The sequence below is a fragment of the Tribolium castaneum genome, chromosome 1 (genome assembly GCF_031307605.1).
Source record: "Tribolium castaneum strain GA2 chromosome 1, icTriCast1.1, whole genome shotgun sequence".
NCBI lineage: Eukaryota > Metazoa > Arthropoda > Insecta > Coleoptera > Tenebrionidae > Tribolium > Tribolium castaneum.
Window position 1 is genome coordinate 31,926,437 of NC_087394.1, and position 70,255 is coordinate 31,996,691.

The 70,255-nt window shown below is 32.1% G+C and overlaps 2 protein-coding genes and 2 long non-coding RNA genes across 5 annotated transcripts; 1 reads left to right on the plus strand and 3 right to left on the minus strand.

Moving 5' to 3' along the window:
- Window positions 1–17,608: 17,608 nt before the first annotated feature.
- On the plus strand, window positions 17,609–24,990 carry LOC103312307 (uncharacterized). The gene is made up of 2 exons (XR_511343.3): window positions 17,609–17,810; window positions 17,868–24,990. It is a non-coding gene; the product is annotated as an uncharacterized LOC103312307 (long non-coding RNA).
- A 482-nt stretch (window positions 24,991–25,472) lies between these two features.
- LOC135266273 (uncharacterized) lies at window positions 25,473–26,815 on the minus strand. The gene is made up of 2 exons (XM_064356623.1): window positions 26,607–26,815; window positions 25,473–26,549 (listed from the first exon to the last, which is right to left on the minus strand). The coding sequence occupies exon 2, from the start codon at window positions 26,547–26,549 to the stop codon at window positions 25,497–25,499; it is 1,053 nt and encodes a 350-aa protein (XP_064212693.1). The 5' UTR covers window positions 26,607–26,815; the 3' UTR covers window positions 25,473–25,496.
- A 778-nt stretch (window positions 26,816–27,593) lies between these two features.
- On the minus strand, window positions 27,594–28,285 carry LOC135266457 (uncharacterized). Its single transcript, XR_010334505.1, has 2 exons — window positions 27,827–28,285; window positions 27,594–27,753 (listed from the first exon to the last, which is right to left on the minus strand). It is a non-coding gene; the product is annotated as an uncharacterized LOC135266457 (long non-coding RNA).
- A 27,819-nt stretch (window positions 28,286–56,104) lies between these two features.
- ssp7 (short spindle 7) lies at window positions 56,105–59,569 on the minus strand. 2 transcript variants are annotated; one of them, XM_008192609.3, is made up of 4 exons: window positions 59,459–59,569; window positions 56,530–56,641; window positions 56,349–56,478; window positions 56,105–56,300 (listed from the first exon to the last, which is right to left on the minus strand). In XM_008192609.3, exons 2-4 carry the CDS (start codon window positions 56,621–56,623, stop codon window positions 56,186–56,188), a joined length of 339 nt encoding a protein of 112 aa, XP_008190831.1. In that variant the 5' UTR covers window positions 56,624–56,641; window positions 59,459–59,569; the 3' UTR covers window positions 56,105–56,185. The 2 variants fall into 2 exon arrangements, with proteins under 2 accessions (XP_008190831.1, XP_064211673.1); XM_064355603.1 differs by having other exon boundaries at window positions 56,530–56,638; window positions 59,459–59,525.
- Between the last annotated feature and the right edge of the window lie 10,686 nt (window positions 59,570–70,255).

The following is a 70,255-nucleotide window of genomic DNA, read 5'->3' on the forward strand; positions in this document are numbered from 1 at the left end:
CTTTTTTGCTATTTGTAGAACAGCGAATTTTAATAATTTCACGTTTAAAAAATAAAATCAAACATTTGTAGGTAAATAATTATTAAACAAACTGTGATAAACGCACAAATGTTAGTCATTTTGGTTTGTATCACATTTTAATTGTTTTAATTGGTTTGAAAGTGATCCGGTTCTTTGACTTTGTTATTTTTTTCAATTTTATTCATAGTGCGTGTTGTTATTGTTGCGCAGTCTTTACAACGACTTTTTACTATAATAGATAGCCCATATTTACATTGTGGGTGGATGTGACAATACCAAAAATCCCAATAAATTTTCACCGTAAAGTTTAGTGAAAAGCTGAATCGAATTTATTCATGACCCTCGTTTCTCCAATAAAGCATCCAATAAATATCGCTTATGAAGATTTATTGTAAGATGACGACTTCGCATTTTCGGATCGTGTCGTATGCTACAGTTCAGAATAAATATAGGGCCGCATAGTTCTCATGACCTCATCATTCAATCAGATAATCGAATTTGAGTGGAACATGTTTCAAATTTATAAGACAATGCGCGCTGGTCGTGACTTTAAACACCACATGACACGTGAATTCTGGAGCAATGCTCATCTCAACTCTTGACCAGAAGCACAGCAAATTGTTGTTTGCGGGCAATTACTAGAGGCAAAAATTGAATAATTGTTATTCGATTAGTCCTACCTACCTGGCTTTAACCGCAAACGTTGGCGGTCTTCACAACCGCAACACCTATTAGGACCACCCCTACATGGCTGCATTTTTTGTAATTTCAAGTAATCCTCTATTGTGATTTCGGAATAAACGAGAAAAAATCTGAGATTGTAAAAAATCGTAATTTGTTTTGCTGACTCAGGTCTCCTGGTCTACTTGTTTTCTGTCGTGTAAATCATGGCACTTTAAAATGTAAAACGGTTTCCGATCCAGCATTAAAGAACCCATTAAATATTGAATGATTTTCTCCGAGCATTATAAAAATTTTTGCAGACGCTCCTAATTCGTTATCGTTTTCCATGAAAGGATATATTCCATCAATTGCAGTCGGAAATATCGTGCGCTACTGGGTGGCAAGGATAATAACATTAAATTACGTCCTATAATATCGTTCATTCTGCTAATAATGTTGACAAAATGGAACAAATTATCGAGCGACTTTACCAATTTGGTTTCTCTGTTATTTGAACGAGTTGCGTTTTAAATCAATCTTGCTGCCTAGTCAGGCATAATAGACATCTAGAAAAAGTCGAATTACCTCGTTCAAAAAGAAACCACATAATTTGACAAGATTACTACTGTTTAAATCGATACGTATTTATCCACGGACCACACACGGCACTCGACACACGTCAATAACGACTTCTGTATTTACTCGACCATTCAAAAAGCACTCGCTTCAGAATTGTCTCTTACCCAACTTGCATTCAGTTCGAGCCATTGTCTTATTTTGAAAAACATTGATAATAAAAAGATACTAATTTTATTAACCAACTGCTAATTACTAATTACATACATACAAAGCACATGAAGATATGTCTCACCTCAGTTTTTTTATTTACTACCAGTGAAAATTTAAATTAAAATTAAGTGATAATTAAAAGATATTTATCTTAACACGACCATGTTTCTATTTCTGCAAATGAGTTACGTTCTATGGAGATGTGGCCAAAAAGTATCTTACAAGATATTAAATTACTCTGAATGTGATATTGATGGAACAAAATGAACTCGTTTCTTCAAAGCTTTCTTTCGTAATGTGAAGAACAAACTAACACTATTTCTAATGTAAATTACTATGATGTCGCTATGATAAAAAATTACAAAAAACATGTTATAATAACACAGGTCTGTGGCGAGTAAGTACCTATTTTTTGATAATTATTAACCTTTTATGTAGTATGTACAATTAAGAAACTTGAAAATGTCGTGTCTACCTAGTTAGATCTAATTTCTTAATTTTTTATTTTATTTATAACTTACAAATTACTGGTGGAATAAACAAACTATAACTAATAGACATGAAATCAACAATTTTTAAAGTAAATTTTTTCTTATCTTTAGACTTTATTTCAGACAATTATTATACTTAATGACGTATAAATTACTGCATAATTTATTTTGTTTTGTACTTAAAGTCGAAAAAAAATTGTTATTATGTGTGATTTAAGCTTTTGAAGATTTAAAGATCGGTTTAATGAGACGACATTTTTAACTTCATCGGGTGTACAGACTTGTTCCAAAATGAATCCAAAACATATTTTATAATAAATTATCTTGCGACTTATTAATTGATGTTCGATGACTTAAGTTCTACAGAATTGCATTTTTTGAATACCCATACATAATTTTTTTTTAATTAACACTTTAACGACAACTTAGGTCCAGTTTTTTCTCAGTTTTTCTCAATCTCAACTATTTTCCCCAGAATTGTTTTTCTCTTTTAATTGGTGGCTTTTCTTGGTCTCAAATTTATCACAGTAAAGTAGAGAATTTTTTTCTTACCCAGGAAGTGACCAACTTGACTCCAAAAATATAAATGCTATTTTTGTTAAAGGTTTGAAATGGAATTAATTTTTTCATCTGAACAATGACAACAGTTTAATTTTTTTTGTGTGAAATTTGTCACAAATTTGTAGAAACAGGACATATGTTATGATTATAGACTCAACTGATTAAAGATTTTATGAAACTTTTTTATGGAAAAAAAGAATGCTTTCGTAGACCCTGTTGAAGAATAAAATTCTAATGGGGGTTAAGGCTTATTGCAATTGTTTTGAGAAAAAAAAATATTTGGTTTAAAAATTTGCATAGGATTACCAGAAAAATTACGTTACAAATGATAGTGTTCAACAAAGTGACTAATATGAAGAGCTGCATACACTTATAATAATATATGAGCTTATTATAATTCACCCTCAATCATGCATATCCTGCCTTACCTTCCTGTGAGCCATGCCATTGTCAAACATTGTAAAACATTGTACGTAATAAGTTAAATATTTTTTTATTTTTGAAATTTTAATTATAATATTATAATATTGCTCTGATTTTTGTTTGTTGCATTATAAATTTCACGTGCTATAAAACCACAATTTACATACAAAGTCTTGTTTGCTACAGATCCAGGATATTTATAAGTTAACCTTGCCGCAGTTTAAATTTTATTACATCGTCTGGTGGGTCTTCGAACATCGCATAAATCACTTCCTACTTTGCAAAAATCTAACCCGACAGTGTTTAACAAATAACAACAATTAATCTTATTCAGATTATGGTTTACATGCAGCTTGGTCGTAGCATGTGCAATCAAACTCTGTAATAATAAATGAATGGCCATCAGATCTGTTGTCCTGGTGCCAAGACCATATTTCACACCCACGATACACCACCTGGACAGTGACGATAACCTTCACGTGAACTATTATAGCTGCGTTCTAAGCGATTATTTGCCTGGAAAATTTGAACACTCACTATCGCATCTATAACTCTCCCGAACACCAAATAAATATTCTACTTTATAGAAATCTATATCGATTTTTATTCATGACTATTAAAAACACAAAACGAAACATCAATCACTATTTGATGCCCTAATAGGGATGCAATTTAAACATAATTTCCAATTATTCTCGTTCTCGACCACTTGTTCCTCGAATGCACCACCCACCTGTTGCTCGTCCTTTAAATAATTATACGAGTTATAAGGAACTTGCCAGGTCCTGTCCACTACAGGCTGTTCCGTCTAAAGTATCTTAAGTTTTGATAAAAGTATTTATCTGAAAATTGGTGTAAATACATCTACAGGGTGTATTATTCACTTCTAAAGATAGGAAAAGTAATAATTTTATTTTCCTCAGCCGTAGATACTAACTCTCTGCCTCACCTAATATTATTTTCAAATATACACGTTGTTTTGAAATGAGCTATAATACAAATTTTTTTTTTAATGGAACAGTGTATATTCTTTGCATTTTTTTGGTGTTTTTTTTAAACTAATGATTTTGACTTAAACTTTTATTGGTCGATTTTGCTTGGTTTTTAAGGAAAACACGATTATTTAAAAAATTTATTACTCAAAAATTAAGACCTCTAGAAAAGTGGGACTTTCACCACTTTAAAGTAGAATGTTCAAACATGAAGAATGTATTTTTTCTTAGCTCACTTCAATCAAAAAAATAAAAATAATAAGAGGTTTGTTAAAAATTAAATACCATAAAAACACCCTATTTTTTATTTTTGTATCTAAAAGACCTTTAAATTGTCTGTTTAAAAACACTAACAGTTAAGTGTCTCTTGTTGATTATTTAAAAGATATTTAACTTTAAAAAAATATATTAAAAATTATTAAGTATGGCGGCACTTCCGGCTGGAAATCACTAACAACTTTCTTATTTTAAATGAAAGCATAACGTTTTTACTGCAATTTTGGATGTCCTGAGTTATTACAAGGAGATTTTCATCAGCATTCTCTGTACTTACCTAAATTTAGCCGTATTAGAAATAGCCAGGAATTTTTGAAATTTTTTGGATTTGCACCTTTCACTTCAGAAATCGAAAATTAATCCATTTTTAGAATTTTAGAAATTGTATTTGGACAAACAAAAAAGAAGGCTTTATCTATCCTTAAGTTGGATAAAAGTTTACAATCTCTAATATTTCAACGTTATTTTTAAACAATTGTAACAAGCTATATAAGTCAATTTTTTTTTTGTTTCTGTAAGTGAAAGAAAATTTATTTTTGCAACGATCTATATTAGCATTCCCTATATCTATCTGTGATAATTTTCAACTTATGTTGTTTTCTTTGACAAAGAAATTTTTTACTAGCCACTGTATTTTTGCCAAGTTTGACTGAGAAACATTTGTCATTTAATAAACAACAAATTTTTCATTCATTGAATTTAGATTTGAAAAACTTTGATTTGTTATGGCTAATGAATTTTTCAATGCCAACAAAAAGTTTGTATAACTTGAAAAAAATGTGTAGCGTTTACCATGTAAAAATTTTGAGTTATGGGTGTGTGAAGTTTTAAAAGTTTGAGGTTTGCAAACTTTTTTTAGAAATTGGAAAAGACCAAAGAAAAGATCTAAACTTTCTCTATGAAATAAGAAAAAAGTCAAGGATGCGAATCTAAAAATTTTCAAAAAAAACCTAAATATTTCGAAAACAACAAAATTTAAATAGGGAAAGCTGAAAAAAATCTTCTTTAGAATAACTCGAGTAATCCAAAAATGCAACAAAAACATATCTTCCCATTTAAAATAAAAAGTAACGACTTCCGGTATAAGCGGAAATACCGCCATGTTGAAAATATTTTTATTGATCTGGACCTAACGGATTAGGTTGTATGCACATTTTCAAATGGTCATCATTATTAGAACTTACATTATTTTGGGGTTTAGACGGAACAGCCTGTATATTTAATTAAGTATTAGAGCAATGTTTCCCTAATTTCTTTAATCATTATGTAATTCCGAAATTAGAAAATATCGAACACATCGTCAATTTGCTTTAATCAGGAGTTTAAAAAAAGTTTGTGCCCCTTTGGTGACTTTTTATGTATTTTCGGATGAAAAAGCTGCGAGTCCATTGCCTCCAGAGGCCTGCTCGTGGCACTAGAGGCTATACAACCAGCACAACATCCCGAGTATATCACACAAACAATTTTATCTGTGTGGAACGTGTGCATTGTTGCGAACTGCGGCCCAGGTTAGAGGTCGCGAGAACTCACTGACCTGCAGCGCCGTGCTTGAACGCACCGCAAACTGCCCTCACATTCTACCATTAAAGACTTACCGACACTTACTAGCTCATTAATGACCTGTTAAAATATAACGGAGCCTCGCTATTCAACGATCATCTCTAAAATATGATAATTTCGTTATTGTAAGAAACTTCAGTTAGACGCCAAATTATAAATTAGTGTAACCTATTAATCTACTGATAATCATCAGTCCTTACAGGACTCTCAACTGTAAATTGTTTTTCTATCGGCAAGTGCGAAATGTGTGACCATAAAAATGAGATACACCTATTATTGTTGTCTGAATAACTCGGATTTTCCGCTATTTCATGGCGGATGATTTTTTGACCATTTATTTTATTTGTGTTTTTAAATTGCCTTACTTTTTTCTTTGAAATCAACAAAGATTACCGATTAGTGCAAAATTGCTCGAAGAAACGTGTCGCTTATTAACGGTTTTGGAGCCGACTTAAAAATGATTTCCACGTTGAGGAAATTATTAAGATAAATAATAAGCGACAGGTTGAGCATCACTTTACGTAGGAGGTAGTTTTTATTTTAATATTATCAAATGACCGTTGTCTCTGGTCATTGGTCTTAGTATGGTAAAGTAATTTTCCGAATTTACATGTTATACGACCTCCGGTCTGACCTCTAACCCGCCGCACCTGGTACTAATTGATAAAATATCGACCACGTGCACTAAATAAAGATTATTCACTGACCATAAATTCCATCTAAACTAGAAAGTTCAGTTTTACTGCAATTTTATTGGCACATCTCTGACGTTACCTGTAATTTATTGTACAATTTCATAATTGATTTGGATTATAAACTACATACCTATAATAAATTCGCGGCCATAAAAATTCTAGCCAAATTATTTGTCTTATTTCCCGAGCGGGCGTAATGACCACTGTGCTTTATTGAAAAAGTAAATCACTTCTATAACTGTAGTTGAAAGATTACGATCATTTCTTAAATGTCGAAGAACGGCTTTGATGCTTTTGCTCTCACTGTTATTATTCGTAATAACATTAGTCGCTAACACAGATTCTTTGCTAAATCATTTCACGCTCTTCTTTCTATTATGCACGTACGGACTTGCACTTTCAATTCCTGCAGCAGATTTAAACTAATTTTAGCTTTCTACTAAAGATTTTCGAAATTTTGCCGATAAGGCACTAATTACCAAACGTTTTAATTTTCTTATTAATGACACATTTGAGTGTCTAAGACCCATTAACTGACATTTTTTTTTAATTGAGGTGGTCACGGAAATAGTTATGGCTTTGGATTAGGCAAGTTCAAGAATAAAAAGGATTTCTTAGTAAATTAACAATTTTAGAATTTCATAGAAAAGTAAAGACTATCTTTTTTTCAAGCACCTTTTATCAAGAACAGTTGTTTAGGTTATTCAGATATCGTAAAAAAAGTCTGAAATTAAAGCTGAAATATTTTATTTAAAATTACATAAAAAGTAGTAAAAGTAAGTAAGTAGTAAAAGTAAATATAAAATATCATTGAATAACTTAAGAATCTTTAGATGAAATTAAAGTCAATTTATTTACTCGTATATTTCAAAAGTTATAGAGTGTCAAAGATAGAAAATAGGCTACTCATTTGGTACTTAACAAAGATAAGATAGGTATTAACCTTCTTATATTCTTTCAGTTAAAAAATGCCAATTTTTGAATAACGTATTGAACGAAAAAAACAATTTGAATTATTTATTGTTGAATTAAATAGATTTACCTAATTAATTGTTTTTATTTAAAACTTTTTTTTAACTTGCTTTTTTGTCTGTCTGTCTGTTTCATATTTTTAGAGCCTAATTTGAAAGAGTTCTCGTTGTTCCAATGAATTGAAATTTTGTATACTTATTTAATCTGCATGACAATGCAATAATATGTAGTTAGATACCCTCTAAAGGGGTTAAATGGGGTTTTAAGATACAGAACAGAGGTTAGGATGTGCTTTCAATGCAAACAGCTGTTTTCTATCACATACCACTAAAGAAGTCTACACAAATGAGCAAAATAATGGTGCTACAATAATTCGGCGAAACTAAATCTTAGAGAAAAAGACTTTTAAATAAGTAACGTTTAAAAAGCAATAAATAAAAAAAATTGTTTAAAAAAACTTTTATTTAAAAAATGCACTAAAAAGTAAAAAATAAATTTTATAAATTTTAAAATCCTAATTTGTGAGCAAAAATATTTTCATCTGATAGAAAAACATTATTTTTTACTTTTTAGTACATTTTTTAATTTAAAACTTTTTTCTATAAAACATTTTTTTAATCTTTTTTATTATGTATAAAAAGAGATAAAAACCGTGAACAAACAGCCTAATGACAATTTTTCACCAGTGGTTATTTCAGTGGTTTATGTAATTTCGTTACAGAAGAGCTTTAAACATTTTTGCAAATATTTTATTCTAAAAATTATGATTTATTATTATGAAATAGCTGTGTTCTGATTAAAAAACTACTCCCAGTTTGTGTGGTTTGATTGTCGATTTCCATAAAAAGTGAGAGCTGAATTACTTGAATTTATAGTGGTATATAAACCGCTTTTGGTGCAGAAATAAGAAAAAGAGGCGCTACAATATGTGATGCTAATTTTATTTTCTCCATGTAGACAAATAACTTGAACACCTGTGGCACGGTGCAGCTCTAAAAAGACCAAATCGAGCGTGTGGTACTTTATTGTGTTTTCCATATGCGTCGGGGCGATATATTTTCTATTAACAGTTATACCGGGTTATAGACTAGTAAATTTAGTGACCACCAACCTGTATAGCAGCCATTTTAACATGATAATGTTTATTAATCTCTTCCACATTCCTGTGTTAGCGCGTGGTACTTAGAAAAGCTAGTGATTTACTCGAATTCCTCCTACTGTCCAATGAAATCCGACATATTAATCAAACAATATTACACTGCGCTATATATTACTGAAGACTGCGCAATCGGATGGGTAAATCCACGCGGCGTGAGTTATAAATAAAGATATAGTTACCCATCTTCACGGATGCTAACGGTTGAGATTTAAAAGATTTTCTTTATTGACAATTTAAGACGGTACATGGACAACCGCAATCTGCAAGGTTGTATACGCAGTTTGTTTGCCCGATAAATATCAAGATTGCTGTTGGTAGCTTAACAACACATATGTGACTTTCTGCCTTATCCGAGACTATCCTATTTTTCCCAGGAATCGAATTCCTTTGCCTAACCTACGTGAGATACTTGCATGCGAAACTACCCCGACCCAGCACCAACAACATCCACATTTTAAACAATGTAAATTTTCATCACAAAAACAAACAGTTTTTTCCAGTATTTAGTCTTCAAAAAAAATTTTACGTCTGTATGTTTGTATCCTCTTTCTGATTTTCTAAACAAAAATTTTCTCCTCTCAAGTGCTGCATTTTTGGATTACATGGGTCACATAGATAAGTAAATTTGGAAATCGTAAATCAGAGTAAATTATTAAAAAAAGGAGAAAGAACATTTGGAAATAATCTAGTGGACAAAATTTACGTTGCGATTTAGGTACTTCTTGGAAAACATACTATAAATTGATTCTACGTTAATGTAAAAGGAAAAATAATGTCTAAAGCTCTTTGAAACGGTGTGTAACTTATGTATTTGGTTAATAATTATACATTGTTTTATGCTACTGGACACTTTAAAATAAATAAAAGCTGAAAGAAGTTTCTGATTATTTAAGACCAATAATACGAGCAATTTTTATTCTCGGATAAAACTGAGCACCAGTCAGAGAAAAGAACTTTTAGAAAAAGTATGTCTTTCAAAACTATACACATGGCACGAAAATCGAAAATGGAGAAATTAATTCAGGACTTAGACGCATTCATTTAAAAATTAAAATTCACTTAACTAAGGGACGAGCAGTTGTCCTTATTTTGGAAAAATTGCAATCTTTTTTTGGCACTTTCCAGTTTCCAACTTTCAACAATTATTCGCTAAAAGCTCAAATTATTTCTGAAGGAAATAATGTCTTAACTCTGGAAATGCTCACCTTTAGAGAAGCTCTGAGAAAATCATTTTAAGGAAAAACTTCACAAATTAGAGTATACCAGAGTTATAAAAAAACTGTATTGAAAAATCAAAACTATTTTGTCATTTTGTGAAAAATATAGAAACATGCTATAAATTTCTCTCTTTTAAATGCAATAATTGGTTCTGCAATGGATTGGTTTATTTAAATGTTATTAAACAACTTTGTTATGACACAAAAAATTTATTCAGTGAAATAATGAGATAAGTCAATCGATTTTTCTCTACAAGTCTACAAATTAATATTAAACGTAAAGTAATACAAAAAAATTATATACAAAATCTGGCATTTATTCTAAGTGTTTTCCAGAAATTTGAAGACAATATTTTTAAAAGGCTGTTTTTTTAAACAAATTTGTTAAAAAAGTGCTGTGTTCATACTCTTGGATTTACAATTAAAAAAATTGTACAATGTTTACGTCACTCTTAAAGACTACTGTAAAAATTACATTAATTTATTATTACTTCCTGATGAAGGGAGTATAAAAAAATTAAAAAATGTAAGCGTTGTTCCGTTTGCTAGAACGCTGATTTTAGTAAATATACTTACTTACATAAAAAATAATCTATTTTCAAATTTAGAGCTTATAGAGAACCTTTACGATTTTTTTATCACGTGCTTCCGCTCTTATAAGTTATGTGGAAGAAAGATCTTTGGTAAAAAAGACGAAAAAAGACAGTATTAACTTAAAAAAACTTACGGCCATTTCTTAGTTTCAATTAAATCAAAGAAATAGATTCTGTACTACATTTCTCCAGTTTGAGTTTTATACTAATTTTTATTTATTTATTTTTTTATCAAATAATTTACGCATATTGCATAATTTACGTTGTCTTTTAGACATTACCAAAAAACCATGCCATTCTAACTTAAAACAATTTTGCAAAATTCGAACTTAAAATTTGTTTAATAGACTTATTTCGTTGGATAAAGATAAGCAAAAACTTCCATAATAAGACAGAGTTAACTCACAGCCAAACTTTAAAACTTAAAAATGTAATTTTTGACAACTAATCGAAAATTTGTTGAATCTTATACCTGATAAAAAATTGTAGAAAATTATCTACTGACTGTGTAAATATTGTGCATAATAATATTAAAAGACATTTGAAGGCACCATTTATTATATTTTTAGTCTCAAGTATCTGATAAATGATAAAACAGTGTAAACATTTATTTCGATCTTAAGACTTTCTACTTTTAAGAAAAGTGGTCTTTTTTGTTCTTATTAAGACTTCGTAAGAGTTTTAAATACCGAGGAGTTATTAAAAAAAATTCTAAATTTTTTACTTTAGAATTCAGACAGTTAAGAACCGCATGAGCTTGTTTAGCATTTCTCGAATCTGTCGAAAATTACTCGAAAATGAGCAAGGATTTAACACAAAAATCGATGGGTAACCCGCAGAGGAAATCAAAAATTGTGGAAATCAGAGAAAATCATTTTAAAAACGTTAGGGGAAATCTTAAGGATATCATGGGAAATTTTGAGAAAATTGTAGGAAAACTTAGAAAATCAGAAGAAGTTTTGAAGAAATTACAGGAAGTCTTGACAAAATCTTGTGTAAAAAAATTGGGGCGCAGTTTATTCCTCGTCAAGAATTTTAATTAAGTAATAAAATACCTAGTTTTGTAACAAAAACTGGCTATTTTATATAATTCAACTGAAAATCAGTTTTCTTTAACTTAACTATGGGTTCTGAACAATTTGAGTTTGTTTAAAAGTAAATAATATTTTAAAATACAAATGAATCAATTTACAGTATTAATGTGCTTTTATTTCTGAAAAACTAATAAGCGGATGCTGAAATGGGTGTCATTTTCGCAGCATCCGTGCTCTTCTCCTCCAATTTACCTGGAATGTTACACTTACTTCTTCCTTTTTCCCTGTTTTTTACCTCAGCTTTGACGTGTGAGTAATGGCTAATGACAGCCACCTAAGTTTGTAATTTATGCCGTTTCTGCCATTCAATTTTGCAATTAATTTACGATGATGAACTGTAATTTTCTATTAACTGTCTTATTATCCCAGCTAGTTACTCCTTGCAGCGTTAATACCCTCTCACACATATCTGGAGGCTGTTAATTGCAAAAATTTTGTTAAACACATATTATTACTGGCCAGGACGGTAATTAGTGTAATTTAATTTTACGTCACATTAGATGAGAAAGTAAACACCCCAAAGCACGCTGGTATGCCGCGATTAAACTGGTGGATACACTTTAAATTGGAGTGTTTATAATCGCTATAAAACTTTAAATCGGCCATAAATCAAACAAAATGAGCCATAATTTATTACATTTCACATAGCTGAGTAGTGGATGGTAACGACTACGGACGGATATTTTACGAGCAAAATAGCAGGCGACAGCATTGTTCGAACGAAAAAGGGGAATTCGACTAAACAGGACTATAAAAATGACAGCGGCCAAATATGTGTAACATGTTGTGTTTTATTTTAATTTTTATTTAAATTTTTTCTCGATAGTGGGACTAGTGCGGACTAGACCATTTTAATCTCTCATTGGTATCACGCTGGGCCAGTCTATGCATTTTCGTTTTATATTACTGCTCGTCTTCTCCGGAGTCGTATATCACGAACAGGTTGTTAGTTGCCTGAATTAACCGGAGATGGTCCAAATACCTGCGACATAAATCCAGAAATAATTACAGCAAATTAACAATAAATTATCAGATTGTCTCGCCTGCTTGTTTGGCGAGCAACCAACTGATTTTTAGTCCTCATTAGTGAAATGGTTGAATCTATTTTGTGATTTTATCCGTAATAATCCGACTTTTTTCCCGTAATGATAGTAATTTTCATTTCCTTCGGCTCGATACAATGCTTCCGCATCTCACTTATTTTTAAGTAGAGCTGGCCATACATTTCGCCACTTTTATCCCGACGAGTTATAATTTGGGAGATAATTTATTTATGCGTTGCCCCGAATTCCTTTAATCGACTTGCAGTATTATAATATAAACAAGATAAACACAGACAACCTAACTGGCGTACAATTTATTTCTTAATTGGGGAAGGTTTTGCCGTTAACGTGTTTCGAACTTGATATATTACATCTTAATAATATACGTCTGTACCATTTGCATGATTTTATTTCACCGAGATATTACGCGAGTTTCACATTTTGCCTCTCGTTCATGACAAATTTATATTGGGCTCCTCTCATTACAAGTACCGATCTCGTAAAAGTGTCATTATTATCTTAATATCACGGCTGTTGGAAATTATGCCAGAAAGGTTTGATAGCCAATAATCACACCCTTTTGCAATTTATTTAACATATTTCTGATATTATATGACAATTTGTGATACTTAACCTGGAATTAAGAAACGTATAATGTCTTAATTCCCCACATTGGCTGAACAAGCAATTTACACGTAAGGCCTACATTTACCAAAATTATTGTACAGCTTGAAAAGCCAGCCAATTTCGTTAATTCTTTTAATTATACGTACGCAGGTTTGAATCGGCAGTTGGCTGCCATACGCGAATTTTTATTGCAGGAAAGGTGGCAGCTACATTTTGGAATAAAAAACATTTTAAAGCTTTTAGACACTAAACTGCTTACACGTAATTTGTATTAACTTTAATGTCGGTTTTAATTCTCGTTTGCCTCGCAGCTACTAATAAAATTGATCACCCCAAGATTTTTAACCAATCAAAATGGACATAATTGCTCCAAATTTGTGTATTTTCTAGTCAAAAATAGTGGACGTGAGCAAATGCAGTGGTCATGATTTTTATTAACAATGTTTTTCAAGACTTTAATAAACAAACTCAGTTAACTAAAAATTTTTAGAGATAAATTAAATACTTTCGTTTCATTTTTGTTATAATTTAAGAAGTAAGTCATCTAAGGATTTAACGCTAAAGTTTGAAGTTATGTTTCACCTTTACGTTCATCTTTTTTCTCTCAAAACAAAAGGTATTTTCTCTTTATTGGGATGTGTTCTTACGTTTGCAATTTTGCTCCTTTACGTACTTTTACCTTTTGCCGTATTATTTTCTTATTTCTGTCAGTTTTAAGCTCCGCTTTACGTTTATACGTCTATGTGTTCTCTCAATCTCTTATTTTTGCTTACGTGTTGTTTCACTTACCTTTTCTACACTTTTTTCATAGAAAAATTGTTACCCTGATCCGGGTTCGAACACCCGACCTCCCCCGTCGAAAGTGGCGCTTATACCACTGGGCCACCAGGGCCCCAGGTACTGGGCGTCTTTTGCAGATATTTTAACACAAAATTTTTAAATAAATCAACATTACAAACGATATAAATGCAATATTTCTCATAAAACGCAAATACATTCAGTTCAAAAGTTGGCGAATTAGCTCGAGAAAACACTTTCTTCTACTTTTTTAAAATTTAATTCTCTAATTTTTCACCAGATTTCATCAAAAGATACTGGGCATAAGAGTTGATTCTACAATTTTAAAATTGTTCTTACCTTTTTTGCGACTTTCAGCACGTTTTTGATCGAAAATGGACATAATTTCTCCAAAAATCACCAAATTTGTGTATTTTCTAGTCAAAAATAGTGGACGTGCGCAAATCCTACTGGATTCGCAGTGGCCATGATTTTTATTAACAATGTTTTTCGGAACTTTACTAAACAAACTCAGTTAACTAATAATTTTTGGATATAAATTAAATGTTCTCGTTTATTTTTTTTATAATTTAAGAAGTAAGTCATCTAAGGATTCAACGCTAAAGTTTGAAGTTATGTTTCACTTTTACGTTCATTTCCTTTTCTCTCAAAACAAAATGTTTTTTCTCTTGATTAGAATGTGCTCTTACGTTTACAATTTTGCGCCTTTACGTACTTTTACCTTTTGCCGCATTATTTTCTTATTTCTGTCAGTTTTATGCTCTGCTTTACTTTTATACGTCTATGTGTTCTCTCACTCTCTTATTTTTGCTTACGTGTTGTTTCACTTACCTTTTCTACACTTTTTTTCATAGAAAAATTGTTACCCTGATCCGGGTTCGAACACCCGACCTCCACCGTCGTAAGTGGCGCTTATACCACTGGGCCACCAGGGCCCCAAGTACTGACCGTCTTTTGCATATATTTTAACACAATCTTTTTAAACAAATCAACATAACAAACTATACAGCGTGGTCCACGAGTAATAATGAGCCTGAATTTTTTTAAAACAACCAACATAACATCTCGTAGATAACGTGGATAGTAAAATATTTGGTTTATTACATTAAAAAATGAATGTAAAAAAAATGATGAACAACTTTAATAAAGTAATACCGAGTTATTGATTTACTAATTCAAACAGAAGATCTACAAAGAAGAGACACAAGAGCTTTTTTCAGCAATTGTGAAAGCTTCACATAATTGGGCGAGCACGAAATTGAGAAAATACCTCTGTGAAGTAAACAGTTTATCTAAAGTGTCCAATTTGTAAATTTTTCAATAATTTAACTAATCTGAAGGAACGTGATCAGTTTGGTGAAAATGGTCTTATCTTGACATTCATTAGGCGCGTCGTGCTTAATAGTAAATCTCGTTGTGCATATTTGTACGGTGGGATGTAGGTAAGTGTAATCGTTAAATTAGATGCTTTTAGAGATCCAGGACAGTAGGAAGACGATGATCAGAAGAAGAGGCGGCCGATACGCAATCGTCGGTAGTGTCACCGATCTTCCAATTCCCACGATCACATATGAGTGTCCCACTGGGAAAGCTCATTACTTAGGTTGGCCCGCGCATGCCACATATAAAACGACATGTATGAAGCAGTGTTGTGGCTGTGGCGATCTTCACAATCTATACTATACACATTCACCTGATGACCCGGTCCCAGGCACTCCCACGTTGTTGGCACCTGCAATTCCAAAACCGACAACCCGCCGGTTCATTACGCCTTCAAGACCCAAGGCGATCCAACGTGTCGCTGATTTCTATTCAAAGACGTTAATTTACCGACAATATCGCCCGACCTGAAGACACACCAGGCCCGGATTGCCCAACAGATCGTCTAGGCAAGGCTAAAAATCGACAGATGGCGCGGCTTTATTTTCCTTTTAACTACTATTCACATTTTCCGACAACGGAAAAAAGCTTTTCGAAACAATGGCAACACAAGTGAGCACTTTGTTGCTAACGTTCAATAAAGGTAACAGAATGACGAAAGGATTTTTGGAAACCACCATTGTTACTATTTCCAATTTTTTTTTTTTTGGTAATCTATTTTTCTTATTTAACACGCAACAGCGTGTATAAATCCAACTTTCAAAGACGCGTGTTTTTTAAAGTGTCCATGGCAACATCAATAACCCAAGAAACGTGAAGATAAATGGCAAATTTTTAATGATTTTTTATTATAATGACAATCAATTCCATTACAACGAAAAATATACTGATCTCACACTACATTATTTCCAATTTTTCTAATATTAATGTCAGTATTTATGATTTCAAAGTGTTCCAATAAAAAAAACAACGTATAGTATTCGTGGATAACTGGTCTTTAAAAAACTCCGGTTACGCCGCCGTGCTTGAATAAATAAATAATGTTCTTAATACATACCTATACATATTCAATGAAAAAAAGTGATTCAAAATACCAATCCTATCTTTTATTAGGAGTTATTATGGTTATTATCACTTACACATTTTTAGTTTCTAATAATAAATAAACTATTATTCAGAAGCTATTTTTTTTATTTCTGCAGATCCACATAATTTTTTGAATTAATGAACATAAACGAAGTGAGTTTGTTAAAAGTTAAAGTGTTTTTTGTTGTATCTCAGAAACTAATAATCACACAGAAATTTGTGTTTGTTAATAAATGCTTTATTACCTTTTCTAGGCATGTGAATTTTGTCAATTTTTTTTATAAAGTGTTGTAATACATATTATTAAATAAATTTCATCAATATTAAGAAAATAAAAAATATCTCAAAACATTAATTAAACTAAATTGTTTCATTTCTAATGCTGATAGTCCCAAAATAACGGAGTTTTTTTTTCAATTTTTAGTGACAATGTTATCGTAATTTTTGCACAAAACAACATTTATGCATTTTTTGTTTGTTTTTGAATGATGTCTAAGTTACTAATAATAATAATAAATAATAATAATAATTTTTGAAGAAACATTAATTTAAGTGTAGAAAAATTCTAAAATAATTCACATACACTGTACTGAGCTAAAAACTTTTTTGTTGAACTTTTTCTTAGAATGAAGAGCATTTGATACTCGAACTATGATTGCGGTTTCAATATACATATTTCGACAGAATTTTATACAAAAATTCGACCAAATTTAAAGTTATTTGTCGTTTAAAAGTTTAATTCATTTTCTATTATCTATACTATTGGAAATTTTTATGCCAAAGTAATTTTTTTACTAAAAATGAAAATAAATTTTCACCAAGTTTATGACCAAATCGCTTTTGGTTAAGGATGCTTGCGAGTAGCGATGATGAAAGACCGAGTTTTTTCATTTATACGTCTTTAGCAATAAAAAAAGCAACACTTAAAAGTTACTAACAATTAAACATTACACATACTACAAAAAGAATAAACGTTATTAAATTCAGTTCGAAGAATTAATACGATAATATATTGTTTATCTGGATATGAATAGGTAGTGTAGATCCAGAAAAATCATTTTTTCAAATTTTTTTGTCCGCGATTTTTAGCGGAAAATATTGTCAGATTGAAATGTATATTCGCTGTTCCTTAAAAAATCGTTTGTACAGCAAAGACTAGCGATGGTAGTAGTATAAGCGAACAATTAGTGCTAATGAGGTCATTATCTAATGACCGCTGCAACTTTCTCTTAATGACCGCTACACTTTGGCCGCTACAATTTTGCTATATGTCATACAATATATAAGACCAAAGAAAATTTAGGAAAATATTCAGTGTTGTTCTCGTGTTTGTTCTTGAAGAAGACGTCTTGGTGTATTGTGAAATTAAGGTAAGTTTTTTAAGAAATTATTTTAAATATTTATTAACTGTTGTGAATTTGTGTTAGATGCCTGGAAAACGTGTATCTTCTATGCCATTGAAAAAATCATCTCCGAAGCGTTTTAAAGCCCCAGGTGATGGTGGATGTGTAGAAGAAGAGGAAATTAGTGCTTCGCAAGTTCCATCGGTTCCGAAGTCGTCTTTGTCAGCATTTCCAGCTGCTTCACCACCACCACCACCACCATCGCAATCCATAGAATTAGCGAGAGTATCTGAAATAGGTCTTAGCCAAGCTTGCATGCTATACAACAGCCGGTGCACGCTTAGAATTATATAAGTATTTAAAACCCCTTGGCAAAAGGGTATTGTATTTTGATACCGATAGTATCATTTTCGTTAAAAAAGAAGGGGAATATGAACCTCCTACTGGCGATTTCCTAGGTGACCTCACTGACGAAATGATTGAATATGGCGAAGGTAGTTATATAACTGAATTTGTCAGTGGGGGTCCTAAAAATTATGCCTACAAATTTTGGAATGAAAATGAGCACAAAATTCAAACTGTGTGTAAAGTCAAGGGGTTAAGTTTGCATTATCAAAATGCTCAATTAGTTAATTTCGACAAAATAAAAGACATGCTGTGTAATAACACCGACCAAACTGTTAAATTGACCGATCGCACAATAATTCGAAATGAGACTTATGATGTTATGACAAAAGAAACAACTAAGACGTATCGTATAAATTATACAAAACGACGACGTTTAGATGATGGTTCTTTTGACACCTTACCATATGGCTATAGAGATGTATAATAATATAAGATGTATTATTTAATCTTTTAATAAATAAATAAATCTAATAAATATGATTTCTGTGATTTTATTTTGATTTAACCCAGAATGTGTGTGTGTGTGTGTGTGTCGCGCCCGTCCCCGCGCCGCCGCCACCCCGTCCCGCGCCCGTTCCCGCGCCGCCGCCACCCCGTCCCGCGCCCGTTTCCGCGCCGCCGCCCCGTCGTCCGCGCCGCGCCCCGTCCGCGTCATGCTGGTGAGTAACGAGATATAAAGAAAGAAAGAAAAAACATGGATCTTGCAAAGTCTTTATTTATTCATGAAATATTTGTTAAACATTTTGTTGCATAGTTTGTCATTATTGTGAAAATCTTTGTTAAATAACTTTAGAAAATCATCAACAGAATTGCCTAATGCGTAGTTTAAAAGAAATAAAGTACAGTATTTGCCACAGACGGTTGAAGAAAAATCTTGAATTTGAGAAATATTGTAAGACCACATCATAGCATTTTTTCTAAGAAATTTTAAAATATTCGGAGGCGGCTGATTTCCAAAACTATCAAAGAAGTATGCGAAACCAAATTTATCAATGTAAACAGCCATCCAATGACTACCCGGGAGGTAATCAGGGTCTCTGTTGATAATAACCATAGAGGGTCTGGTGATTAGGACAGGTAGAGTGTTATACGCAGAAACAAGAACGTGGTGTCTTTTCTTCCGAGAGATCATCTCCAGACACGTTTTGAGTTGTAAAGTATTCATTGTACCAACTAGCCAAGTTTTGTACGTTTTGAACAGCGCACACCGAATCGCTGATTATATGATTCACACAACAATTCGTATCAAAATGTTCTCTCAAGTAACGAAGCGATGGACACTCTAAATCTTCAATGTTTACAATTTGACTTTTTGGTAAACGTTTCAAAAGTAGACGCTTCTTATCTATTCCTTTCACGTATATACACTTTGAATTTTTCGTAGTTTCATTCAATATTTCAGACAACTTTTCGTAGTCGTAATTACCGCAGTTCCAAGAAAGCCCGTGAAAGTTATTCGTCAACCAATCGGCTTGCTTCTGATAACGATGCGGTAAGGTTGAAAGATCATCGGGTGGTTTAAACAAAAAGATGTCTGGTGCGCTTTTGTTCGTATTAAATACAGCTAATTCTTTTATGGTTAAAGTTTCGGTACAATTACCGTAATTGAACCCTTGAAAATCCACAAACACAACCATTTCGGATGACGGGTAAAATGAAAGTAGCAAATTTTTCATTTGTAATAGCAATTTATTTATCACTTATATAAATTTATCAACTACTATAATCTACAATTACATTACGTTTTTTATCAATTTCTATTACACTATCAAATTCACCATACACTAAACAATTGACAGTTTCTGTAAGAGCAGTGTTAAAACCAACTTCTATTCGTAAACTTCCGTTCTTTATCAAATTCCATGAAAGAGCATTATGCGATGATAAGTCAGGTGTCAAATCAAAAACAGCTATTGAATATCCATCAGCATAATTATCACGTGAAATCCCATTTCCAGTGTTTAGAAAATGTATACCAGTACCAGAAAATAATGTGTGGTACATTGAAACAAATTTCTTATTTGGACCGATAAATGTAGGTTGTAAGGGTTTACTAGGAATTTGGTTACCATCCACGTACAAGGATAGATAGTTTAAACCAAAGTTTTCGAAATTAAATGGATTTAAGGAATAATCACCGTTAAATGCTTTATTTGTCACAAAGCACAATGCACATCTTTTTGGAAGTTGGCCCAAATAAACATTATCCAATGATTTTCCTTGTACTCCTTGCGGTATAGTCAAAACCTTTAATTCTGTTCGCGTAATTGGATATTTTGCAGTTGAAAGCTCTAAAGCCTTTGCATGCGCAAGTAATACGCTTGGATTTATCCGATTTCTTCTAATCATTAGAGTTGCATCAGTAATTTGAATTTTTCCATTAAGATTATTTGATGACATCAATGCAAAACTATCACGAGAACGTACAAATTTTAATCTCATTTCTACACCGTTGATTAAAAATTTTTCTTGATTAAATATATCACAATTTAAGTGACCAATAAGATCGACTTCTTTACTCGTCGACGTTAGTTTGAGTCTATTGGCGAATCCACTGTTCTCATTGGTTACTACATTCATTTTGCCTGCCGTATCGGCGTACCATAATCCACAAGTTAAATGGGAATTCTTCGCCCCTGAGTCATAATTTAAAAGTGTCTCCAAATAACATTTATAAGCGTATGTATTATTTGGTGGTGAAATCAGTTTTTGATTTAGGTATACATCAACTTGACTAAACATTGAGTGGAGAATATTATTAACTGGACCAATTGTATCTTCAGCGGTATAATTACTACCGTCATCTTTGCATATTTTAATACAAAGTGAAAGTAAAGTTTGCGATAAATCTATATAGTCTTCACCACCTGGTATTACAAATTCTAAAGGACTATTTTCAGATATACTAGATACAGTTTTGTAATGAACCCATTGACCGCTTTCGATGCTTGTTTGAGTTGGCGGTAAAGCAAAAAGATCCAATTCACTTTTCGCGCACTCACAACTATGAGGATGTAAAAACGACATTCTAGCTAAAGATATCTTGATGTTTAATAACTGAACTCGTTTTACACTTCTTTGCAGAACGACGTGAAGAACTATTCTGACTTTTATTTTGTACTAGCCTTCTTTTTATAGATCCAGATCCTACCAAGTTGTCTAATTTATCTTGAGCTTTTCGTTTCAAATTTTCAACTGACTCATTTACACGTGTCTTGAATGCATCCTTTACAGGCACCTCATTAACAATGTCGCCAAGAAAATTTGAACCAGTGCGTAGTGTTTCCTTACCAATTGTTTTAACACCACTCTTTATTAACGGCATTACCGTACGAAAAAGTCCCCGTAAAAAACTACCAATACCATAACCCTTTTGGTAACTAATTCCTTTGTAAATAGCACCTACACCTGAACCAGCTTGATTGATGTAGTAATCGTGATAATGACATGAAGGCATTACGAAATTTTTTTAAAATGAAGTTTAACGCACACTGTTCCAAACTGAAATGGCACTTTCTCACCAGTTGCACTTCTTATATCAATTTCAATGTTTTCAAATTCCCTTTTCAACAGAGGCACGTAATGCGGATGCGAAAATAATTGCGTATGATGTGTACCGTAAATGTAGTGTTTATTATCGATAACAACGATTCGAATTACTTTTGCCATTATATCGCCCACCAATTGTGGTTCAATTATATCACTGTATACGAAAAGTTGTGAAGGCAAACCCAACATAATGTTTGCTGGATGTGTTGAAGTTTTACTCAGTACATTTGTATCCGGTTGAAAACCTAATTGTAGACTTAATGTCGGTGAAAATGATAGACTTGTCAGATATTTGCTACTGCTTGTTACAGTTACTCTTTTTGAACCATCATTTAATCTGAACTCAACATTATCTTTTACTAAAACTCTTACCGAGTTTAGAGCATCCACAATAGATTCGATCGTTTCGTAGTTACCAGCTTCAAGCTTAGTCTTATATTTCGTCATAATTACATCGTGTTCAAATGTGATCGTTTTCATTTTAAGATCGCGCATGAATTCTTTCGAAGACTTGTATTTCCTTCTTCGAACCTGATCATCGATCCATGTCGCAAAACGGGGATCTTTAAACAATATGTCAATGGCTTTTTCACCTTTTTGCATAATCGCCGATAAACTAAATTCAAAAGAGCAGTAAATAATATTTTCACCACTGTTGATGGTTAAGAAGGAACACGGATACTGTATTTCCGAAAGTCCCACACACCATTCACCATCCAAATGAACAGTTTTTGGAAGTTGTGTGCAAAAGTGCGTTGTTGTATTTTCGGGAAAGTAATTGGTTGAGCTGTTTGATACCAAAGTTAAATAAAATTCGTTATTCATATCGATGTAAGGGAACTGCACGGAATCCACGAGTTAAACTTTGAAGGATAATTTTTCCACTGCACAAAAATTTCACATTTACCTCTTTTATATCGCTTCTTCAATACTTTTTCAATGTGAAATGTACTCTGGGGGTCGTACGTTACGCGCTGTAATTCGGGGTGATAGAAGACGCCCTCTATTGGTTCATCCATTAAATCGGAAATTTTGTACACAACGGGTTGTCTCATTATAACATCAGTTATTTTGAATATTTCACCGCTCCAATTACTCATGTAGCCTTTTTCAAATACGTGCTTGTACTTGGTGATTCTGACGTAATCTCCAACTTTGTACACATTTTCGAGTTTGATCGTTTTAATATTCTTCTTTCTCGTACTCATAATGTTATCGTATACTTGCGCAACGTTGTCAGGATTTACCTCGTTAGGAGCCATTTTAATAGTACGATGATAAGAATTATTGTAAGAGTGCATGAATTCGGGTAATACATCAATGTATTGCATATTATTTGCAAACGTAAAATATTTATGCATTTTTGTTTTTAAAGTTTTATTGAACCTTTCTACCACAGCAGCTTTTACATCAGGATTATTTGTTACATAATAATTTATATCATATTGTTTAAACAATTTTTGGACATTTTTCGCTAGAAATTCTTTTCCCTTGTCAGTCTGAAGATTAACCGGAACACGCTCATCAAATATTTCTTTAAAAGCTGCAGCCACTTCATTTCCCGTCTTTGTGTATAAAGGTTTAACCCATGCAAACTTGGAAAATACATCGATGACAGTTAATAGGTAATTTACACCTCGATTATGTTTTGCGATGTTTCTCATATCTATTAAATCAGCTTGAAATAAATCGTCTATGTTGGTTACATGATAACTATTTCTAGGAAATCGACGACGAACTTGCTTATGTAATGTATAAGATTCCACACCTTCTAGCCATTTATTAATTTTTTTCTTATGTATATTTGTAAACTTAGCTAAGTTGTTAGGACTCGAAAAACCAAGAGGGTCACGAGGTATAAAATATCTTTCCTTTATTTCATCCATTTTTGTCTACTTGCTTTCATACGGCGACCAAGGAACTCTCAAGCGTTTTTGTTTTCTTGATGACGATCGCATTGATTTCTTCGTTATTTGACTATCCTCTTCTTCTTCTTCTTCTTCTGTGTCAAACTTTGACGACGATATTGGTTTTACTTTCACTTCGTTTTTTACTTCTTGCTTTTCAGCACCTTGTTCATTTATATATTTCAAACGTTTTGGATTAATTATAAGAGTACGTGGAACGTTTATTTTATACAAAATTTCCGCAAAATTTTTCCATCCGACAGGCTCGGCATTTAACTTATTACTACTCTTCATAACATCAGTGATTAGATCAAATATATTGGAACCAGGAATTGTGTTTCCATCGTAGATAACGTTTCCGGTTTCATTCCATGCAACTCCATTGTGTGTTAAATTGTTTAACAAAGCATTCGCTTTAACTTGTAAGGGTCTTGGTAGGGAACTCAAAATGTTTCGAGTAATTCGTTCAGATTGTTCTAATTGATTTTCTTTAGAATAAATCACAGGTATGGTAACAGGTTCACGAGAACGACTTATCATTTTTAGATATCTTTGAAGCACTTGATTATACAAAATCCATTTTTCATTATCATCAATGTTTTTCGTATCTATGATTCTTTTCATTTCATGATCTAAATCATTTAGGGTGTTTGGCTGAGTGCTTTTGTTATTATGCAAACGTTCAAGTTCGGATGAATCAATGAGTACCATTTTTTTCGTATGTTCCATTATTTATTAAATAAATGACCCAACACACCCGAAATTATTGGAGCCAACAACAATGGTAAGAAAGCACCTCCTTTTTGCACAATTAGTTTCTTTTTTCTCTGGAGAGATAATTTACGATTTACTAAATTTCTCAGTAATTTTTTATGTTTCTTTAATTTGCTCTTTTGAGAACCATTTAAAGGAACTTTCCCTAATAACGTATTGTGAGCGCACTCGCATATACAATGCACCAAGTTTTTATCGGCAGAATTAAGAATTGATTTACGATAAACAGGTGTTGTTCTATGCAAAAATTTTAATAACTCGGCGTTTCTTTCTAACGCTCGCGACATCTCAACGACGACTGACGCATAAACTACTTACTTTTATATTTATAATCTCTCTTAGGTATGTATGCATAAGAAGGTTCTTCATCAGGTAGAATATTTGTTCGAATACGGAATTCATCTGGAGTATCTTGTTTTAAATCAATCAACAAATAACCATGCGGTCTCATTGTGGCATCCTTATAAGCTTCCTGGATAAATTTTATATTTTCAGGAAAAATCTGTCTAGCTAAGAAATTAATTTGAGCTTTATCACGAGGATTTTTAAAATAAACGATATAGTTCGCATTCAAAGAAATATCTCTCTGTCCTTTTCCTTGATGAAACAAATTTTGCGTAATGTAGAAGACACTAAGGTTTCGATGATGACTTCCCTTAGTGAAAATATCGACCACACTGCCATTAGTCTCTCTCATCAGATCATCCAAAATTATCAATGTCGCTTCTGTACCATCAAAATCATTCATATCAGGAACGCCTTGACGAAATTCAAGATTACTATTATTGATTACATTAGTTTGATACAACGGTTGCCACTCGTCATAAAACCAAAGCACTCGTTCAAATTTTTTATCACAGACCGAATTTATGTGGTTCAAAAATCGTATAATAAAGTGCGTTTTTCCGCAAGCAGTTGGACCAGCTATAATTGCTGTAAACGGAGATTTGAATCGTAAGTCCATTCTATTTCAAATAACTTTCATTATTCAACACCAAACCAATAATGATAACTTTTGCTACGCGGCGGAATATTTAAAGAAAACAGAGTATACATTTTATTTAATTATTTATTATCACAGACAGTTATAATCATTATTTTCCCTATAATATTGTATTCTATTTTCGACAGCAGTTTTTACATTCACAGGCAGTTTCAAAACTATCTCATACAAGGTTGCATTTTGTTCATACCGATTCTTAATAATATCATACAATTTTTGAGATAAATTTTTACATCCATTCTCCATAACATCAAGCGCAACATTATTTATAAAACTATCGTAACATGGATAGAATTTATATTGAATTCTTCTTGCATGAAGCAGATTCAATAAATGCTCGCCCATATTTACGACAGTTTTAATTGTGTTCAATGATAAATAAATGCCCTTGTACACGCTGGGTTGACTAGGTATAAATTGAAGAGTATTATATCTACAAACCACCACGACGTAGCCACTTAGCATACACAACATCTGACCTTCTGGAACACTAATTTCTTCTACTTCTTCGTCCTCCTCTCTTGATTCAAAGATCTTGCTCATTTCTTTTAAAAACTCTTCAAAGGTTTCAATAGAAAAACTTATCGCCGATGTTAATTCTGGATTATGTATCTTCAACAACGGCACAAAATCATGGAGTGGTTTTACTCCAATCGATAAAAGTTTGCTACCAGACTTAGTTATAGGATACACCACTTCATGAATTAAACGAAACTTCTCATTGATCACCATCCGAGCCGTTCTCTCAGCTTCATCTTTCTCACTTCTCTCAGCTTCATTTTTCTCGATGTTGTCGGCCATTTCCATCAACGATCGCTCCAACACAGGATCCGACCATTCAGCTGGTGTTATGATGTCTTCTTCAGCGTGGATAGGCTGAGGCGACTTGGGGGATGCAGCTTGGCTAAGACCTATTTCAGATACTCTCGCTAATTCTATGGATTGCGATGGTGGTGGTGGTGGTGGTGAAGCAGCTGGAAATGCTGACAAAGACGACTTCGGAACCGATGGAACTTGCGAAGCACTAATTTCCTCTTCTTCTACACATCCACCATCACCTGGGGCTTTAAAACGCTTCGGAGATGATTTTTTCAATGGCATAGAAGATACACGTTTTCCAGGCATCTAACACAAATTCACAACAGTTAATAAATATTTAAAATAATTTCTTAAAAAACTTACCTTAATTTCACAATACACCAAGACGTCTTCTTCAAGAACAAACACGAGAACAACACTGAATATTTTCCTAAATTTTCTTTGGTCTTATATATTGTATGACATATAGCAAAATTGTAGCGGCCAAAGTGTAGCGGTCATTAAGAGAAAGTTGCAGCGGTCATTAGATAATGACCTCATTAGCACTAATTGTTCGCTTATACTACTGATGGTTATCTTTACATTTTCCCTTTTAATGACTAAAGGGAACGACAGAGTTTAACAATAACAAAGTTTTCTACAAATCAACTACTATAATAAACTATTTTTCTGTTAACTGTATTCTTAATCCAACTTCAAAACGAAAAATAGAACTGAGTTTTTCAAAAGTCTTCTACATTAATTCACACTAACCAATACTTTTTTTCCAAGAATTTCTTTATTAAAATTTTCTTTAGACATCATTTTTGAAACTTATTTAAAGAATACATTCTTTTACTCGGGCTGTAGGGGAGAAAGTCTTTTAAAATGTGGTCAGCAGTGCTTTATTGAATTCAGAAAAAAATGCTGAAAACTGAAAAAATGGTGTTTTACAGCCGTTTCATATATCATTTTTTAAAATGATTTACAGGATACAATATTTCCACTACAGGGCCAAAAGTATTTTATATTTCTTTTAACACTATTATTGTTAATGGGAAATAATTTTCAAAGAGTCTAGATTTTTTTTAGATTTTGTCAGTTTTCAAATTTTTTAAATTAGTAAGGCACTGACTGCATTTTAAAAGACTTTCGTCCTTACAGCTCGAGCAGAAAAATGTATCCTTCAAGAATGTTAGTTAAAATTTTAAAAATTACTAAAATTCGAATTCTTCATAATCATAGTCTGGAATATATTTTTTTAGACAACCCATTCGCGATATTATATTTGATAAAAGAAAGTTTCATCCACTAATGATGACATGATATTTTTAAAAACGTGTTGGGCAATAGGAGAATGAAACTAGGGAAAATATTGTTTGTTTTTTATTTATTAGTTGAGTTGTATTTTTTTTAATTCAAATGTTTTATAAAACATAAATCATGCAAAACTGGAGAAAAGTTTCGAGCTTCCGCGACCTAATCCGTCCCTGCAGTCCACTAACGTCTTTCCTGCCTCGCCGGCCGCTGACTGATCTTACAGCAATGATGAAACGAGGAAACGGATGAACAATGCTTATAAATTATCTCTTTACCAGTAGTACCTTTCTAATACTGTGACGGTCTTTTCGCTGCTGCTTCTGTAATGGATTGGTTTATGGTAACGCGGCCCTGAAAATACCTCCAACTCCATGGAATATAAAATAATATGTGCATCTCAGGGGTCAGACACTTGCCACCTTTGAGTCTTGAATTGCTGCTAATCTTTAAACTGCAACACGATATGTAGCACAGAGATGTCGAACTCACAGTTATTGTTGTTATTCACTACTTGAGATTTTATGCATGGTGTTGGCATTTTGCAATTTACATCGTGTTTGTGTTGTTACTACATAAGGAGCAAAGTGCAAATTGAAATTTATTTATGAAACCGCCGACGACATCTTAACAACTTTATAAAAATTCGAATTTTAATTAGCGCAGGCATTTATTGCAACCGGATTTTCGTCGCAACGTGCAAAATCATAAAGCTGATGACACCATAAAAACGCTCACGTCCACCACTAAAGCTCTACTCAATTATTATACATTATAACAATTTTCCTGATCCTGGCAATTTCTTAAGCCAGTGGCAGGATGTTTTTTGCTCAATTTTTTTGTTGGTTTTTATCACAAAGCTGTGCGTTTTGGAGAGGGAATATTAAATTTCCAACAATTTATCACAGACGGCAAAAATGCGGCCCATCCCTAGGCCGAGGTAATATTTCGATTGGTTAGTGACAGTCGTCGATTACCGTTGATTTTTGCGTTGAAAATATAAACATCAAGGTGAATTAATAAGTGGGAAAATAAGTAGAGAAATCCCTTTCGCAATTAGTTAGAAACACTAGCTTGACACTTTGAACCTAGCCACGGTCAGCGCAAAAAATGTTATAAATTGCTTTATATGCAATACATGCGTTTAGATGCAAGCTATCTTGTCGAGCTAATATTTTTGTCTACCTAGAAGTACATTAACGTGTTTAAAACTGGTATAAAAATCGACAACATATGTGCGAGGTGTGATCTTTATGCTCCTCGGATAACTATGATTAATCTAAAGTGATAAGGCTTAAATAAATTATAGAAGTTGTGCGACGTGTATTTTTTTGCAACTTTAAGTGTTACAAATTATTATTGTCTTATTGCGGTGTCGCAACCGCTCACACTTGTCTGCAAATTAATTTCTAATTAATGGGTGAAATAATGATGATAAAAGTAGAGACTCGCTTAAATCGTGAACTATTATTAACGCCGCACTATTGGGAAATTACACATCAGTTATTAGCAACATTTTTAGACGAATTGATGTCAACATTTAATCTCTTCATCTGCGCCAGCTTCGAAAGTTATAAATAATAACAGAGCGTTAACGACGTTCTTTATCAATTAAATACCAATAAATGTTATTCTAATTTGTACTAATTTCATAAAGATATTATTACCAACCTTATTTTTTTGCTCACACGTTCACCGTTTTCATAATTAAACGCTAAAGGTTAAAGGCCATTTTTTCAAATGGACCCAATTCGGATTTTGTGATAGTGAACTTATTCTCATGCGAACGGGTTTAACCGAATAATTAAACCATTTTTGGACCGACTTGACTCACAAAGCGCTTATTTGTTGTCAAATTTATAATAGATCATATCATTCCATTGACTCATTGTTGCGGTGAAAAAGAGCCCATTATGCCGATTCCTAGATATGACCCCCTTTTATTTAAGGTGTTATTAATGGATAAGGAACCTATTAGTTAATGTTATTTTAATTACAGTTCTCTCTTTGGTGCGAAAATTAGAGAACAATCATCGACGAGTGACTTCGGTATTGAGTTGTAAACGAAAAGAGTTCGTTTGGATAATTGAGCAATGTCTCATTGCAGCGCTGATGTCGAAACAGATTTATTATTGATCCGAAGGTGAACGTCTGAAAAATTGATACGGAACTAATTATTCAATAAATTTCTATAAATTGCCCACTTTAATGTGGTACTTGGGCATTTTTAATGGCACTCCTTTGTTAAGAAGATGAGGCACTTGTATCAAGTGGTTCACAATTATTAGCTCGTCCTTAGCCATCAAAATCTGTCGTAAATGTGGGACACTTTATTTGGAATCACTTTGCTAATTGCAATACAAATATCTGATTCCGATTTGAAATAACTGTCGATTCAAGAACACTTCTTACTCAAATTGCAAAATGGATGTCGCTTATTGCATAAATATTTATCTAATTATGCCATGTTATGTTAATGTTTATTGTATTTACACACTATTGTCAAAGATTGCGGACTAACTGTGAACCGACTGGAAAAAAAACACCAGTTCCTAGTTCGTCCTTCTGAAAGGTGCTCTGGTAAGTGTTGTGTTATGTGACAGGAGTCACTCAATCTTTGCCAGTTCTTGTCTCGAAAAACTTACGACAAGGCAATATTTACTTTATTAGTACAACAATGACAGAAATTAGCAACTTTGGGTTTCCATTTTACGTAATGCAAGAGCTGACGGTAGTTTTGTTACATAATTAAATTTTTAACCAAATATTCGGACTCTTCCTTTGATTGACACTTTTTTTTTCAAATAATTGCTAACTCTTTGCAGAAAAATTTAGGAATTCCCATTCATGTTAGGTAAATATGAGGATTACGAGCATAATGCACCTCTGTTATTTAAAAATGTAAATGCGGAATAAATGGAGTCAGATAACCAACTCTAACAATAAAAGACTATAAAAATCCTAATGGAGATAAGATGAAAGGCGCCGCTTATACCTTCAAAGTTCATCACATGATCTTTAACCTGCGTAGGTCAGTGTTGCATTGTATGCACCTTAGTGTGGAATATGGGTAGGTATAATATATTGCCGTAAAACAGTAGCCCTTAATCGGAAACTATGTCTTTATACAAGATTAAAAAAAATTTTTATTTTTTATTTTTTACTTGATGTTGAAGAACATGCAAAAATGGGTTAATTATGCAAATTTTGGTAACTGCCGAGTTTCATTTGAGTATTTTTTACAAGTGTGTAAAATTGGTTGCGCACATTCAAACCTATAAAAAATACAACTCCATTCCAAAATAAATTTTCAGATTCAGATTTAATTTTTTTGGTAAAATTAGACACTTTTTTGAAGCAGCGGAGGTAGAATTAAAAAAAAATATAAAAGGTGTTTAACTTAAGGTGCGTTTATTTCCATTTTGTATTATTTTTATTAAAAAATAAAAATAATAATTATAGATACAGTTACAAGTTTTTATTTGTCAAAATCCAGTGTTGTTAAAAATACATTTTTGGAAGTATTTAAATACAAATACAAATACTTTTTTGGCAAAGTAATTAAATGTAATTCAAATACAATTTTTGAGAATGTATTTAATTCCAAATACAATTACATTAGTAATGTATTATAAAGTATTTAAATACTTAGTGGGGATTATAAATTTAAGGATAGGAAAGTATAAACACTAAGATAAAAAAAACGTTTATTTACATTTTCTTTCGGGAAACTAATCAATAGAGCATCACAATATACAATTATACATCAATACCAATACAAAATTATTTACATGTTCATAATATTATCTAATTTAATTTACTTACATATTCTAAAACCTATCTAATCATTTTAATCTAATTTATTTATTAAAAACAACAAATTTTCAATATTTGGCCACCTACACTAAACATACGCTCAACTGGAGCGGAAGATGTTAAAATTACATTGTATTTTTTAAACATTTTCAAAATTGTCGGATATGACTAACATTAAAATGTTTTTTCCGAAAACTTTAAATAAGTTAAAATTTCGATGACTGCAGTATTCTCTAACACATCATCATTTGACAAAATCTTAAATCTGATTTCAATTACAAAAGCTGACATTAAATTTTTTTTACGTTTTTAGGACAGGATAACGAAGGAAGGCCATTTTTATTTTATTTATTATTATTATTATTATTTTATTTTATTTTAGAAATTCTTACATTAGAGTCGTTAAATTGGTGTAGAAAATTGCAGAAATCAGAGGAAATATTAATTAAAAACAAGCAGAGAATAACTTGAAAAAATCTGGGTAAAAAAATTTGGTTTGCAGTTTATCTACCCCTCGCAGAAATACTTAAAATTTATACTTGATATTTTGAGCTTTCATTTCTTTAATATGTGGGTAACAGTTCTTTATTTTTTTTAATGCTATAGTGTGTTTAGCTCAAACATAAAATTATTTCTTCTTTTTTTCCATCTTTCGAAAATGTACATAGGATAAGTCACTCAGTAAGTCATAATATTATTCAAACAAAAATAAAACTATACGCTACTTAATTTCAAAAGAATAATTTATTTCTATAAAAATAGATATTTTTAACTCTTTTTTTCCTTGTGTGATGATCTGATGACTTATTAGATTTTAACCCATTTGTTTCAACCCCTTAAAAATCTGAGATATCATTTACAAATTGTGATTTCTCCGGTAGCTGTTTAAAATTAATTATTCAATTTGAGATAAAAAATTTGTCGATTAGTTAATTACTGTCAGCTCCTTTAATTATTCCGGTGTAATCACTTACCTAGTTCCCACGTAATAGACTCATGTATGGGAATATAAATCATGTCTAATTTAATTTAAATATAATGTAAGCATAATGAGGAGCGCCCTCTCCAGGCAATCCCACTGTGAGTCACACCTGTAGGTGATATAGTTGTTAGAGGAGGTGTGAGAATAATTCGTCGACATTAGAAACAAACAAAGAAATGTGAGGGATGCATTTGCTTTATGCAGATCTAGAACGCTAATAAATTTCAAATGATTTGTGGTCGTCACCTACAACTCGCGACCATTTCTCACATTTATAATATTTTTCAAATAAAAAATTGCTCGGGGTCACGTTAGACAATTCAAACGCTTAAAAATCCAGTAGCAACAATGCTCGTTTACGGCAGAAGCTTAATGATTTATGGCAAGCTTCAAATGTTTTTGTTACAAAATCTACTTACATCACCAGGTATTTTTTGTAAAGTTATGTTCTTCAGCATGGTATTATGATGTATTGTTAATTAGTGATTTGTATCCGAACATTTACGCACGCACCTTTTAAGGCCATCTTAACGCAATAAAATTGTGTGAGACGTAATTTTGTTGGGAATAAATGTCATCCTGTTATTGTATTGGTGATATACAACTAAAAACTACCAAGGGAATATAATGAGAAAAGTTTTATCTGCTTTTATGTGAAAACTCGGTATTTCAATCTTTTTAACATTCTTGTACTCAAACATTTATCACACTCTTTTCCAAATGAAAATTCAAGAGTCCTAAGCTGTTCCTGAAGGTGTAGCTTTCCAAGTACCGTTTTAGCCTAGAAACTGTTTGCACTTGACTCGATTTCACCATTGTCCTTGCTATTAATTTTGGCACTCAATTAAGTGGTAATGCGAGACCTATCTTGAAAGCTAGTTTTTATCGAAAGCAAATATTTTTGTTTGCCAACGGCACCAATATGTCTGAAGTCTCAGATGTGGCCCAAGTGTCATTAAAGGATTGTGTTTGGAGGTGTATATCGACCAACAAGATCTGGCCCACCCCTGTGTCTGAAGGACACAAATGTGCATTGTCATATAGACTCCGTATTGTTTTCGCACATACTTCATGTTCTTTCACACGGTCAGTCATGTCTAAGTGTAAATATAGGTGGGTCTACTTCAGACAGTTGAATGGCTTGTGCACTTATATGAAAAAGGCCCTCAATTCGTGTTTACTATAATAAATTGACCTTGTAGTCCAATCGTTTTATCACATCCATCACAACCAGAGTACACAATTAAAACTGGCTGCCAAGAGCTGGCAAGAAGACAATTATCAACAACAAGTTGTAAACTGCCAAATTATTAGTTTAGTTTTAGTAAGACAAGAATTATTTTCGTATTTTGTTTTTTTATGGTTTTCTGTGAACTGGGGTAGAATAACAAATTGTGTGGTCTCGAGGTGTCAAAAGTCGTCTCAAGCCTTCTCATTGGAGAAACTATTTCAAATATTCACTCCTGTTGTGTTTTCTCTTTCTGTTTATTTTTTCGAACCGGCGTCTGATAAAAATTATTAATAAAATATTGATGCACACACTTGTGGTTGCCCGAAAAAATACAATTGCAATTCCGGACGCGTTATGCATAATATGCAAATTGGCTTCATCGCATTAAATTAATATTAATGTATTCATCGGTGCGGTCTCGAAAATCCTTTATTTTTGAATTGAAAGCTTGTGGCACTTGTGATAACCCTTCAGATGCACGAAGAATGCAATAAATTTCGTTTTATTGGAACGAACCCGACTTTTCTTAGAGCGTGTGCATTTTTGAGCCAGTTTTTATCTTTCCAACTTTTATTTTTGTATAATTTGTGGTAGAAGTTGAATAGGAGTGACTTTAACGAATAGACCAACCGCTGAAGTTGACACCCGGCCCTGTCAATGTCGAGCTACATTGTCCTCACATTAGCAGTCTTGTTCTTCGATTGTATGCCGCTCACCACAAACGCACGATAAATTAGATATCCAGCTTAAACACAGAATACATTTTTAAATCCATATCAGATTTGAGTTCTGTATCAATCATGATGTCTAACACGAGCCAGACGTTAGCTCTAAAAATTCGGGTGATTTCAAAAATGTTACGGCTTACATTTATATTACATCCACGTAACCATTAAGACCAGACTTTTTTTCAGAAAGTTGGTTTCTAATGTTCACCCACAGCATGGCACAAAAAATAAAGTAACGAGGGTTTGTGGAAAGGTGTGGACAATGTCTTTAGTGATAATGGGTATAAATTTGTTGCAAGTGAACATAAATAAGGAACAAGTCATGACATGTCCGCGAAAACATTAAAAAAGTGATCGTGCTACCCGAACAAACATCGTGATATTAGTTTACTGACGTATTTACTGAACATTGTTGCTACTCCATATACCTACATATTACAGATGTTTCAGTAGAAATAATGAATTCAACCGCTTAATTTATCGCTGAAAACTCGCTTAAAGATGAAGGGAATCAATTTTTAATAAACATACCGAAATAAAAATCGAGCTTTAAAGCTCAAGCAAGCTTCATTTAACAATCATACTACATTTAAACGACCAGAGTCTTACATTCTTTTACTACTTGTGTTGAATTTATTGTGTTGAACTACGTTCGTAAACTTCCCAGAGGACTGCTCTAATTTTTATACAAGGAAAACAGCTTTTTGCTTTAGAATTTTTGTTAATAATCAACATTATTTTAAAGACTACTCGTAAATAAATTTAATTAGTACATTTTTTAATTAGGTAAAATTACTTTCAATTTTTCTTTAGATTCTTTTTATTTATGGAAGTATTTAAAAAAATAGAACCTTAATTTAAATAAGATTAAATAAGGGTGCATGAGCTCGTGCTTTAGAAATTTACTTTTTAATACCTAAATTTTGATGTTTTTTTAAAACTCATGCTGAAGATGTTTATAGCATTTCCCTATTTCTGTCCAATCTTAAATCTACTCGTAAAGTTGATTTTTAGTTTAAGTTAGTAAAAAATAAAAGAAAAAACCATTTTTTTAAATCTTTTTTTTTCCTACAATTGACGAGTGTTTTATGAAATGCTCCCACAATGAAAAGTAATAATAAATAAATAATAAATAATAAATAATAAATAATAAATAATAAATAATAAATAATAAATAATAAATAATAAATAATAAATAATAAATAATAAATAATAAATAATAAATAAATAATACTCGCAACCAACGGTAACCGATTCATACGGTAATCTTGTCAACTAGGTAACTTTGCTTTCAGTGAAGAATTCTGTAAGATTTAAAAAAAAATTACTCATAAAACGTTTATTTTTATTTTTTATTAGGAAAAATTGTTGGTCTTGACGAGTGCAATTACCAGTTAAAATCAATGTACTCATTTCATTTCCAGCCTGTATTATTTATTATTTATTTAAAACAGGTTATAATATGTGGTGAAACCAACTTATGAATGTTTTCAGCACAACTAATAATCAAAAAATTCAGATTTTTTAATAAATACTTTATATTTTCTCTGTGTATGTGAAATTTTTTATTATTTTTTTACAGTGTTTTAATTAACTTATAAAGTAATTATTAATTATTATTATTTAATATAATACAAGCATAGAAAAAAAAAGGATGTATATTGTTACGTTGACAACTAACTTGAAGTTTTCTGCGGAATAACTTTTAATTCACTACTCTACTACTTTTTCTGTCTCTCGAACTTCTCACCCTATTTATTCCCGATTTTCAGTTGTTTCAGAATTTACCAATCAGAATTTAGTGTTCAGTTTTCCAGTAATACGTTAACCAATAGAATTTCAGCAATGAAAACACTAGAAGTTCAACACGGAAATGGAAACTAATAGAAAGCTTCGGAACGAATTATAAAAATCGTTTAAAAACTGAAAACTATAACTAATATCGATTAAAAACGAACACTTTGAACAACAAGAAACCGAAATGTTCACAAATAAAATCTTTCCTTTAGGATTTCGTCACAGTATTTTATAGCAGAGGCTGATTTCTGAGTGATTGTTAGTTTTAGAGATATATTAATAAATTATTAAAGGAAAAGGAAAATTTAAACCAAAAAATTTAAGTTTTTCCTGAAGTAGTCACTTAGTTTACTTGTTTTTTTTCAGTCAGATTTCGCAGGGCTTTAAAAATGACCATGTTTGTAAACTTGATATTCACTACTTGTCTTTTTTGGTTTAAAATACTACTCGTAATACAACACCAGCCAAGGACTCACTCATATTTTAGTATATTAGCTTTTTAAGTCTTTTTTGTCAATATTGCTTAACTTTTTCAATTATTATTTGTATTCTGCGTTTGCCAAAGCTCTGGAGCTTTCATGCTAGACGTATGGGCTTCCCAACATCAATTTCTCTTGTCTTCAGACACACATTTAGCCACCCGTTGCTCGAACATTGTCTTATTAATTGGCGCAAAGATCGTATTTTTGAAGGGAATTACATATTCATAAAGTGGCATGACCGTATTGAATTATTAATATATAAGTGTTCATCTCTGTGGCAATTTATCTTGTCATAACCGGTATCTTACACTAAGTGAACGATATCTCATTTATCACATAAAACCAATCACTCAGGTTTCACAGTCCATCAGTTAGGCTGTTTTTAACATCAATCACCATCCGTTGGAGACTAACATTTCACAGTTTGTTCTATACTCATAGAAGAACACTAACAATTTCCCTCTAGAAACCTCTGACCCCTGCTAACACAGAATTATAATTCAAAACTGCAATCTTCAGAACAATATTGACATCTCTTAGAATATCTCGGAACTTTCACCTTCTCGTCTTAAATTGATGACGGCTTTCGATTTGCGTTATGTACGCTTGGATTTAAAGCACTGACTTCTAAGAATCGATTTCTGTGATGCAGCGGAGACGTGGATCTGGGATCTTTGCCACGGCCGTGTCGCCAAAGAAAAGCACCAATAACGTCATTTTAACTGATTTGTATTCGAGCGTATTCTGAGGTGCTCCTGACTCTCTATATGGAGGCAATACGACACAACAATAAAAACCACGTTAGCTTTATATCCTAGTATGCCTACATTAAATTCAATCGCTTCTAAAGGCAAAACCAGAACGGCTCAATAAATCCACGCGACAGAACCACAACATAACATCTAATCCAAATATTCATTCAAACCAAATTTGCAATTTGCAATATGAACATGATAATAAAAGTTTTATTCGAGTAGTGGAAACGGTACCTGTTAGCTGGCTTGTAAAAAATGGGTATGTAAATAACCCGAAGTAATTTTAAATAATTTCTAATAATGACAGCGTAATACGCAGTAGCTCTTTCAGGTCATATACCGAAGAAGGTCAATCAAAAACCCCTTCTAGTCTATAATTATGCATACGCCGCCTCGATTTGGAGCAAATCCAGTAGCGAAATCTAATTTGGTAATGTAATTGAAATGCAAAGGAAAACATGTCATTACTAGTTATTTCTCTTCCAATTATTTTAGACGAAAAAATTTTTGCTCTTAATTTCATTTCATTAAAATACCTTTCTTTTACACAGCGATGATAAGACTGCTCTGAATACAGTTATAATCACATTGATGAACAAAGATTATTGTAAAATACAGACCGGCGCGATTTTATAGTCCAAATTAAAAAATTACTTTGACCAAGTTAGCAATTCAGCAAGTTTAATGCTCGTAGGCACTTTTTGGATCGAAACTAGATTATAATTTAGGAGTCCAGCATTCTAACACTTTCCAGTAACAAGTCTAAGACCGCAAGTCTATTAACTCGTGCACTGTAATGGGTTTATCTGTCAGATCAGTGAAAATGCGCTTTTTGATTTCCTTTCTTCTATTTTTTGTAATAGAATAAACAATCTTTTAACTTTTTTGTTTTGAAAAAATGCAATTTAAAAACTACTTTTTTCAAGTCAAATAAGTCAAAATTCATTTTTGTTGTAATGGATTATTTTTCAATCCTCGAAGAGGTCGATTTTTTCATCTAAGTGCTACTTTTAGGTCGTCATTTTTTTGAGTAATTATTATGTTAATTTAAATGTTTATACATTTTTTGTTTTTGATGATGTACTTCTTCACCTTTTTGGATACAAAATAAGTAAAAAAATTAAAATGAATAAAGTAAAATTAAAAAAAAATTTTTGGAAATAGTACACAAAGGGCTTTAGCATTTTGTTTTTGTTCTTAAAATAGGAATATTTCATAGTGAGTCACAGATTTTTTATTTATTTCTTGTGTTTAAGTTCAGGTTAATCAGTCAAATCCTTTTGTTCTTGGATTTTTGGTTTTTAAGTTATGACTTTTTTTAATAAAAATATTAAAATTGTAACCGGAAACTGCGCCGTAAATTGATGATTAATTAACGTCAATCAAAATGGCCTAAAATTGATAACAAAAAAAATTACTAACTTGTACTTTGAATTTTTTTAGAATATTAGTTTGGTGAGTTTTTTTAAGCTAAGTTGTACGAGGGTAAGTCAGTAAGTCTTTACAAAATCTAGGATGCGGCGCTCGTCACCTAGCAACCAATTTATTTACGATAAGTGACATCTTTCAATAGACCGCTGTCAAAGTTAAATGAAGTAATTTCTTTCAAAATCATATTTTCTGGACGGCTTGAAGAAGTTGGAGAAACGCTGGGCTAGGGGAGAACTATGTTGAAAAATAAAACTAAGTTAACCCAAAATAATGCGTTGTTCTATTGTTTTGTAAAGACTTACAGATTTACCTTCGTATACTACAAGAATTGTAAATTTTGTTGTAGCTTATCCAATTATCCTCGTAGATAGAATGTGTATAATAATTGGCAAGTGCTTGGGGTTTACCTGAAAGTTTCGGAGTTTTGTTCATTGTAAAATGAGAATAACTGTAATTAGTGTACAGTTCGTTATGTTTGAAATGGAGCAGTGAATTATACTTATTTTTTGAAAATCAACCCCAGAGGACGCGTGAGAGAATCAGTGTGATGATGATTGCTAACGATTTGTCTGTTCACACGATCTGAACCTGAACTATTATAACCAATTATTTGGGTTGTGTTATACATATCACGCTTCGCCTGATATGGAGATGCAAACGTGAACACGTATCGGTAATCTTTCGTTGGTATGCAGAATAAAAACCTTCTCGGAACAAGGTTATTAAGTAAATACTATATTTACGCTCTACTATTGTATAATCTTTTATCATAAAAAACACTATTGTTGCTTGACCTTTGAAAATATTTCCGCCGAAACAGTTTTAATGAAGGAGAACATTTCATTATTTAAACGCGGAATTAAAAAGCGCACACCATTATTAAAGCGGCCTAATGGCCAGACGTCGAAATCATTGTGTTTTAAATTAATAACAAACAGCTACGTATAAAAAACCGAAAATTTACATTCATTATTTTCCAAGTGTGATTACATATTTCGTGCGTAAATCGGAGTAAAAGCCCGTTTCGTTTCGTCCGTAATTTTGGGGCATGCACTTCTTTGGTTACCTTCGGGAGGGTTTAACGAGAATTGTTTAACACAATGGCTATATAATTTATGGGAATGCGCAACTGCATACTCAGTTCGATACTGTACATCCACTGGTTGCCATAAATAAACGGTTGCTGTGACAGAACAGCCCGCCTGTCTGATCAACATTTGGATTAAATGTTAAACTGTAATACATTCTTTTAATTCTTGTAACTACGCAGTTATGTGAGGCTTCTTCTCGGAACCGCGGTGTTTTATTGATACCAAACCAAACATTCAGGCCAGATGCATGCAATTGAACTATCCAATATATTTTTGTTGCTTGCCGTAAAGTTCACTTTGTGGATTTGTTGTAACTGTGCTGCTTAGTAATTGCCTTTAAATGTTAAATGCGATTATTACCGGAATCGCAACGAGGACTCGAGTTTCAGAAACACAGTTTAACTTTTAAAGGCCTTGTTTATCAAAGCCGCTGATTGTCGTCGTTGCACTTGTCGCCAACGCTGAATTCTGCCTCATGCAAACGGAACACTGCACACTGTGTACTTGGCTCATGACGGTTGATAAACGCATCTATTCATTACTTTGGCTTTGAACTTTGCGACTACGTTAACGGCAACGAATACTACCTACTTTGACGCACGAGGGTGCTGACTGCTGCTGCTCCAGACGTACACACGCAACATATCTTAGCCAGGAACTTAAAAAATACTCATTTGACAGAAATATGACTTCTCAACAGCTTTTGTCAGTTCAGTATCATTGTTAAAAGCTGATATAGACCGTAAAATGAGCCGCCGAATTTACTGGAACAAACCGTTTTGCTCTACGACTTTTATTTTTTGAATTATGATTTTTTTAAGTATTAAAACACTAAATGCCTCTATACCCGAACCGTTGCCCAGAGCGGCTGCAGGTTTTGACGAGAGAATAAATAATTTCAAGCGCAGTCTGACGCTTTTTCGATTTTTGCTTGTAGTATACGAGAAAAGCGCAAACAAGTAGCAATTGTTCGAGAAAAAAAAACAATCTTTCTGTGTCGATTAGGGCGAAACTGAAAGAGTTAGGAGATGTTATATTTTATTTTGAAGATCACTTAAAAATCTATCAAATATGATGGGTTTTAATTTTTAAGTCACATTCAAATTGACAAACTTTTCAGTTTTTTCGTTTTATTTTTTTTATTACGGCAAAACTATTCGATAAAGTGAAACTATTTTGCTGTAAACATGTGTAAAATGATCCGGGAAGGTATAATACAGAAAATGAGCCGCTGAATTCAATAGAACAAACCGCATTGCTCTAAGACTTTTAGTTTTCGAGTTATGAATTTTTTTGTTGAATAAAACTGTTCACAAAAAATTTTAAATTTTTAATTCTTGTGAAAAATTGATATAATATGTAAAATGAGCCGTAGAATTCAATGGAACAAACCGCAGTGCTCTACGACTTTTAGGTTTTTTTTTAGTAAAAAAATTTGATCGCTTCTGTGGCCGGAACCGTTGCCCGGAGCGGCTTCGAGTTTAATAGAAAAAATAGAGAAAATTAAGCGCTATCAGATGGTTTTTTGTTCGTTGCTCTAAGTCTTACAGTTTTCGAGAAAAACGCAAAAAAAGGTTTCCATTTTCGCTTTTTTTCAATTTTCAACCGCTAATTACGGCCAAACTATTAGAGTTATCGAAAAACGGAAAAATTGAGGACAACCGGAATAAAAAGCTCTACAAAATAACATAAGACTCAAGGCGATATCTCGCAAAAAAATTTTCAATTTTCAAACGCTGATTACGGCCAAACTAAAAGAGCTAGGAGAAAACGCTTTTTTAGATCGGAAAGAGCACATCAAAATCTATAAGATAGGATCGGTTTTATTTGATTTTGAAACACTTTAAAAATTGACCGATTTCTAACGAGGGGGTGTCAAATTTTTTTAATTTTTTTTTATTTTCTCATTTACGGCTAAACTATTCTAAAAAGTGGAACTATTTTGATTTATACATATGCAAAATGATCCGGGGAATCGATTGGCATCAAGAAAATTGCCAAATTCTCAATAGTTTTTTAGTTATGAATTTTTGAGTATATGATCTAATTTTTGCTTTTACTTGCATTTTCACGAAAACTATAAGTCGGACAACAATTTTTTTTTTGAAAAAGATAGATAATTTAAAGAGCTTTCTAACGATAATACACTTCATGGGGTTATCTCGAATAGTTCCGGAGCTATTGCTCGAGAAATGTTCCGGGTGCCCAAAACCGACAAAAACTGCGACGAAAATTGAAAAATTAAACTTCTAAAAATCGAACATAAGGACTTTTTGTGGACTAAAAACAACTTTTGTGGGTTGTTAAGACATGTAGAAGTCCATAAAAAATTTATAATTATATAACATTTTTTTAAGTTACGAATATTTACTAATTTTTTTTTTTGGTTTTGGTGGCAATTTTTTCGAAAACTATTAGTCAGAGAACGATGATCTTTTTTGAGACAGATAGATAATAATTGAAAGAGCCTTCCAACGATAATAAACTCAATGGGGTTACGTCTTATAGTTCCAGAATTATTACTCGATAAATGCTCCGGGTACCGAAAATCGACAAAAATCTCGCAAAAATTGGAAAAATCACACTTTGGAAAACCCAACTTATTGACTTTTATTCTATTTTTTAGTTGAAGCGGTTGTAAACGCATATAAAAGTCTATTAAACTTTGTTAGTGAGTAAAATTTTCTTTTTTATTTTATGCAAATTTTTTTTAAATTTTATTTTTTATAGAAGGTTTGAATAATACGTAGAATGACTTGCAAAATTTAATGGAACAAACCGTTTTGCTCTGCGATTTTTAGTTTTTAAGTATTGAATTTTTAATTAAAAATACCGGCGCATCCACCATTTTTCAAATCGAGATTATTTTTTCAATAAGTTCTCGATTTAGCTGGTGTGACAAAAAAGATATTATACGTAAAATGAGCCTCAGAATTTACTAGAATTAGCAGTTTTGCTCTACGTTGTTTTCTGTTTAAGTTATGAATTTTTCCGTTGAACATAATTAGTTAAAAAAATTAAAATTTTTAAATTCGTGAAAAGCTGGTATAATACGTATAATGAATGAGCCGTTGAATTTATTTGACCAAACTGTTTTACAAGACGACACTTAGTTTTTGGGTTATGATTTTTTTTTTTTTTTTTAAGTATATCTATTTTCTAAACAATTTTTTTTCGGTTGTGTGTACATTTTTTGTTGTGTTTTTTGTTAGCTTATTACGCTGATTTCTTATTAACACATTTAACCAAAAACAAAATATTGAGTTACTTACTTCACAGACTCGATATTTTTGAGTTTTGGCTTTTATTGGTTCTGGTGAAGTAGTACATTGACGCTTCATACCTGATATATTTGTGTTTAGAAATGATGTTTTGGCCTCAAGATTTCATCAAACGTAATGTTGGAAAATCTATATTTCTAACAGGTTTGAAACTCTTTTGTTCCAATATGGTTTTAAATTCCGAATTAAATATTTGTAACAAGTTGTGACAACAGAACTTTTAAAAACACTACTGATAATTTTGTGCCAAAGACTTTAAAATATTTACGAATGAGATAATGAAAATATATTCTAGTGTTTTCGCCAAATCTTTGTTGGAAAAAGGTTTTATATTTAATAATAAAATGGGTTTATTAACAATTTTAATTTATTGCGCCTTTTTAATTCAATTATGCAAATGTAGAATCACGAATAAAAGCGTTTGGGTAATTTATTTAGAGACGGCGCCATAAAAATTTCGAAACATTACGTTTAATAAAATTTATAGACCATCTAAGGGTACCATTAAATGAAAATTTGAACTCCAAATTAGACTTAATTTTAACAGGTTCGATAAAGGACGAAAACATACAATTAAATTTATAGATGATACTCACATTCCGGGTAAGCACTTTCAAAATTATTTATATGCAGACATTACCTGATGCGTTTATACAATAAAAAACAACTTGTAAAGCTACGGGCTGTAAAATTTAATGCCTGAAATTTATAGCATCGCACCTAATAAAGTATGTCTTAGTGCAGCCGGCAGGTCATGGACTTTTATACTTAAAAAACTGGACCAGCCATAATGAACCCACTAAAAAATCCAAAAGACCATAAATAAACCGGACGAACAAAAGGAGACGTGGTAGTAGTGTAATTAACTTATTAATACGACTTTATTTAATCAATTACTCGCTATGGCGCAAGATGTTTTCGGTTCACAAATATGTATTAGTAAAATTCAAGCTGTAATTTATACTTTTTATAGCCGTGAAAGTGATATTATTGCTAATAGTTGAGATAACCCGTTGTTTTTTGAATAATAAAGCGACAGATGCATATTTCAAATGCTAGAAATTGTTTTCGTTACATAAATTGTGCCTCAAATTTAGAATTTACGAAACTAATGATTGTTTTATGCAAATGTCTCCGTTAATTAAATATTTTAATTAGTGATTAAACAGTGCTATTCACTCCTCAACCGTCGCAATTTGCCCGGCATTCGAACAATATTCGCTTTAAATGCGCTTGGAAAGCTGAAAAGCGTCCATCGTCCAGCTAAAACTCTTCGTTAAGTCGCGCCTTAATTGCCTGTTTTATATTATAAAATTAAATTATGGTACAATATAATCTTATTAAAGAGGATTTTTCGTTGATAGTGTAGACGGGATCGTGCTATTATTCGCTAATAAAAGTATAGGATTTCCATGAAATAAATATATTATTGGTATAATTGAAGAAGTTTCCTCTTTTTGTGTTACTCGCACGAGCCTAGCCGGTTATGGAGCAACTTTTTGCCATGCTGGTCTAAGGTACTTCACTTGATATATCGGTGCATTTATATGCAAATCCCATTACTATGACAAACTTACAGTTACATCATAGCTGCAGATATCGAAAGTGACAATGAGCCAAAAATAGCAACTTTTTGTCTCAGTATATAAAGTACTTTTGCGTACTTTTTTCTGCACTTTGTTTTGAAAGCGTTGCTGGCTTGGATGCGATGTAATTACCTCTGGGTTAATTTTGGCATTAGGATGTGCTCCAAGTAGTTAAACGATCGATGTTAGTGTGCCGTGCCATCATGAAAGTATTCATAAAATACAAAACACTTCCCATAATTTCAGTTTTTATCAAATAGGTTTCTAATAGGCAAGTACAGTAGATGAGAGAGTTGTTTGTATCATTTATCACGTCCAACTGCACAACCTAAAATTTAAGTAAAGAATATCTAAAATATTGAATAGTGTTACCTTTCCAGTAGTTTGCGGCGTGCTGTGAGAAAGTTGAAAACATGCCACACTTTATCGCTCTTTACTGAGTTATTTTCGTCCACATATAGCAAACGTTAGATATCACCAGGGAGATTTAAAACATCTTCGGACACATGATTTTGTCTTCTACGACTTTTAACCTGTCTCTGGATACTCGTATACAAACCACCGTAGAAGTGCTGAAAAAAGATCGCTTTTTGTTGGAGTCACCAACAGAGTAGAACTCTCCATTTTATGTCATAATACCAGACTATTAAAAACAATGAGTTTGTTTAAACAATGGAAATATAATATAAAAAACTAAAAGTGGAAAATAATTTATAACAAGTATTGAGAAATCTCTGGTATGTTAATCGATTAAACGATGTCACGGTGCAAACTTGCTCTATATAGGATAAAGTCGTGATCTGACCTGTAGCATTATTAACCTTGGCAATTACGCCCATTATTGTAGTACTGATGTAATAATTCATTATTTTCTATACGAAGGTAATAAAAGTGACAATTATAATATTAATTACCGGTTTAGATGATAATCTAGCGACTTAATTACAAATTCAAATTTATGTGGACCACAGATTTTAATTTATTTCTTAAAATTTTTCTTCAAAAGAATTAAAAAAATAATTTCTGGATCAGTTCTAAACCCAGGCAATAAATAGTGTTTCGCGCTTGACGCAGCGTTGAAATTTTATGAAATCAGTTTAAATCAAGGCAACCCGTTGCTAAAAAAATTAAAAGTTTGCAAACTTGTTACTTACATTTACTTCTAAATAAGACGAGATTGTTTACATTTAACAATGTTGTAGTTACTGATTGATTTTTTCTAATTGATATTAAAAATTGCCTTTTTGCGAAATTTGATCGAAATACTTTAAAATCCCTTGTTTTGAAATTGATATCTGAACGCGTCCGGAGATGAAAAAAACTTTAAAAGGATTCGGTTTTTTGGCGTAGGTACGTGGTTTTTGATATTTTTTATTTTTTATTAGACGCAGACGCTGGATATAAATTTGTTAAAAGTACATATAAAAACTATCTAACAAACTGTTTTCATCTTATTTGATGTTCAACCCAAACTGTAAATAAAATAAACAAATAGGTTTTTAATGATTTTCTGAATCTACCATTTGGCCTTGGAATATAATTTTCTTGAGTTTTATTGTTGAAATGTTTGAAAAAGCTCCGGAAATTACGATATTTTTTTTGGTCACCAATCGGAATTCCTGCATTAAGAAACAATTAATATCTCCTTCGACCAGATGTTGCTCCCATAAATAAAAACGTCGGTAGGTGACTTACTGACCATCCACTTGTACGGAATATTAATTTTTATCCATTGATGTATACATTTCATTGACAGTTTTATGAACTTTCAACAATAAATTGATGTGCTTACAAAAAAGTCCTTGTCGTTGAGCTTCTGTGATTAATCGTTCATAAAGAAAGTCTACATATTACGGTCAAAGGAAGAATGTCAACGATGTAGTCACTCATGAAGAAATACAAATTTCCGTATTAGAAAGCAAAGAGGATACTCTCGCGCATAAGAAACATCGTAATCTCCATACAAATAGATCGTGCCGCCTCCGCTTTTACAGCACTTCTGCCACAAAAAGAAGAAAAACCCATTCATGAAAAACTAAATGTATATTACGTATGCTGAATGTGAAATCAGAGGAGAGCGCTAAAATGGCATAAAGCTGTATTCACTGCAGAAAACTCGCGAAAGAAACGGCTCATTATTAATAATAAATGGGCGCTGTTCTATGACATGTTTTGCACTAGCTTTTGTACAAACTAAAACTACTAACGTAAAATGAATTGACAAGATGTACACGAAATAACAGATGTGTTCTGTTGTTTAATTAGTTGGTCATTAAATATCACTCATTTCAAATGAAGAAAATCTTTTCTTATGTTATGGCAGAGTTTCTGAAGCTTTTTTTTTAATTTTTGACGAATTTTTAAATTGGGTCGTAAAATAATTCCGTGGAAGTTTGGACTGGGCTTTAGAGTAAAGTGGGAGCGCGAATTTATCCCCTTTCAGGCACGGTAGCCAGTAAATCGGTCCTGTGACACGAAGTAAGAGTTCCATAACTCTTATCGGCATTCTGCAAACGACCATCGAGATTATCGTATAGTAGTAGAGAGTACGGTAACAAGGTAAAAAAGATAGTGGAGGTAGCAGCAATAGCCTTATCTTAACGGCGAGAAATTTTTTACTAGTACACACCTAGACGCTCCACAATGTAATGAGTCAATTACGGTATCCCATCAGATAAGACAATGCGGACCAGGACACTACTTTATAATTACCAGGCGCTGCTCTGATAGTTGCGGAATTTACATAAACACGATGACTTAGATTCATTATCAGTACAAGGCCCGAACACGTCTTTATTGCTTCTTTAAATATACCCCAGCTTGCGACCATACTCGTGTTATAATTAGCAGTTCATGTGCCGCTAAAGAACACTCTTTGTTTACATATCCTAATGAATCCATTTGCATACGCATAATATTGCTGCTCACTACTTTTACTACCGTTGTTAAGTCATTAAATTCAGACGAGAATTAAACATCAATAAGCGCATTAATCTTGAGAAAAATTCGCCTCGTTTTCTTATACAAGTTATATCTGACCGTTGACCCACAGACGAGTATCTAGTCTCACCAAACCCCAATATTTCACAAGAAAATAATTAGTTTCATATTTCTTTTGGACTTCAGAACCGATTGCGTTACCTCTTTCGTCTTCTTCTAAAAAGATCAATTTTGCAACCTTAAGGGTCGGTTTACAAGAAATTTATTTATATTTGGTAATTGTTTTTTAAATGCGAACAGCTTTTTTCCAGAACTAAGCTAAAGGATTAATTACTGGAATAATAATAATTTATGATCTAGCGTTTGGTTATTTTAGGTTATCCTCATACATAATGCAATTACAAACTTAATCACTATTATTAGCAGTGTGTGACAACGATGAGAACAGCGACATGAAATATTGGTTATCTATAGATTACAAAATTCTCGACCTGCAAGTCAACTGCAGACATTTTACCAAACTTATACGCGTTTCTGAAAAACTACCAATAAACAACAGGAATTTTAATAAAAAGTAGAACAATTATTTAATTTTTTTTATTTAGGTAACAAAGTTTTTATAAAAAATATATGTTGCAAATTTGACTCTTCACACATTTAATTAAATGATTCCAGTGCAGTTTATTTTGCAAGATTCAGGAAAATTTTACGGATGATACGCCAAAAAAATAATTTATGTAAAATGCCAAAATATTTTGAAAAAACAAAAAAAAATTAAAGTACTAAGAAGTGATTGATGGTTTCTTTAATTTTTTTTTAATTAGGCTTTGTTTTCTGTAAAATCAGGAAAATTTTACGGATGATTCTTGTAAAAATAAATCACCTAAAAACGAGTCTGTATTCTGTTGTATCTCAGAACTTCGACACTGTCAAAATTTCCATTTTTTTTCTGTGTAAGGCAGTTTAAAGCAATTTTAAGCTTCGTTGTGTCTAATTCGAAGAATAAAATTTTGTATTCAACTCGTTTTCGTAAAAATTGGTTCATTTTTTTCACCTCGTGGTTTGATTATTCGCTCGTGAAATAAAATGTCTGATTTACACTCAAACTCGTTAAATAAATAACTATTGACAAAACCAAAATATTAAGGCTTTAATAAGTCGTCCTTGTTTTTATTATTATTTTTTTTTTTGGAATTGAAGGTTCTTTTAATAACCTTTGTTTTCAGCAAATATTAACAAAATTTTACAGATCATTCGCTAAAAATTATTTATCTAAAAACGAACTAATGTCAAAGAAATTTGAAAAATCCTAAAAATTTATTAAAACTCTAAAAAAGGGTGATGGAATGTTCAGTATTTTTTTGCAATCGAAGAATAAGAAATACTTAAATTTTCAAATTAGATTTTTACTAAGTACCTAGGTATGTGAAAGACTCACAACAGCAAATTAATGTGCATAATTTCTTTCTTTTTTTAAATAGCATTTTTTAGTTAAAAAAAGAGATAAATGAAATAATTTCTTGCTGCATATCTCTTGTTCTTCAAAAATGGCAAATCCTGGGTTTTATCACTAGGTATAACTAAAAGATGTAGTAGTGTCTAGTGACTATGTATGTATTTATTTGGAAGCTAATTTATTAATTGCGTAATCAGTAAGATGTACATAGACATGTTTCAATTTTGTTATACCCAAAAGTTCCTTACGTTTGAATACATAGTAACATTTACAGTAACGATCATATCTAACCACGGAAATGCACAAGTGAAAGCTTCCTCTAAGCTCTACCAGCTGGTGCCACCTAGCGTGCAAAGCGAGTTACTCATACATTCCCACGTAGATATTCACGATACATCACATTTTAATACGTGCTTACGAATTTTGCAAATGAAATATTGAGTATTTAATTCGAAACCTTGGATTAACAGGACTAAGCAAGAGAATTACGCATTTTAATTAACACTGTTTCAGTTTTCTGATCAGTAAGTTGGTTGCTTAAAATTTCAGAGGACTATTAGCCAACACTTGGGATTATTTCTATTAAAATCATTTCAATGCGCTTTAAAAGTTGCTTCGTGAGTTGTAATGAAGTAATTGAAATGAAAAGTGAACGTACACTAAACAAAACGTTCCGCTAATTACGTGTGAGATCCGTAAACAAAAATAATTTAATATCATGTCAAGGTGAATCAAGGAGCTTCCATTAACTTCATCGCCAAATTATTATAAACTGCTTTTCGTTTACAGTTTTATTAAATTGTATAATTTCGTTATAAAATGAAATAATGCTTCCTGAAGGTGCTCCATTGTTCAATGCAAGCTTAATTTAACATGAGATATGGTTGATTTTATCAGGCTTGAATTTTGTCAAATCGCGCTTTCAGCTGAGCACCTAAATATGGAAAGCACAGCTTCCTTGATTAATGAAGGGACTTTCCCTTCACACGGCTGGCCGCATTGCTTAGTTCCTTGGCATATTTTTGTTTCTGAGAGGGAGCCACTATAAAGTAAAACAATTCTGACAGTTCTAAGGTTAAGTGTTGTCACACTGCTGTCAGTGCAGAAAATTTCTAAGGCAAAACGCATTAGTTTTAGCTGTATAGTTGTAGAAAACGTATTCTACAAACATTTGGCACGTGTTTTTACTATGAGGAACCAAAAGCGCATGTTGCCATGTGAGTGACCAAGAGCCTATGCCAAGAGCGAACTGCGAAACACAAAACGAACGTAAAAAGCATCATACAAACTTGAACATTTTGCCGTATGGTAAACAAACATTTTTATGCTCACGAAAATGATCAAAAGAGTGTTGGAACGCATTTGCAACCAACTGTACAAAATGTAATTAGTGTCCAAATGCTTTGCATTTAAAATTTAGATTAAAACTTGTGGATAAAAATGAAACTAAGCTTTGTCTTGCCTTCCTGTTAGCAAAATTTTGTATAAATCTTGTGCAAAAGAGGTTGAAAACTTAAATTTGTAAAAAATATGACGGCTGTCATGTTTGACACCAAGTGAATTTTTCAGCAGCAACTAATAGATGGCGCTACAATAAAGTAAGATCTCAAAAAACACTTTTTTTGTTCAATGCGACCAGCCGTGTAAAGGGTACCTCTCTTCACTAATCAAGGAAGCTGTGATGGAAAGTATCTGGGTATGCAAATGATCTTTGGTACATTGCTCGCTAGGCATGTTATAACAACTCGATGGAATTAAAGGCTGTAAAATTGCAATAAAAAGTGAATTAACGTACAACGCCTACGTTTCATAGGTACGCAGGTTCAAGTTGGTGGATATGCCACAATAATATGTGATAAAACTCGTCCGTTCAGCTTCCCAAAGTGACGAATCTTCCGTAATGATAATGACCGTGAACGATTTAAATTGCTTCCTAAAAGGCTAAGCATTCACTTTCTCGTACTGGTTTTTATTGTATTGTTCGTGAAGAATGAACTCTATGGTACAGTAAAAATGTAGAAAAGAAACTGGACGGAGCCGAAGGATGGCATAGACGAACATGATGTATTTACAGCTCAAAGAGAAGCGGAAACGGAGCTGCACGCACAAACATCTAGTCTCTCCATAAGTGTATTTACTCACAAGTCATTTCCTATCATCTAGTTCACAAGACACGCCGCCGGATTCTTGTCTTTGGCTGAGTGGAAGCGTCAGAAGTTTACGTCAACTTGGTATTTACGGTGAATTACTCTCTCAGGGGAATACAAAATGCTAGAGAAGCCGATGATTACCTTTTGGCATTACTGCTGCTCAGCCATTACGATCGAAAAATTTTGCCTCCAGTAATTAAAATACAATATTTTTTTGCTTATTTTTTTTAACTGAATTGACGAGCAGTAATTTAATTATTATTGCATGCATAACAGTTTCATAAATAAAATTTTAAATTTTTTGTTTTTGAAGCTGTCCAAAATATTTTGATCATCACTAAAGTGACGGAAATAGTCCACAAAGTGTACCCGTGTGTCTTGTTGGTTTTATGTAAATTCAAGTTTTTTCAAAAACTAATCTTTACTGCTTTGCTATGCAAATATTATTGTGATTTATTTCGGATATTTTTTTAGATACAAACAAAAATTTTATTTACACTTACCTACTACTTAGTACTGCATTTGATTTTTAAATACGAGGCATTTTATCACAGCAGTATAATAAGAAAAACTGCTAGAAATTCGTAGAAAATAGAAACACCATTATAAAGATTATTCGAGTTACAGAAATTATAACTTTTACTCACGAAGTTAAAACTACTGTGTGAGATTGCTAAATTATTCACCTAATAAATTTTCCAGCTGTTAGGAAATAATTTAAGTTGAGAAAGCTTTATTAGGGAACTTCCACTGTATCTAAATAGAATTCAGTTTTCGATTCTCATAATATGTACTAAAAAAATTACGGGGAAACTTGATATAACTTTCCAAAAAAAATTGGGTCATTAAAAAGATCTAACAAGTCCGGAAAACTTTTTTCGTTATGTCAAAAATAATGAGGATAAATTAACCCATTTGTGACCGATTTTTATGTCAAACCTGACAAATTGAATTAGATTAATGGCATCTTCAGTTATGTTTTTCTCGAAAACAAAAAAACTTTAATCAGAAAAAATTTTTGGGTGGTGAGTTCCACTCAGCCACATTACTGGATTTTATTTGGCAGATTATATCAGACCAGCCTGTATATTTTTTTAAATGTTCTACCCAAAACGCTTGGTTTTTATTTTATTTTCTTTTATATAGAATATTTGCATGATTATAAGAAATTGTTTATTTTTTTATAGTTTTTAAATTTTTATATCATGTAGTAACTTCATCATTAATTTGAAACTAGCGCTAAATTTTAAGCTCGGAAAAAGTAAATACGTAACCATAAAGCTCACCATAAAAAGAGATTCCACTAGACAATATCCACGTGCACAATGTATTGTAAATGGAAATATTCGTTTGCAGTATCTTTTGAGAAATAGTTACCTATATTTTATCCTATAAGACTCAAACAAAGCAAGCTAATTTGCACTTTACATCAGCAATATGTTACTGTTTATTTGAAATAAGTGTTAAATTACAGTGTCGTAAAATCGCTTACAGGAGGTAAATGACACGAATAATGACAAATATTGAAGATTAGTATGAAATTGTCATTTTAGTTTATTTTTCTGCCATTATGGAATAATTAAAATTATTATTTATGTAAAACCTCTTACAATGTTGCAAGAAATGTGTATCTATACGTAAATTTCAATTATTATTATGATTCCTATTATATTTTGTAACAGTTTTGCCGTTTATTTTAATTGACAAAAATTTTCTACCTTCCCTTATTATAAAGACACCAATTCACAGAAATAATATCTGAAAAAAATACGGTAAGAATCTAAAAATGTGAATGACTCTTAAAAGCTAAAATTTTCATGCATTGATTAAGTAGGTATATGCTTCTAACAAAGGACACCAGAAACCAACCTTTAATAAAGCAAGTTCAACAACTTCTCGATATTATAATCTTTAAAGATAATAGTATAGTAATACTTATCCACATGCATAATTTTATACTGAGTGCCACCGAGTCCATGTTGATAATGATATGATAACGTTCAATGCACTTGATGAGTCCTGAAAGCTTTGAAAATTGTTGAGCTTTCGCAAATTCGTTTGTGTAGCGGTGTGTTTTTTGGCTGCCTTCAAAAGCACAAAATGAGCGTTCTAGGAAATAATTAAATCGATGAAAAAGAATAGCATATGTGTATAAGAGATTCTGCGATTTCATTTGATGCCGCGTGCGTTTTATTACTCGAACTCGGTTAATCTACTGTCTAAGCAGCCGATGTCGGTATTCAGTGTTTTCCCGTATTTGGCATAGACTCGGTTTCATTGGCAATGGTTGTTTTTGTCACATAATCTCAGTTGTTGACAAATACTTAATTCCCCATTGGATTTAACTTAGACATGTTTTATTTAATTAATGAGGTATCGGCGCGTCCACTTGCCGACATCACGTATATTCATTGATATTTAAATAGGCGCGTGGAATTCCAGAACGCTTCCCGGATTCGTCCCAAAGATACTGCTATTTGCAAACCGATTCTTAAACGTGACTTTATTTTAATTGGACGAAAACTTATTTAATTAACTCCAGCTTCCAAGAACTTTGCACGTAAATTTGAAAATCTAGATAATTCCGCGAAAACGCTACAGCTCGCCTAATTGATCGACGGCTGAAAAAATGACCCGAAAGCCCAATGACCACAAACAATGGACCGCTAGCAACTACCTAATTACACCCAATGTCATAAAAATTGCAACACCAAGAAGGAATTTCAATTTTTTGACAAACGGTCGAGTAATAAATAAATGATTAAAATTTGGAGAATTTTAAGCAAGTGGTAAGGGAGTTTTTAACATATAACTTTTTCTACCAGCAAGTGTTATTCTTCCAATTTTTTGCTTCTCTGACTATTTTTTTGTGTTTTTTTTATAAATTTGTTTAGGTTTAACTGTTTTAAAAGCGCAGTCAGTCCTGGAGACAAAACCAAAATTACTAACAAATTAAGCAGTTTTGAAAAAGGATGATTTTTGGACTACATATAGGGTTTTTTTAGTTAGAGAAATTGCTAGTCGTTTGGATAGAAATTGATGTACCATTAAGCAATGTTAGCAGTCATAGACTGGAAAAGTCCTAGGACAGCGCGAAAGAGAAAGTATACCTTAAAAAAACAAATGAAGTCCAAAATGGTCGTCTTCGGAGTATGGCTATAATTTAATTACAAGACAAATTTTTGCCCAATGGGTGGGTTTAAAGGTCGTTTTTTATTTTTTTGGACTGTTTTTTTGGTTTTTCTTGGTATGGGAGAAATGGACAAAAACGCATATGTAAGCCTGACCCATCAAACCTTTATTTCGAAAAACAACGCGTTTCGACCATAATGTGGTCAATGTATATTTTCACCTGAGGATAACTACTTTGTGGTAGAAACACGTTGTTTTTCCAAATAAAAGTTTTGGTGTGTGAGGTTCAAGTGTTTTTGCTCATTCCTCCCCTACCTAGGAAATCTAACAAAAGGCAGTCCAAATGACCTAATTTGATGGTAAACAGTCAAAAGTAAAGTATGACGACTTTCAAACTCAACCATTGGTCAGAAATTTTTCTTGTACTTGAATTATTGCCATAATCTGAAGATGACCATTTTGGACTTCAGTTGTTTTTTTTAAAGTCTGATTTTTTTTCTGCTTCGTCCTGAACCTATTCTAATCAATGACTGATAAGATCGATAATGGTACTTGGATTACTCTTTAAACAAATAGTAATTTCTCCAAATAAAAAAACACCTATTTGTTTCCCAAAAATTGTGCTTCTTTAAAGTTTGCTTAATTGTTGGTAATTTTTTTTTGTCGTACTCTAAGCATATTTTCGTTTTCATAACACTTGAAACGAAACAAATTTAAAAAAAAATCACTTTAAAAATTGTCAGGAACGCAAAAAATTGGAAGAACAACACTTGCTGGTAAAAAGAGTTTAAGTGTTAAAAACTCTTTTACTATTTGATTAAAAACGTTCACATTTTAATCATTTAACACCTGCTAATAGTCTAATATTTGTACCAAGTTTCATCAAAAAATTCGTATTCCTTCTTGGTTTTTATGACACTGAGGTTCAACTTTTAACTTCAGATAATAGTCATTGAACGTACTGGTACTACTGTATAGCATGCATGGGAGTCTAGTTCAGTCGCCTTAAAATAAATTATTCTATTTTTTACAATTGCAAAAATAGCATCTCCACCTGCAAATGTCTAACGATTATTGTTGTTATGTTACTGAGCGTAATACACGGTGTCGGTTGTCGGAGAATGGGTATTTTTTACTTGGGGAAGAAAATAGGCAAAAAGCAATATTAATAACAATACAGAATAGCCATTCAGACGAAGTTAATTGGAAGCATAATTTCGCTGTAAACTTATTAAACTATTTAGTTAGTGCAAGAAACAATATAAATAGTCTAATAAGATTTTATTTTATAGCGCGCTGCTCCGTTGCGTGTTAATAGATATTAACAAAACACATAACAACTCGTGGGAAGTCACAATGTTGTGCTATTGCGTCTTCATCTCGCCGATATGCCCTCTAACTAAACTTCTGCTACTTTCCCGTAATTACATTAATTAATTTTTAAGCGATATGAAACGATAGAGAAGTTTAGATGAGTTACAAGCCATTAAACTGCACTCTAATATGGCAAAAATCAGCCGCGCATTTGTAACAATTTAAAAAACATAACAGCAAACATATAACATTCAATTACTGTCGTTCTAAGTACCCATATTTTTTTAGTATGACTGTGAAGACCACACACGATTTCTAAGCATCCATAGTTTATAAAGCGGCCAAACGTTCGACAAACTTGACCCATAAAGAAAACGGCCGAAAAAACTCATCTCCACTTTAATTGTAGTTTTTATTGCAACCAACAGTGTTCGAATGATTCAGTTACAGAAATTTAACTTTTTTACAATTAAATTATACAATCTCATTTTCTCTGTCACATTTCACGTCAGAACAACAGTGGGGAAACGGTTTTGAGAGGTCGCCCTCGACTACGTGACACGGGGGATCGGCCGCCACCACAGAGCATCTGAAAAATCAGTCACAAATTTCACAAAATATAGCTGCTTTCGTTCACCCGGTCACATCGATATATCCCTGTCCTCCTTGGCACGTCGCTTCCGCACAAATGCCTGGGATAGGTCTCGTTTCACCACTTAGCATATTTCCCAAATTGTACTCTTTCGTGTAACAGCCGCCCGTTTTAGCTACAAATTTTTGAGTGTCTTTTATTGCATGGAACTGTGGGTGGAACTTACATCCAGGACTCGATTTAATTATACCCACCCATCCCTCGGCTTGCCAGCAAAACATCAACACTAGGAATATTGCAATAGTTTTCGCGGTCTCCATCTTAGAACCAAACAACTACTAAAAGTGGTCGGTTATTTAATAATATCTCTGTGTTGTGTCAACATAATAACCTTTAATCTAGAGATAATGATGCATAATCACATAAATATTATTTATAAGAAAAAGAATTATCATTTTATGGCGGTTTCAATGTATTTCACATGTATTGCCGTATCGCCTGTATTTTTTTACATTTAATTAACAAATATGGGTTTACGATTCAAAAAAGACGTTTTATTCGTGTCATAAACTGTAATGTTAGTCCTTTATTGTAATATTTGCATTAGAATTTTGCCAATTTTGATGCAAAAAATTGAAAAACAAATAAATTCGTGACTGAAATTTTATTAGATGGTTTTCACCTTTGGATAAAGTAGACCAAAAATATTTAAATCGAAAAAAAATGTAATTCAAAAACAAAATAACAATGGTGATAGGAACTTAAAATAAAAACCTTCTAATCAGACGAATTAAAACTTTTAACAAAAGAAATAAAGGTTTTTTCCTGAACTTTAGAATTTTTTTATAGTTTTGTGGACGTTCTAATTTGTCAACAATTCAAAAATGAGAAAGTGTGTTTTTTTTAATGTTGTAAAGGCAGAAACAAGTTTTAAGACTTTGCTAGAATAAGTTTTAAAAGAAGGTAAGTGTCTCAGGCCACTAAAATTTTATACAAGAAACTTCAAAATTTTAAATCTCGTGAGAATTTTTATTAATTTTTTTATTTTCTCAATTACTTACGACACAGCTATTCGAAAAAGTGGAACAATTTTTATTCTAGCTTATGTAAAATGATCTGGGGAATCGACTGGCGCCAAGAAAATTGCCAAATTCCCAATAGTTTTTTAGTTACGATTTTTTTACCTATTTTTGCATTTATTTTTAATTTTCTCAAAATTTATTAAACGGAGAACAATGACTTTTTTTTAGAAAAACATAGATAATTAAAAGATCTTTCCAACCATACTAAACTCTATAGGGTTATCTCTAATAGTTACGGAGTTATTGCTCGATAAATGTTCCGGTTACGGGAATCGACCAAAATCGCGACAAAAATTAAAAAAGATCAAACATCGAAAAATTGCACATATGAACTTTTTTTGCTTTTTTCCAGAAGGTTTTAAAGGCATATAAAAATCCATAAAACTTTGCTAGAGTGAGCTAAAAAATTTTTTTTTCCATATTTTTCAAAGTATTTGCGTTGACTATTAAAATTCTAAGCAAAAAAATTTAAAACTTTAAATCACGTGAAAAAATGGTACAATACAGAAAATGAATCGCTGAATTCAATGGAACAAACCCCATTGCTCTACGTCTCTTAATTTTTGAGTTATGATTTTTTTTAGTGTAAACTTTAATTGTCTTTGTAGCCGGAATCGTTGCCCGGAGCGGCCCCGGGTTTAGACGAAAAAATAGATAATTTCAAACGCTATCAGACGATTTTCTGTTTGTTGCTCTAAGTCTTACAGTTTATGGCGAAACTATTAGAGTTATCGAAAAACGAAACAATCGAGAAAAACTGGAATAGGACTCAAGGCAATATCTCGCAAAAACTTTTCAATTTTCAATCGCCGATTACGGTCAAATTAAAAGAGCTAGGACAAAACTCTTTTTTCCATCGTAAAGAGCACATCAAAATCTATAAGATAGGATAAGTTATATTTGATTCAATTTTAAAATTAACTATTTTGTATAGGGGGTGTTAACTTTAAAAAAAAAATTTTTTTTCTTAATTACGACTAAACTATTGGAAAAAGTGGAACTGTTTTAATCCTCACCTATGCAAAATGATCCGGGCAATCGATTGGCATTAAGAAAATTGCCAAATTTCCAATAGTTTTTTTGGTGACGAATTTTTTAAAAATTTACCTATTTTTGCATTTATTTGCACTTTTCTCTGAAACTATTAGTTGGAGAACAATGATCTTTTTTGAAAAAGATAGATAATTAAAAGTCCCTTCCAACGATAATAAACTTTATATGATTTTTTCTAAAACTTTCGGAGTTATTCCTGGATAAATGTTCCGGGTACTGAAAATCGACAAAAATCTCGCAAAAATTGGAAAGAGCAAACTTTTAAAAAAATTGAACCTATTGACTTTTTCTGTTCTTTTAACAACTCGAGAGGGATGTAAAGTCAGTGTTGTTTTCTTGATGCACTTTTGGTGGGCAATTACATAAGATACAACACTTCAAGGAAATTATAGAATCCTTGTATGTTTTGTAGGTAGAGTTGCAATAATGGTTATTGTTGTAGTTGAATTAGCAGAAATAGTATTAAATGAACTATCTTCTGTTATACTGTGAATTTTTATTTTATACAGCGTTCCTCTAGTTTGAACACCAAGACTGTATGACCGTAAACACACTGTATGTAATTGGATTAAAATGTGCAAAATTGTCGCTTTGGCATTTCGAGATAAATGATCTAGGAATGTTCTGCGTTTTTAATTTGCTGAATTCTCACCACCATTACAAAGTTACGTGTGTAGAATATGCGCAATGTAGAGTCCGTGCCCAAGATGAAAAATAATTACATGAAAACTTATTAGCTGATTTATATATACAAGATCTAAACACATTAACGTTTTATAAAGGAAGTGTCAGCTTACAAGCCCTATGTAAATTACGGCGTAAAGTAAATTACGTTGATGACTTTTTACTCTCGACTTAATGCAATTAATTTCAAGCGAGTTAAATGCTCATTTTTAACAATTACTTTCACACAAAGGTCGCACTCTTACGGAAAATTGACTTTTTCGTGGCGGAATCTGGAGTGGAATTTCATTTCTAACACAAGGCCAACGAAACGTGAAACTTTTAGACTCAAATTACCTGAAAAATTTGACTTTGGAATTTTCTTAACACTACTGTCAGTTCAGCCAACTATTGAATTTTGAGTTGTTTTTTAAATTGCCACCCTTCCAAGGCGTGCTTACGAGCGCTTTCGATAGGTAATAGTGAGAAGTCAAATAGAGGGTATTTCAGTGATCACTAGATCCGGTTACGATGGCCACTTGGCTGAGTCTGTTCACTTTATTTTATTTACTTACGATAAGGATTAAATTCGTAATATATTTCTTGACATTCTTTTGGTATTAATTGCCGTACAGAAATGTCAAGGTTTTTGTAGAAGCTCTATATAAATTATATTACGGTTTTCTGTCCCGCATATTAATTAAAGATGAGCAAAACCTTGAGTGTGCAAACAAGTTTTAAGCATAATAAATACAGGATTTCACCATAAAAATTGTGCATGTTTAGTTACACAATTCCTCGGCGAGGGCATATTGTCTAAGAACAACATTTAAGTCATTTACCGTGACAAAAGTCTCATTTGCGTTTGCATCGGACAAAAACTCGGTGCAATTAGAGTTATCAGAACCTTGACTGTCGCATCCAACAATTCCCATTCCTTTCGCCGCTCATTTTTCACTATTAATGAACAAGTAATAAAATGCAATAACAAATATTGGAATGAGATCATCAAAAAACATGACAAGTTAACCTTTGAGATTACAATTTGCCATTACTTACAAATGCATAGTTCTTTGAGATTCTCATTTATTATTTATAGGTACTCACTACGGTAGCTCATCCTATTGCAAAATAACTGCCTCAATGTAATTAGAATTTTCTTTCAGCGAGAAACCTATACCAATATCGTTTCATTATTACCGGCTGTAATTTATGCAAAACTGATATAATACTTCTATTTCCAAACATCTTGATCCTAAGACGGCACATAATGGCCACCGGTGGCTTGTGTGCATGCACACATCCAACAAGGCAATTCTTTCATAAAGCTTTTTTATAAGAAATCTCTTTTCTCTTGCGTCACTAATAGAATTGTCACAATGGCAATGGATAAAGCAAACAGGTGCCACCGCGAGACTTTATCCTGATGCATGCTAAAGAGGATAATTAATAGAATTTATTTGAATAAATAAGTACCCGGCAATTCAACAAGGACTAACAAAGGCTGACACTAATGCAGGTTTTATTGATTTTATTTGCTAACTGAATTTTTATAAAGCGATTGAAAAAACACAATTAGCGACTACCTTCCACGGTGGGGAGACGATTGCGGATAAATAATCCTTAACAAAACGCCAAAGTGTCACGAAGGAAATATGTAAGAGGAACTATTATAGTATTATTTAAAAAACTTCTAAATATTCTCGTCGGAAGAAGGCACTCAAGAAATTCTGAAATTGTTTTTTTTCGAAACTAATTAAAAAAAAATACAAAAATAGCTTGCAGAGTAAAAAGATAAGTTGATAAAAAAATGGCTTTCAGGATGTGTAACAAAGTGCTGTAAAGAATAAAGTGAGTGTTCATAACATTCAGGTCCTTGTGATCATGTTAAGTACAATGTGTTCAAAAATGATTGTTCATCAGGTTGACTTTGGAATTCAGGGTTTTGATTGAATCAATTTATTTGATTTATTGTTTCTTTTTTATTTGTTTATAGTTTTTCTTTCGTAAGATTTTCTACGTTAATTATGATATCTTTTATTTTTTTTTAATTTTAAGAGTTAATGTTATCGATTTAATATTTTTTTAAAATAATTGTTGATTTATTATTTATTATATATTTTTAATTTTTATTTACATATTTATTTTATTTTTTATTTATTATTATTATTCAATGTGCAGCTTCGCCCAAAGGACTTTTGTGTTTCTCTGTCAAATTTTTGAATTAGAGCTTTCGACTCACTTTTTTTTGCATTTTTCGGCAAAGTTGAGTTTCTCTTGATTTTGGTTTTATATTTCCGTGATTTTTATTTCTTTCGTTTTTAGGTTCAAAGCCTTTTTGTATTAGATCTGTCACTTTGACGGCATTTACAATTTAATTTAAGCGGCACATTACGTTCAAATTTCATTGACGAACAACCATTTTTGAACACACTGTAGAATCTTGAATAATGTACACTAGACGTAAAGATGCACATATGCACCAGAATTAACGAAAATATGCATTTTTGTGATCAGTCTGCTAAATTCTTTCCTATGCTATTTTTATGAAATGCATTTTCTTAAAATTATTCAAAATGTATTTGTTAGAATTTTTTTCACAGTTATATATTTTTATGTATTTTTTGAGTGATGAATAATTTACTTTTTTAGTTATTAAAACTAAAAGTAGTTTCTCTTGATTTTTTCAAAGAAGTGATACTTGGGGCACAATGCATAATTCATGCATTTTTCAGCCTTACTAATAAATAACAAATCTCCTTTTTCAGTCTATTGCAGTGAATCTAGTTTGTACGCACAAAAATGTTGAAAAGGAAGCATCAGGAATTGCGGCTGATTTCTAATAAAAATTAGACAAAAATGTCATCAACTGGAACAATAAATGTCCAGATCTGTCTCAACTAAGTACATATAATTTGTACGACGGCTGCAATCAAGAAATGTTTAAAGAATGTGACAAGAAGTTGAACGTTGTACGCAATTTGTAATGCTGAACACGTAACTTTACCCTAATTTAAAAATGCTTAGATGACGGGTGACAACAGATCTAGCAACTTTTTCGCCTTTGCAAAAATCTAAACGAATACAACTTTTTTATAAGCACATTTAGACGTTTGAATATATTTCTTTATATATTACTTTTACATAAAACCATAGACAGCGGAAAATAAATAATAACAGGAAAGCAACGGTTGTATTAAAATATGACAACCAACAATACACGAGCTTTGTACAAGCTTTGTGAAATTAATTTTACAAACAATTTTACAATATTTTCTAAAATATTTAAAAATTAATAATGTGCTGAAACAAAGTCTCATAATTAATAGGTTAGTGAACGTTTATAGGCGTAATTGCTGCAAAATTCTGTTAAAATTGCGCTAAATTATCTACAATAAAAGCGATAAATGGGTTAGTTTCAAGTCTTGACTGGAAGTTTTCCCATAATTGAAGATCATAAAACATTTTATAGTTTTAGTTTGAAACATTATAAATCAAGTTATTCCAATAAATACCGCACTTATAACGCCGTAATTAAACGCAATTAAACTCACAGTGATGATTGCTAATTATTGTGAAATGAATTTTATCAAGTTTCACATTTTGCACAGGAATATAGTCAATACGTCCCAACTCAACTCGTTTGCATAATTTTATTAATTTTAAAATCGCACTCATCTAAATGCGCCACGAATTTAACTTAATTTATTACATTCATAATTAACTAATTAATTACCAAAACCCATCTGCTAGGAACAAATTAATTAGAAGTACCTACAACACACTAAGCTAGCACAGTAAATTTGCAATAGGAATAATACAAATTTTCCTAATTAAAGTTGTAACGAAAAATTGCATTCTAGATACAGACGACAGTATTTTAGACATCTTATTTCCGCGATCTCGGTTAGATAAGGAAATTGTTTGCTAATGATCGCTTAAATTACCATATTATTAAAACACTATCAACACTATCAGCTTATAATTTTCATAAATTAAATGATAACAAGTCGATTCGCACATAAATATCGGCGCCTGAAGAGGTCTTAGTTTTTCGGTATTTGTGGGATTGCCTTTTTCCGTTCTAGTCAGTTTTTGCAAAATTGAGTAAATCAGGAGGTAATAAATGTTTGCGGGTGATTTGTTTCCGGAAAGAGCAAGAAATTGAGCGATACAGGCAAGCCATTGAAACAACAAATGGTTTATGACACGTAGTTGCGGAAATCGTCCATTAAAAGGACTGAACCGTCTGGTGAGTACATATATAACCGAGCAAGATTAAAAATCAAATTCTCCAAGTCATAATATACCGATAAAGTAGGAATTAAATAATCGTAATTCTGTCAAATCTGGAGTCATTTTGCCATGTATAATGTGCATCTATTTCTTGTATATTCCCTAGATAGTCAATGGTGTAATTTGTATGTGTAACACCGTGGTTACAGCAGCAGTTAATCTATTTATTGCTCTTGCAAAATAAAAGAAACTATTTCACACTCGCCTGGAGAATTGAGACAGTTGTAGATTTAAAGTAACATCTGCACTTTCCCAGAACTCATCGCTGTCGACGTGTCTGCAATATGATATTTACTTTTAGAAATTGAAGGAGTGGATGCGCACTCGCGAGCATTTCCGCCAAACGATTCAGAACAAGTCGGCTAAGTGCAGGAACTAATCTCCAAAGACCATTTTCAATTTATTTAACTATAACGTTTTCACCGCAATAATAAAACGAAATTTGAAATGTGGCTTCAAGTTTAATAGTTGCGGTAACACGCCACATGACTCCAATAAATAATAGCGCGAAAGGAGGAGCCACGGCAATTATTCTTGTATTACAATAACCATAAATAAAATCAAGTGGATCCTGGACCCTATCATGGGTGGGCACTAAAACAGACAATTCTTTTACGTCTTATCATGGTATCTTGTCTCCACCCACTGCAGATTAACTTGTAACGAATTAGTCAATATTTGTTCTGCCGCAACGTGGGCAGGCTGTGGTAACGAACCTCTGCATTTATAAATAAATTGTTATTGATTCCACCAAATTTTCGTACGAAGTTCTAAGTTTCTAAGCACTGTTTTCTATTTATAAACGGATCAGATAAACCAACGATGAATTATACCTGTTTTTGTACATCTTTATCATCGCGAAATTGCTACCTTTTAAACTATATAATTTTGCTCACATGAGACGTGCAAACTACTAATTAAATTTTTATTTTTCAAATTATTTCGCCTCGTAGAATTCAGTGCAGCTAACACTTTAATAACGAAATAACTACAGTTTTAATAGTTTTCAGTTTCATTGAATTAAAAAAATGTATAATTGCAATAATTTACCTAAAACGCAAATACTTTCAGTTCAAAAGTCGGCGAATTAGCTCGAGAAAACATTGTCTTCCACTTTATTTCAATTTAATTCTCTAATTTGTCACCAGATATCATCAAAAGATACCGGGCATACAAGTTGATTCTACAATTTTAAAGTTGTTTCTATCTTTTTTGTGGTTTTTAGCACGTTTTTGACATAATTTCTCCAAAAATCACCAAATTTGTGTATTTTCTAGTCAAAAATAGTGGACGTGCGCAAATCCTACGGGATTCGCAGTGGCCATGATTTTTATTAGCAATCTTTTTCGGGACTTTACTAAACAAACTCAGCTAACTAAAAATTTTTAGAGATAAATTATATATTTTCGTTATTTTTTTATAATTTAATAAGTAAGTCATCTAAGGATTCAACGCTAAAGTTTGAAGTTATGTTTCACCTTTACGTTCATTTTTTTTTCTCTCAAAACAAAAGGTATTTTCCCTTTATTAGGATGTGCTCTTACGTTTACAATTTGGCACTTTTACGTACTTTTACCTTTTGCCGCATTATTTTCTTATTTCTCTCACTTTTATGCTTCGCTTTACTTTTATACGTCTGTGTGTTCTCTCAATCTCTTATTTTTGTTTACGTGCTGTTTTACTTACCTTTTCTACACTTTTTTTCATAGAAAAATTGTCACCCTGATCCGGGTTCGAACACCCGACCTCCACTAGGCCACCAGGGCCCCAGGTACTGACCGTCTTTTGCAGATATTTTAATACAAATTTTTTAAATAAATCAACATTACAAACTATACAGGATGGTCCACGAGTAATAGTGTGGAAAGAAATGGCTATTTTATATTTAACGGCTTATAGAAAATATAGTTCCGTTTACCGCTGATATGGTAGTGAAAATTTTGGACCTTCTGCAGGTCAAGAAAATTCGGAAATAGCTATTAGTGCCTTTGTTACAAAATAAATTGAATTAATTAGCAACAACTATCACTCAACTAACTTAATAACTAAGTACAGTGCAAGTATTACTTTCAAATTAATTTTAATTACGTTTAAGTTAATTTAATAAATTTTTATTAACATGTAAGTAGATTTTTTTTTAATTGTGAAGTTAATTTTACTTTGTTGGCGTTGGAAAATCTGTTATAAAATATGCAAAATTATAGTTTTTTTACAGATCTTTGCACTTTGATTGTTTTTCGTTCTTTAAATAACAAAATCTCTGTTGGAGGTAACTCGTAGAAGTCTTGAAAATTAGCGAATAATCGAGCAAAAATTCTAATATAAAAACAGTTCACTTTTGGAGACTGAAATCACTTGTAATTAATATATTTTTTATTTTTAATAAAATAAATCGCCTCGTTTTTTGCTAAAGAAATGGTAGCGCTTTGAGACGCTCCGAATGAGGCTCCCGTAATAAAGCTATTATAGGATAGATCCGGCTAATATCATAATTTAATTAAAAAATAATCAAATGCTGCGGTGGGCTGATTGCTTGGACAGAGGCAGCATTTTCCCATGATTACGAAAGTTTAACAAGTTGCCACTAGAACCATTTTACTCCAGATTGTGATATTGTCTTATATTCTCTAAAACTACTTTGAAATGTAATTATAGAGGAAGTTGATGATTACGTCGGTGAAAAAAGTAATATTAGATCACGAACACACAAATATATCTTGAAGATTCACACGTAGAATTGTACTTAGGTGATTATTTCCCTGCTAAAAAATAACAGAGATTTAAATGTAATCAAGGTTTATGGGGGGTTTTCCGGGCATTACAGTTTTATATTATATCAGGCAAAAAGTTAATTTTTTGCTAATTGCTCTCGTTTCGTGTCGGGATGGCTTTGTTCTGACTTTGGAGTCACCAATTTCAACAATGTCGTCGGCTACGTGATAATCTAGATAGCTTTCACAGAGCCGATAACCAGACTAACCCAGATTATATTTAGATAGAAATCAACGAAAAATCTGCATGCACAGGATTCCCACGCACGATGATGCTTCACCTAAATTGCCTTTTACCCAGAAACGGTAAAATATTTAAATTGTCTCTGCCTCAAAAGAATATTGTGCCTAATAAAGGATTTCTTTTTTCTATAGGCAGTGTTGTACTATTTGACACCACGCTGTAGTTTTCATTCAGTTTTGGTGTTTATATTAAAAAATGCAAAATTTAACAATATCTTACACATGTATAGGATCTTTAACTATAGTCATAAAGAAATGAGTAATAAATAATGCAGCTCGCAAATGTCGTAAAACCTCGCCGGTTGCCATCATGTTGGGTGCTTACATAGCAAAATCATTCATTAACGACTATAATAGTAAATCACATGACAAATACATTTTCTTTGCAGTTCTTTACGAAGAATGTCAGTCGGTTATGGATTTATCGATTGTTATTAGGTATAAAATCCAAAGCAAAGAAAGCTACATTTTTTGAGCTATAAATAACAGAATTCATATCACAAGTTCAGTGTTCAGTAAAGTGTGGCCCAGAAATTTTTTTACAACATAAAATCTCTTAAAATGCATTTGCAGTTTTTTCTATCGATGATACAATGTGTTCAAAAATGGTTGTTCATCAAGTCGACTATGGAATTCAAATTCCCTGTGCCGCTTCGTTTAAATAACTATTGTAGTTGTGAAATATTTGAATTAGCTTTTAACTCATTTTTTGCACTTTCCAGCAAAGTTGTTTTAAGTGTAAGTTTTGCTTTGATTTGTGTTATGTATTTTCGTGATTTTTGTGGGGTATTTTTTCATCTTTTTACATTATTTTGACATATCTGTCACTTTGACGGCATTCACAATTTAACTTAAGCGACACGTTACATTTAAATTCATAGGTGACGTGATGAACAAGCATTTTTGAACACATTCGATGTAAATTCGAAACAAAGCGAAAAAATTTTCTATATTTGAAAAAAAAAGTAAAAGGGATAATCTTTTGTAGTTGCATTTTCACCCAAGAAACCGAGTAATTTATCGTGACTTTAATAATGTCACGTTGGTTTACAAAACATGTGTAGGCATTTTAAGAAAATACTACATTGTTCAAAATATTCAACTACTTTTTAATTATCTCTAAGAGTCGGTTTATAGAAAGCAAATTAAAATTTAATGCAGGTTATAACTAATTAAAGTTATACACAAAACTTATATTTCTGTTATGGGTAATTTTTGAGTAATTTTTACTGTTTTTGATAGTATAATCTATTATCTTTCTGGTAATAATAAAAACATTAAACTAGAAAATAAAAAAAATAATAATTTACTGGTAATTATTAATTAATGATTACATACAAGCAGTCTTATTTTTTTCTTATTGCTTCATTTTATAAGAGGTGATTTTTATATTTATTTAGTTTTTTTTTTAATTTGACTGATTTGAGGCTTTTTTTTAAAGTGACCTACATCAGAGATTTGAATTTTGTGCGTTACATCAAACATAGGCTTAAAGACTATACCAGTGGGCTGCCTTTTTAAAAAGTTTTTGAAATCTACCATGAATAGAACTCGGCTATAAGCATGAACAAATCGTTTTGATTTAACATTTTAAGTATTTATCTTTTCTGGAAATCATAAATCAAATGTGAACGAAGATACGCTTTCTGTTTCTGGTAAGCTCACTTGTCTTTTTGCAAGATTTATTCTCAGCTCTGCTCTCGAAAAATCAGCCCACTGCCTTACTTGTAAAATACAATCCACTGTAGGTGGGTGAAAACATGTAAGTAATAAAACAGACAGAAAGCAGAAAATTAAAAATTTATTTATTTATTTTGCAACAAATAAAATTAAACAATTAGACTTTATTATATATAATACTTAATAATTTTTTTTTCATTTTGTCAACAAAACACAGGGGAGACATTTCAAAGAATTGTATTCTTCAAAAACTGAAAGGAAAAACTGAGCCTGAGGACAGAGAGTTTAGTTATAACTAAATGTTAAAAAAAATAATTAAAAAAAAATTAAACATTTTTATTCGTTCATTGGAGCTGAAATTCCAAATTTCGAACATTGAAATTTAAAAATTTTCCGAAATACGTAAGACAATCTTGTTTTATTTATTTCTTAAATAATGTCATTATTACATTTCTAGAAGACATTAGGTAGATGAATTTAAAGTTTTTATAGTTACTAGACACACTTATTATGCAACGTAATAATATATTATCATCGTGCTTATTTTGTTATTTACTTGAATCAAATAACATAATTAACATCAATTACTGATACAGATTCATTTTCAGTACCAAATATTTTAGAATCGTTTTATATTAAATGAGGCTTATAAACGCTAAAAATGGCGAAATAATTAATATATAATTTAATACAATTCTATTAAAGTTAGTGAATGTGTGGTTACAATTTGCATTGACACACATGAATCGATTTCATCTTTTCAACCGTAATCATTTTCCTGTCAATCATTATTATTCATATTCGTATCCCAATGAAAAATTGGTCGTGTAACAATGGCAATAAGTTCAAGCGACATCATGCTCCAATTCCACTCGTCATGATGAGGATGGCCATTGTTTGCAGACCTTGCGATATCCTGTTGGCTCATAATTTTATTCGAGCTAAAAAATATTAAACACACGACGCGATCAATCATCCTTTTGGGTCAAAAATTCCGTTGTGCGTTAATCTGCATGAAACTAAAATAAATTCCCGAGTCATAACGAGTCGCCAATGAGCGTAAGTGCGGTAGTAATCTCTCCTGCAAGTAGGTTCAGTCACCCAGCATTGTTTCCTCTATTTATGATCCTAGAGGAGATTTATAGCTCGATCATTGTCTACGAAGAAGCATCTTCGCATAACAGTTGTTCCGATAATCATCCCTGGTTTATGTACGCGGCGGACCCCGAAGACCAACCAGCATCCAGAGCAGGAAACGTGCAATTACTAAGCAATGGACAAATTAATTGGTGACTGGTTCGTCGCAATTCAGCAATAAATATTACGGCGACCGGTCCAGAGACATTCAATGCAGATTTATGCCCTCCAGCATTGTGCGCCTCTGCCACCACATGCCATAACTGTTATATTTTGCCTCTGTGCCAGTTCAATGAATAACATTAACCAAAAAAATACGCATAAAGCTATAACGCGAAATTAAGGTTAAGCACCTACAGCAAGATGTTTATTTAATGTTTTACAAATTAATTGTCTTTTTCTTCGCGTAATTACAAGCGCTGGATCTGGACTAATTTGCGGAAAATGTGGACACATTCGTACCACAAGGTAATTAACTCTCAGCCACATCAGGCATTATAGGAAGTGTTTTTATTTCCCAATCAATTAAATATCTACTCAGTTTTAGCAAAATAAATCAATAAATTATTTTCAAACGGCTGGTATGCATGCTATTTTGAACGATTCACTCTTTTCACGGCGAAAACAAGCGAGCTTATTGCTGACCAATCATCCTCTATTAAAACGCAATGAATTACATTAAGACACAAAATTCAACAAATCATTAATTAAAACAGCAAAAATCCACTTGTTGCTACTCAGCATGTTGGACATCGAAAAGCCATAAAAGTGTTTAATTTGTTTATCTGGTTTACATCTGCATACAAGAAAATATTTAGAATTGTAATAATGTTACATTAAATAACTTTCTGCTAACCACCTGCTAACTTATTGCCACTCTAGAAATTCGTAATTTTACAACATAGTACTGTTAATACGTTCTATTGCCTTTAGTAAAAACCGGACCTAATAACCTTTCAAAGTCAATAATTTAACTATATTTCCCAGAACTGCGTCAAATTGCGTGTTGAAAATCGTGAAGCGTTCG

Bases quoted from the DNA above. Each gene is read 5' to 3' on its own strand.
- LOC135266273 (XM_064356623.1), bottom strand. From the start codon at position 26,549: ATGCCTGGAAAACGTGTATCTTCTATGCCATTGAAAAAATCATCTCCG.
- ssp7 (XM_008192609.3), bottom strand. From the start codon at position 56,623: ATGGAGACCGCGAAAACTATTGCAATATTCCTAGTGTTGATGTTTTGC. The intron at 56,479-56,529 runs GTAAGTTCCACC...AAAAATTTGTAG, and splicing joins AATTAAATCGAGTCCTGGAT to CTAAAACGGGCGGCTGTTAC. The intron at 56,301-56,348 runs GTGAACGAAAGC...CTGATTTTTCAG, and splicing joins GGATATATCGATGTGACCGG to ATGCTCTGTGGTGGCGGCCG.